This window comes from Ailuropoda melanoleuca, chromosome 2 (assembly GCF_002007445.2).
Source record: "Ailuropoda melanoleuca isolate Jingjing chromosome 2, ASM200744v2, whole genome shotgun sequence".
Lineage (NCBI taxonomy): Eukaryota > Metazoa > Chordata > Mammalia > Carnivora > Ursidae > Ailuropoda > Ailuropoda melanoleuca.
In genome coordinates this window covers 87,127,944-87,183,645 of record NC_048219.1, presented here as the reverse complement: position 1 = coordinate 87,183,645, position 55,702 = coordinate 87,127,944, and the positions used below count along the sequence as shown (strand labels likewise).

The 55,702-nt window shown below is 43.2% G+C and overlaps 4 protein-coding genes across 4 annotated transcripts; 2 read left to right on the top strand and 2 right to left on the bottom strand.

The window, feature by feature from the left end:
• Nucleotides 1–13,341: 13,341 nt before the first annotated feature.
• On the bottom strand, nt 13,342–13,756 carry LOC100471319 (histone H4). Its single transcript, XM_011217917.3, has one exon. The coding sequence runs from the start codon at nt 13,708–13,710 to the stop codon at nt 13,399–13,401; it is 312 nt and encodes a 103-aa protein (XP_011216219.1). The 5' UTR covers nt 13,711–13,756; the 3' UTR covers nt 13,342–13,398.
• A 6,852-nt stretch (nt 13,757–20,608) lies between these two features.
• Nucleotides 20,609–21,082, top strand: LOC100471070 (histone H3). Its single transcript, XM_019793752.2, has one exon. The coding sequence runs from the start codon at nt 20,633–20,635 to the stop codon at nt 21,041–21,043; it is 411 nt and encodes a 136-aa protein (XP_019649311.1). The 5' UTR covers nt 20,609–20,632; the 3' UTR covers nt 21,044–21,082.
• Nucleotides 21,083–22,074: 992 nt separating this feature from the next.
• On the top strand, nt 22,075–23,854 carry LOC105234948 (histone H2B type 2-F). The gene has a single exon (XM_034643203.1). The coding sequence runs from the start codon at nt 22,112–22,114 to the stop codon at nt 22,490–22,492; it is 381 nt and encodes a 126-aa protein (XP_034499094.1). The 5' UTR covers nt 22,075–22,111; the 3' UTR covers nt 22,493–23,854.
• Nucleotides 23,855–38,491: 14,637 nt separating this feature from the next.
• FCGR1A (Fc fragment of IgG receptor Ia) lies at nt 38,492–49,793 on the bottom strand. Its single transcript, XM_011217915.3, has 6 exons — nt 49,668–49,793; nt 49,256–49,276; nt 48,171–48,425; nt 42,532–42,783; nt 41,303–41,587; nt 38,492–40,285 (listed from the first exon to the last, which is right to left on the bottom strand). The coding sequence occupies exons 1-6, from the start codon at nt 49,696–49,698 to the stop codon at nt 40,077–40,079; spliced, it is 1,053 nt and encodes a 350-aa protein (XP_011216217.1). The 5' UTR covers nt 49,699–49,793; the 3' UTR covers nt 38,492–40,076.
• Between the last annotated feature and the right edge of the window lie 5,909 nt (nt 49,794–55,702).

The window sequence follows — 55,702 nt, the reverse complement described above, 5'->3', positions numbered from 1 at the left end:
CCTTTTTAACGACTGCGCCACCCAGGCGCCCCTGCCCCGGCTGGCTTTAAGAAAGGCTGCGGGGAGGGGAGCGGCGCGGCGGTTGCTGCGCGCAGGCGGCCTCCTTATCCCCGCCGGAAGTGGCCCCGAGGGGCGCGGCCCTCCGGTTGGGGAGGGAAATCGCTACCTTGGCGTCGCCCGACCTCTGCCCGGTCAAGTTCGGGATTCCCGAGCTTTGAGCGTTCCTAAGTCCCTCACTTGAGCCATAGGATAATTCCTCCCATGCTCTACCTCTAAGCCAAATTTGGGAAAGCAGGGGAGGCAGAAATGTACCTGACCTACGGAGACTTGGCGTGAGCTGGGCCCTCGTCCATTCTTTGCCCGATCAGGAGTGAGACTCCCGTGTGTTCTGAGTAGGTCTCTCTCAAAGCTTTGACTGGTGTCTGGTTTCTCTGTCCAGACTTGGTATTATCCTTTTTCTTCAGACACACTGGAACTCTTCAGGTATGGGAGAGGTTACCCAGAGAAAGGACAGACGTGGGGCTTCTGAGTGAAAGTTCTCGGGAAGAGAGAATAAAGGCACAGAACATGTCCTTTGGGCGATGAAGTTCCCCACAATTAGGAGATAATGAGGGTGTGGTGCTTAGGGATGTTTCTTGGGCAGTTTGGAAAGGGGAAGTAGCAGCGGAATGGCACGGAGTCCTGCAGAGCCCCCCCCCCCCCCCCCCCCCCNAGAGCTCGGATGTAAAGGCTCTGCAGGTTTTAGATGACGCCTCCTTTTAAACTTGGTCACTTCCTTGCCCTCAAGACTTAGGTTTTCTGTTTTGTTGCAGCACAATGACAAGTTAAAAACATTCCAGTAAGAATTCACAAGGGAAAGGAAGGAAACTTAGTTTTTTTAAAGCTCCTGTAGCCTCTCCTGAAATGTGTCCAAAGCGGGAGACCGGTGTATTTTTGTAGGGACAGTGGCTCCTCCTCCAGGGTCACAGCAATCTCCAGAGCGTGCCACCAGGCTCCTAGTTAGACCCTTATTCCCTGCTTAGACCCTCCGTGCAGGGTAGATCCGTGGTCCGGGGTCTGTACTCTGAGTTCAGAAGTGGTAACTTTAAGAGGTGTGGGAGGGCACCATCTTTGCTGGGACCATCTCATCCGCCTAAGGCAAACCTTTCAGGGACAAACAGGGCTTTCTGAGGTACAATCCAAGGCTCTGGGGGTGTGGCTTGTACAACATCTCAGGCCCAGGAGTGGCTGAACCAACCCTGAGACCTGTGATGTTGGTTACAGGTGTCAGTCCTCCACATCCTGTGTTTGCCCCCAGTATCACACCTGCTTTAATTTACCAGTCTGAGCACCTCTAACCTCCAGGAAATCTCCCTGTCTGAACCTCAAAGGGAAATTAGTGGCATTGTTGACAGGAATAGAAGAAAATCTTGTGTTCCAGTTACTGTAAAAGCCTCCCATCTCAGCCATCTTTCAAGTCTTTGTTTAGGAGACCAGCACAAACTGAGTACATGAATACAAGATAATGATTTAAAATGTCAGTTTTCACATTTAATAATTTCTGTACTTAATTGTCTACTGTTCAGTGAGAGTTAAAAGACAGCTAAGGTCAAGGTAAACAAATGTTCTTTCTGTAATAATTCGCTTCTACATCTCTCGCTCAGTAGCAGGAAGAGTCTTCCCTGAACTTGCGGGGGTTTTGTTTTTTGTTTTCTTTAAGATTTTTTCATTTATTTGACTGGGAGAGCACAAGCAGAGGGAAAGGCAGAGGGAGAGGGAGAAGCAGGCTCCCCGCTGAGCAGAGAGCCCAATGCAGGATCCTGGGAACATGACCTGAGCCAAAGGCAGGCATTTAACTGAGCCACCCAGGCATCCCTGAACCTGGGATTTTTAAGAAGTGAAAAACAGTTTTTGTTCAGATTTAAATCTGCCTCAGGGTAGTGGCTGTGTGCGCATGCCTAGAGGTAAGCTCCGTGGTATGGCCCTGTTGACACTACCTTTGCTTCCTTGGGGGAGGACCTGCCTCTGGGTTCACACCCTCTCTTGGTGAACCTTATCCTTCTCCACATCCCCATCTCAACCTTCTCATGTTCTCCTGTTTCTCTGCCAGGCCCACCAATATTCCTGGTTTCATCCATACTGGCCTTGGCTTTTTCTTCCCTCCAACTCAAAGGAGATCATGGATTTCCTGCTTGCCGTATCTCTGCCTCCCTCAAGTGCTCCCCAATTGCTGTCTCCTGCTGAGCCCCCGTCTTGAGCTGTACACCAACGTTTCTAACTGCCAGGTGGCCAGGTCCTTCTGGAAAGGTAACAGGCGATTCACACTCATCTTCTCAAAGTGCACCAACTTGATTCCCAATGCTATTTTCCCCGTTTCATGTTCCCTATCTTGCTGAAAGATACCTTCATCCCCCAGTCTGTTCAGGGCAGAAGTTCCTTCCTCTTGCCCTTTGTCCAAATTTCATGAGGCACCAAATGTTATCAAATCTACTTTCTGACTTTGAATTCTATCACGCTTTCTCTGTCCATCCAGGGTCCCTGCATTAACTGAGCCCCCACCCACTCTGGTCCGGAGGATCAAGCACCCGGGCTAGACCCTGCTCTCCTGCAAAGCTTTCACTCTGTGTGAGAGCTATCTTTTTTAGAAGGCGTTTTTTTGAGCCTGTCACTCTCGTGTTTTAATTTTTTCCACCTCCCTCGCATTCCCTTCAGGTTAAAATCTACCTTCTTTTGCATGGCAGTTCAGAGCAATGGAGGTTAATAACTAGTAGAGATGGTGACTTCAGCAGGCAAATCTCTGTAGGCCTCACTTTTCCAATTTGTAAAAGGGGGACAATAGCATCTTGCTAATAGGTTTTTGGAAATATTAAAAGTGACAATTCCTATAAGGAACTTAGCGCAGTGTCTGGCCCAGAATAAACATTCAATTAATTTTAGCTACTCTATTAACAGTTATTAAATTTAAAAGATCCCAATAAGAATTAACATACATCTGGTTCCTGGCATTTCTCAGAGCCTCCCCAGCTTGCAGATGCTCTGCCAGCCAAACAAGTAAGTTCTAGCCCCACAGAGCATCTGCAATCCCCAAGTATACGGTGTCTTCACGCATTCCATTTTTTCTATCTAGAATTTCTTCTGTCCTCCCCCTTTTTGTAGCCCCAAGAACGCCTGTTCATTCTTCAAGATCCAGCCCTATGTAGCCCCCCTTCCCTTTCTCTTCTTCACCCTCATCTCCTTGGGCCCTCTCCTTGCCTCTCCCTCCTTGCCCCTCCCTACTTACACCCGTTCCTTTGCCCTCAGCAGTAGGCCGGCAGCATTGCTTAAGGTGAAGATCATCTTGTTTCCTCTCTTGTTCAGCCCTGGGGCATCAGCACCCAGGCAGTGCCAGGCACACCACGGGCAGTCAGGAAGTGCTTGACAAGGGGCCCGTCCTTTGGCTCTTACGTGAGAAAGTTGGGAACAAGATGCCCCAGCCTTGGGGTCCTAGCAGTTAGAGATCAACAGCAGGTCTGAACTGGACCTCTGCAAAGAACTTCCAAGGTCCTTGGGGGGTGTTTTGGAACATGGGAGCAAGAAACTGCCCATGCACAGAGTGTCTGGAAAACTTGTTCCTGGTGATAGTAACTGAGAAAAGAGTTCCCTGAGCTATACCCCCACCAGCACCCCCAATCCGTTGCTGAATGCAGATGATCTGGGGAGTAATGTCTGTCTTTATATCTCCAAAGACCTCAGATTTAGCCCTGGTAATCGGATTTTTTTGGGATTTGATAGGGGGACCAGGAGCAGAGAGTTAAGTACCCATTAGGAGAGGTGGGAAGAGAAGGAAGGATGGCAGAGGAGAGAAAGGGGATAGAAAACAAAGTCCAAGGTCCTTGCTGCTACAAACTGGAGTTGAAGCCTGAGGCCCTTTGCGGTTAGGACCAGGGCTCTTGGCCCCTAACCAGGGAGAGGCTCCAAAGAGAAAAGACTGGGATCTCCATTTCCTCATGTGATCATAATTGCACCCAATTCAGGAATGTTGTGAGGATGAAAAGAAACCATACAGTCTACACAAAATGCTTGGAAAAGAACCTTACATGTGGTCATAAGTCAGTGTTAATAGATCATTAATATCAAGGATGGAAATATTAGGGACATTAATATGAATTGAGGTAAGTCCAAGTTACAAACATGTCAAGTCACAATCATGACACACATAAAAACTGATGAATAATTGTAAATACACGACCAGCTTCTAGACAGTGTGGCTCATGCAGTAATAACATCCAGGTCTAGGTTCCTAGGTGGGTTATGGCTCATTTTTCACTCACCTCTCATTCAATTTCACAAAAACCCTGGGAAGGCAGTGTGGGCTTTTTTTTTTTTTTTTTTTAAGATTTTATTTATTTGTCAGAGAGGAGAGAGAGAGAGCACAAGCAGGGCGAGCAGCAAGCAGAGGGAGAAGCAGGCTCCCTGCCGAGCAAGGAGCCAGATACAGGACTCGATCCCAGGACCCTGGGATCATGATCTGCGCTGAAGGCAGATGCTTAACCAACTGTGCCGCCCAGGCATCCCCAGTTCCTGTTTTCTAAATCAATTTTACCACTTGCTCATGAGTGCAACTGAAAACCACTGCAATAAAGAAAATTAGAAAAGTAAAATCATCACTGAAATTAAAAATTGTTATTCTATTTAGCAGGAATCCCAGCATTGCTTCATGCCTGGAAGCACGTGTATGAGTTTGCAGCATTTACGGGAATCAGCTCTTCAGCTGTGTGAGGAGCCATGCATATAATGGAAGGCATGCAGTGGCAGGTGACAGAGAAGGTTCAGATGAGTTCTCCGGAAGCTCAGAGGGAAAGGTCACTTCTAATGGAGGGAATCAGGGAGCTCTTCCTATAGGAGAACTTGGCTGAGGTAGGGAGTCTAATCCAGGCAGAGGAACCAGAAAAAGGAGAACTGTGAGTGGTGGCCAGTCCACAGGGTGGGCCAAGGCCAGGAATGGGAAAAGAATTTTCAGTGGTGGAGACTTTGAGGCCAGCTTATTGGGGGTCTTTTTGGGGGTCAGCATGCTGACTCAGGGAGGGGTAAATTTTATTCTGTAAACAGCATAAGGGAAAGGATTATAGAAGAGGAAGTCAAATATTTAACATGTATATGTAGAGATGCTCAGAAATATTAGTAACAAGGGGCACCTGGGTGGCTCAGTTGGTTAAGCGTCTGACTCTTGACTTTGGCTCAGGTCATGACCTCAAGGTCATGAGGTGGAGCCCTGTGTCAGGCTCACACTGGGCAGGGAGCCTGCTTAGGATTCTCCCTCCCCCCCCCAACTTGTGTACACACACACGCTTTCTCTCAAACAAATGAACAAATAAATATTGGTAATCAGAGAAAGGCAAATTAAAGCAATAGGAGATGTCACTTTACTCTGGATACTCTGGGAAATACTGGAAAGCTGAATAAGGCCAAGAATTAGCCAGGATGGAGGGCTTCGATGGTTGGTGCCCTACTGGTGGGGTGTGGACTAGGGCAGCCATTCCGAAGAGCAACCTGGTGCTTCTTAGGCCAATTTAGGGATACACACACCAGGAACCAACAATTCTGTCTTTGAATATTTATTCAAAACTTCTCACACCGGCTTATCATGGCACATGACAAGGATGATGGGGCATTACAAACAATGTGGGCATTTGTCACTGGGAGAGTAGATAGAGAAAATGTGGAGTCACTCTATGGAGGGCTCTGAAGCAGGAAGAGACAGTGGATTAAAAGGACACCTAACAAGGACAGATCTTAAAAACACAGTTCTGAGGGAAATAAGATAACAAATGGAATTTGATGTAAAACAATACTATTTATATAAATTAAAATACATTAATATATTTTGTAATCATACGTAGAAACAAAAATGTACTTTAAACATAGAATGGTTTTCTATGTGGAGTGAAGGAAAGTTCGGGAAACGAGGATAAAAGAGAACAAGGAAAGGGAGGGAAGCCAATAGAGGGTAGTGCCTTAAGCAGGTGGGTCACAGAATCTGAGCTGTGTGTAAAGAAGGTCAGTTTGGGGTGCAAGCGCAAAAGGAGTGAGAGGTGAGCGGCACCCAAGGCAGGAGGCCAGGTCGGAGGCCACACGGACATAGCAGATGAGAGGTGCTGAGGATGAGAACAAGGAAACCAGCCACAACAATGGAGTGGAGGGAAAGTTCCTACATTTGTGCACGGAGAAGACTGCCTGAGCCTGGATGGGGGAAGGGACAGAGGCGGTTGTTGTGGCAAGAAGTAATCAAAGATAGCTCTAGACCTTCCTGCCTGAGCGACTAGGAGAATCATGCCACCCTCACAGGAATAGGCAGCCTGGGAAGGGGCGCCGCTCAGGGGTGCATGTCAAGCCCCACGGGGTCAGAGCTGTCATGGGCAGGGGCGAGTAGCCGTGTCCTTCAGGCAGCTGGGAATCTGGATCTGGACGCACATCTAGAGACCCAGAAGGATTCTCTCATCTGCCTTTAGGAGCTAGAGAAACACTTGGGAAGTCCTGAGAAGAGCTTGCAAAGAGATGGCCCGAAGGACAGGCCTCTTAGGAACATCCACACCACTTAAGGATCTGGTGGGGAATGGAAGCTGGTGTCAAGTTTTACCCCGAAACTAGAGGAAAAATATAATGAGAAAATTGGACCGGATGGGGTCCTTTCCATCATCAATATTGTATGGTTTTATTAAATAAATATGGCAAATGTATTAAGATCCTCATATTATTTGTGCTGTGAAAATTTTAGACAAATACTGTAGTAAGATTCAGGAGCACCGTAGCATATCAGAGAATGCCAAGTTATGGAAGCCGCATAAACATCAGTTTCTGGCTTTGTAAAATAAGGATATTATTTACCTTGTGGAGTTCTGAAGATTTGAAACGGTACATAGTAGGTGTTCAACAGATGCGAACTATTACTCATTCTTTAATTAACAACTCAATTCAAAGAGAAATATCTAAATTCCACCCAAGTGCCCCCCTCAAACTTGGGGAAACCAGGGGTTTCCGTGCCCCCTGACATCACCATCTCTTTTTCCAGTGTCTTCTTCAGTCTTGCTGCCACCATTCCTTTTTTTTTTTTTTTTTAAGATTTTATTTATTTATTTAGACAGAGAGAGAGAGCCAGCGAGAGAGGGAACACAAGCAGGGGGAGTGGGAGAGGAAGAAGCAGGCTCATAGCGGAGGAGCCTGATGTGGGGCTCAATTCCAGAACGCCGGGATCATGCCCTGAGCCGAAGGCAGACGCTTAACGGCTGTGCCACCCAGGCGCCCCTGCTGCCACCATTCTTGTCCAGGGCCCTCTATGGATTAAAACAGCCTCTGAAACTGGTCTCAGTTTCTCATTCTCTGACCCCCTTCCGTCCAGCTTGCACCCAAAAAGGTCACTGTCAACTTGTCCTGAATCAAGCCAGATCTCTAGGCTTTGTTTTTTGGCTCTAATCTCCTCTGCCCATTCTCAAGGTTCTCTAAGATTCAGCTCTTTAGGGATACTTAGCTGTGGTATTGGGATGTACAATAGGAAATATATATTTGGTCTTTGTCCCAGTTCATCGCTCTTCAATTCTGTGTAAACTCTACATAAACTTCTGTCTCAATCTGCCTCATTCTTATTAAAGGATGCACAGTTTTTCATTTAATGGATGTTTCTTATTTACTTAGACTCATGTTAATGCATATTTAGGTATTTTCCAGATTTTTGCCTCTAAAAACACTGCTGCAATTTATTATCCTTGTGCACAGAACTTAGAGTACATTTTTCAGTAATTTCAATAGTTTTTGCTAAATTGTCTTCCAAAAGTTTTGGTACAACTGGCTCTGGACGTCGGCAAACTTTTAAATTTGGCCGGTTATTTGGTTCTGAATCTTACAGTCCCTCTCAGACATCAGGATGAGTACAAAGTCAGGTGTTTCCTGATCTTGCAAACTTTCTTAAGGCAGTGGGTCCTCTCCAGCCCATCAGGGTCCCTGCTCAGGGCTAAACTTTGAGCTTATGAGTAAGTTTTCCTCAGCCAGGTTTTGATTTCGGGTTTCTGTTTCTTTGATTGATCTCTTTCCCTTCTTCTCTTCCTTTGCTACTTGGTTTTTGTGTTTAGCTCTCTTTTACAGCTTATTATTACATTTTGTCTGATTGCATTGCGAAGCCATAGAAAAGGAGACAAAGGGCTGGTGGCCACTCAGGTCATCAGGATGACCTCCTGGCCCTTGCTCACCCCATTCCAACCTGGTCCTTGGCTCTGTAGACTCAGAAATTTCATTTTGTTGGTAGGCTGGGGGTGGTGGTCTCTGAGGACCTAGATCCCACTGACCAGACTCTGAAGGGACAAATGCATAAACCCTAATAATAATTGTTATCATTAATCGGTAGTAACATTTAGTGAGTGCCATAGTGCTAACTTCTTTATAAATATTAATGCATGTTATCCACATAAAACCCTGAGCACGGTAGGTATTCTTTTCCTCCTAATGCTACTAATAAAGAAAATGAGGTTCAGAGATTAAGGAATTTCCCCAATATTTCCCTGTTAGTAAATGGTGAAGTTAAGATCCTAACCCGAATAGTCAGATTCTAGAAATCATGCTTTTAATTTCTGATGAGAAGGGTAACCGATTCACTCATTAGCTCCCTTTAGGCAAACAGGAAGCCAAACCAGAGTCAGAAACTTGGGGAGGAACATGGAGACAGATGACCTCAGTGGCTGCCATTATTCAGTTAGGATGGGGCTTCACTCTAAAGGCTGCCTTATCGCAGGAACTGGATATGCTTCCTAGAGTCAGGAGCCCATCTGCCTTGGGCAGTATCTGGATGGTCACAACGCCATGGTTGTGTCTTTTCCCCCTTGTTCCCAGCCCTCTTCTATAATACAGCTGCCGTGCTAAGAAATTACTTCCCTGTAATCACGGCTTCCCACTCTATCACCGGACAGGCAATCCCAGAGTTCACCGAACAGAAAGGTTCGTAGGCCTAATGAAGACAAATATATCAAATCACACGGTTAATTGAATCCATTTAACACATACGACAAGGAGAAAAGGGAAAGTGATGGGGGAGGTCAGCACACTTAGAAGAGGGTGCAGTGACGGTCGAAGCACCACACAGTGTCCAGCCTTGACCTAGATCATCTGTTGTGGCTCCATCTGCCGCATCAGCCGTCCCTACTGGTGCTACAGTTAGAAGGATTACAGCTGAGCATGGGCGAGGAGGCTCAGCGGATGGAACGTGTCTGAAGCTGATCTGTGTTCACTTGATCACCAATAACCTGCAGAAAAGCTGTGGATTTCCCTGTGTGTGGCAGACAGAGGACATATTGGGCCACAGGTCTCACCAATGGATGGCTGATTTAAGGCTTGAGTACTGGGTACCTCATGAATATTCAATATGGTTCTTGGCCCTTCTACCCCTTCCTATATCTATGTTTACACATAGTCTATTTTAACATGTGTCAGAAGCTTATTATCTTATTACTTATTATCTACAGTTAGTTTCTTTTTTCTTAATTTATTTCTCTTACTTTCTATAGAAGAACTGAATTTTTTTTTTTTTTGAGAGGGAGAGGGTTGGCGGAAGGGGGAGAGAGAAGGTCTTAAGCAGGCTCCATGCCCAGTGCAGAGCCCAAAGTGGGGCTCAATCTCACAACCCTGAGATCATGACCTGAACTAAAATCAAGAGTCAGACGCTTATTCAACTGAGCCACCCAGGCACCCCAAGAATTGAATATTCTTAAATAATACATTTAACACGTTACAACAGTCACCTCAGCTGGGGAATCTATTGGATTCTTTAAGATGACTACATTTTTCTGGTTTAATCCTGAAAAATATGGCCCTGCCAACCTGTTCATACCTAATCTTTACCCACTGTCAACTATCCTCTCGAAATTTTGGCTATACTGACTCCCCTCCCCACTAATTATAGAGCATGTAAGAACTAGATTGGGTGAAATAGGCAATAAGTACACCAGCTTTAGTTTCTTTTTATGTCATTTCAGGGCTTTAATCTTTCATAGATCTCCTTTGATCCTTAAAACATTCCTGTGAGAAAGACAGGAATTCTCAGTAACACTAAAGATGAGAAAACTGAACTTTGGCAAAGCTAAGATTTGTCATGGTTCATATAGCCCAGATGATCAATTGATCTATCTATCATCTATCTTGTGATTGTTTGGGGGGAAATTATACATGCTTATTTTAAGAAATTCAAACAATTCAGAAATGGTTAACAAATATAAGAAAAACCAACACCGAGAAATCATTCTAAAATTTTTATAAACCTGCCGGTAATTCTCCATACAGCCATACATGTTTATATATACTAGTAACATTCTGTGTAAATGATAGTTCAGTTCTTTTGGCTCAAGTAGAGAAATAACATGTTCAGCAATCGCTAGAATGGGAAATAAAGAGTGAAAGGCTTCCAAGGACGAAAATAAGAATATAGTGAAAAGGACTCCAGAGCTGCTAGCCTGGTTTTCTGGGAGGATAATGCAGCTATTCAGACGAGCAGGGAGCCTGGGAAGGAAAGGTGAGACTTTAGACTGGTTCACTGTGAGGACTGATTAGCGAGCTGGACACTTAAGTGCCTCTACTTCCCTGTGGAAGTAGGCCTGCCGACTGGGTTCTATAATCATTGATACATGTTCTAGTGGGAGTCCTGAAATCAGCCAGGGAGGGGACAGATGGCAACCATGGCTGGTTCGCAGAGAGCATCTGAGTCACTCAGGGGTGGAAATGAGAAGTAAATTATCTTGTTGGAGATTAAAGAGATTAAGTAGCCATATATTCCTTACTGTTACAGAAGATTAAGAACGATAACAAAAAGCCATTTATTAATGCAAAAAGATGCAGAATGTGTATTCTGTAATTTGGTAATGCTCAGAGGCTGGATACAGCTAACAGAAGATTCAGTTATGCCATATAATAGTATTTAATGAAGGAGACAAAATGAGGACAAGGATCACTATTAAAATCATCGTAAAGATGATGCATAATTAAGAGATAAAGGACCAGGGCTTGGAGAAACTTGAGAAGAGAAAAACATATCCATTGATTACAAAATTCAATACTATTAAAACACAAACCAATATTATTAGGAAAACAAGCTGGCTACATTTTTCACTCAGACATCTTTTATGTTTGCCTCAAATGCTTCGAGGAAATCAGCTGGTTTACCTTTTTCCTCCTGTAATATTTTGTACTACAGAAAATTTACTAGGATCATTCACCTAGTGGTTTTTTTGGGGTTTTTTTTTCCCCTTCAAAGAAAGCAAAATTTAACATTTAGGTAAAAAATTTGGGCACTATATAGTCAGACTTAAATACTTTCGTTTCCTTTAAAGAAAAACTGTTACATAGACCAGCGGTTCTCAAACTGGGTATCATAATCACCTCGAGGGTTTGTTAAAACACAAATTGCTAGGTCTTACTCCCTAGAATTTCTCAGTCAGTGAGTTTGGGGTGGATCCAAGATTTTGCGTTTCTAATAAGTTCCCAGGTGATCTGATGTTCCTAGATTAGAGACTAGACTTTGAGAACCTCTAGTTTAGACAAAGGACATGTTCCCCACACCCTTCCATTATTCTTTGAGTTCTCTTCAAACTTTTGATGTCTCCTCCTCCAGAGTAGCTCAGTGAGGATCAGATATATTCAATCCACACTGCCCTTAAAATGAAAAAACAAAAACACGCCGATACTTGCCACAAGCCCCACCTCCACAGCCAAGATTTCCCATTTCCCAGCAGCCAGTGACTTCCGTAGTGTTAGGACTCCCGTGGTGACTATTGTCTACATTTTCATCCTACTGAACCGGTGCTACGTGTGCTAGTCTGCCATTTATGTAAGTATATATGTATTTTATGAACTTTTTCCTCCCCATTCTGATAAGCTCCGAGAAGGCAAATCTCTTATCCTTTGGCGTTCTGGCATCTCCATCGCTAAGCACCATGTTTTACACCGAGCGCACCTCCAAGTGTTCGGTGCTAATGAGAGCGGCCAAGTGTGGAGACCAATAAAGAGCTAGCCTCTCTGTGGGGAGCTGACAAAGTCTTTTTTCTCGCAACAACATACATAGCCAAATTTATCTGTAAGACAATAAGCCTAGAATGCTGGAAGAAATTTCTACTTGCAAATATAATACCTATGAAACTGTAGGTTTACGGATAAGCAATGCGGACCTACCACATTTCGATCCAAATCAGGACAATTTAGAAGTGGTAGTGCAGAGAATAAGGTTTACTGTGTTCTTTACCACACCGATCGAAATACAACAATTTGCTTTGTCAAAAATTGTGCTTTCTGTATTGATGGGTATATTCCTACTGGTCTCTACAACAGGCCCTAACAGAAAAAGTCACATACCTGAATTAACTGTTTCTGAAGACTTGCTTCCAAGATGTTGAGATTATATAGTGTGTTCGGCTTTTATAGAAGCTGCCTCTGTATCTTTGCAATATTTTCACTGAAATAGTTATCTCCTAGGTCCTTGACTTAAATTCTCCCTTGGATATAGCATTAAAAAAAAAAAAAAAAAAAAANTAATATCTCAAACTCGTTTTAACTGCCCTGAGGAGCATCGGGGTGGCTCAGTCGTTAAGCGTCTGCTTTTGGCTGGGTCATGATCCCGGGGTCCTGGGATCGAGCCCCGCGTTGGGCTCCCTGCTGCGCGAGAGGCCTGCTTCTCCCTCTCCCTGTGTCCCCTCTCTCGGTCAAATAAATAAAATCTTTAAAAAAAATTAAACTGCATTGAGCTCATCTGTTCTGGTAACGTAGATTTCCCTTGACTTTTGGATGGTTGATGACTGGACTTGATTTTAAGTGCTCTTGCACCTTTTGGGTAAGAAGACAGATCACAAAACACCGCCCCTTTTGAAGAGAGCCCTTAAGCCATCTAGTCCCTACCCTCCTGTGGTAGAGGTAGGAAGTGAAACCCGAGAGTAATTGGGAGGCTCAGAACCATCAAATGGCCTAATCGGCATCTCTGGGTTGGAAGCCCGTGAAGCCCGTGGGCTGCCTTCCCACTTCGCCCAAGCGAACGTAACGACCTGGAAAGGAGGACTCGACCTTGCCCTTGGCTTCGCGGATCTCTACTTTCCACAGCCCAACAATCATGAAGGACAGCGTACCCAGAAGCAAACGGAAATACTGCTTAGATCTGTAACCAGTAGCCTCTTAAGACGGGGGTGGGGGAAGAATCACACCGGAAGCGAAAAAAAGGGCAGTTTAGTAAACAACTTGGATTCAGGTGGCCAGCGATTCAGGGACCATTACCTCCCACTAAACGTGACCCAGACTCCAGCCCAACTCCCAAAAGCAAGGGTCCCTAAGATCTAGCCCAAGCATCCAGCTCTTTTGAAGACTAAATGAGTGGCCCTAAAAAGGGCCGTTGGTATGAAGTATACGCTGAGCCGAAGCGGCAGCTTAGCCTCCGAAGCCATACAGGGTACGTCCCTGCCGCTTGAGGGCATACACCACGTCCATGGCAGTGACAGTCTTGCGCTTGGCGTGCTCGGTGTAGGTGACTGCGTCCCGAATGACGTTCTCTAGGAACACCTTTAGCACACCCCGGGTCTCTTCATAGATGAGGCCAGAGATGCGCTTGACTCCTCCACGCCGAGCAAGGCGCCGAATCGCCGGCTTAGTAATGCCTTGGATGTTATCTCTCAAGACCTTACGATGGCGCTTAGCACCACCCTTGCCTAACCCCTTACCGCCTTTTCCTCTTCCCGACATACTGAGATGAGACTGAAGACAAAACCGCTGCGTTGGTGAGGGCAGCTTTCCCCCTAATATACAAGAGCGCCGGACCAGATTGAGAACAGAAAGCGCGCGGCGGGAAGCCCGCCCCCAGTTGTCCCCGCCCCCGCTCGGCGTTGCGTCATTTCTTCGGGGCGGGTCCCTTCTGCCTGTCTCCTCCCTCCCCGCGGCTCCCTCTAACGGACTCTTGAGAAACGACCAGTTGGCCGTCGTCCCCGGAGAACCGAGGTCCCAATTGCCGGGCTTCCGGGGCCCGCAACTGTACTCGCCTTTGTGTCCCTTCATTTGTGGACTCTCGCAGGGCGTAAGATTTAGGCTGACAAAGGTCTTTCTGGGAGGAGAAGGCGAAAGGAAGAGCAAATGGAGTCGAGAGACGGGAAGGACGGCGCCAGCGCCGGGTCTGTTCCCGACGAGAGCGTCACAGGCTTCCGACGCACCGTTACATAAAACTGCAACAAAGGCAGGTCCGAGCCTTTGGCAGACCCGGGAGGCCATGTCCGGAGCAGCGGCGCCTGGGGTGTGTGCGGAGCGCGGGGAGGGAGACGTGGCCGTAATTTCTGAGTCTAGTCTGATTTGTTGTTATGGGGCAGGGAATTTCACCTCACCCAGGAGAAAGCAGATCTTAGGAACATTGGTTTCACTCTATTTGCAGGCCTTCTCGTGGAGGTCAGTGAACCCAACGCGCTGTCATCCAAAGCTCTGCTAAAAGAAGCAATATATATAGAAAAAAGACAAGGACGTTCTCCGTTTCTACAGATCTTCTAAAATCGACCCCTGCTTTCAGCCAGAAATCAGTGACAAAATTGTGTCCCCATGGACGCCCCACGTGGAGCCAGCAAAGTTTGCTGAATTGGGTTTCTCAAGGGGAAATCTCCATTTTGAAAATCATTACCGGAAACTCCCCGATGAAGTTATTAGGGTCCTTCAGTGATAGCATGTTTGTTACAGTACCAGGGCCCTCTGTAAGGACAATCCACCAGAAGATGTGGTTTCTGCATCAGAAAGAATGATCTTTTTTCTGAGGGATGTGTATTACCTTAAATCTTATATGCCTTTTTTCCTCTCTCCTGTGGCTCTATCTTCTGTATGCTAATGAGTCCCAATACTATATCTTTATCCAGACTTCTAGGCTCCAGACCTATAGATCCTCCGGGTTATTCTTTAGTAGTTTTAAACTAAAAAATGTCAAAATGCTTAAACTTCAAAGCTCCAAGGTGTGACTCTAATAGCGGCTGAGGGAATTCATTCTCTTCCTTCTTCCCCAGCCATAAACTTTGTTCTCTGCTCATTGAATGGTGCCACCATGCATCACTTGCTCCCTGGGATTCACAATGATGTTGATTACAAAAATTAAATGAAAGGAATGTTGACAAGGAAGGTACCTTTAAAAAATAGCCTCTTTCTTTTTTTCTCTTTCTCTCTTTTTTTTCTCTTCTTTCTTTCTTTCTTTCTTTCTTTCTTTCTTTCTTTCTTTCTTTCTTTCTTTCTTTCCCCAGACAGGCTGTATGTTAGGTGAAATGTGAGCATTCTGTCCTATTTTCCCCATAAACCAGAGATAGTAAGTGTCCTGTGGCCTGAACTTAACAACAAAAACCAAGTAATTTACTTTTCTCGTGGAAAAATTTCTGAGCTGCTTTTAGGTGGAAAAGGGGAGGTCAGAGAGCCCCTCCTACATCTGTTGTTTCTCAAGTAACTCCAGCTCAAAATAATTAATATACCAAATGGCATATTTGGGGGTGGTATGTTCTGAACCCCTGCAAACTGAGATCTGCTGTAGAGGAGACAAAATTTTACCTCTACCCACTTAGAGTTTTTGACTGGGCCTGATAATTATATTGACACAAGACGGATTAAGGGGAGAAAAGCATAGAAGTTTATTTACTCTGTGTTTTATTTGACTTTGGAGTCCTCATAAGGAAATGAAGACCCAAAGAAGCAGTTAGATTTGACGGCTTATATACAGCATTGGACAGAGTAGTAAATCATGAAAATGTCACAAGACGGAAGGGCTTTAGCTAGGGCAGTTAATGGTGGAAAAATAACTAGGAAGATAAGGGTTAGTTTAACAAAGGTTTCTTTGTGCAGATTTCTCTTGGCTTCAACTCCCCATCCTGGGTGAAAAGAATGTTGTTTTCCTCGTGGTATAGGGACGACATCTTCCATATGGGGGTTTTGTCTCCCGTTTTTAGGAAAGAAACAGAGGTCAGAGAACACTTTTTGCACCTGCTGTTTTTCAAGTGCCTTTAGCTTGAAATAATCCATGGGCCAAATGGCATAATTTAGGGGTAGCATATTCTGCCACTGACGGGGTTTGGAACACGCTACCCCACAACATAGCACCTTAGCATATTAAATATTTGCAGCTGAAGAAATCTTGAGAAAAGGACATAAGCCCGAAGGTCACTCTACCCCTCTTGTGCCTTCTCTATATGACTAGAGGGATAGATGAGGACGAAAGGAGCATCTTTATCTCTAAAGACAAAGGGACCTATGGAGGAACTCGAACAAACAGGCCTTGCTGCCTCCCCTGGTTTATTAGAGCGACCTCAGACTCCTTAACCTACTGCATTTCTGCAGGAGCGCCCACAGTTCTTCATAGCCAGCATAAACATACTCAGGTCGAACTGTTTCCTTGGGTCATTTCCTTATGAAGGTCCCCGTGCCACATAAAACTTGTATTAAGTAAATTTGTGTGCTCTTCCACTGTTACCCTGTCTTTGTTGGTTTAATTTTCAGACCCAGCCAGGGACCCTAAGAGGACCTTGGAAAACTTTTTCCTCCCCTATGCCACCCTTCATTTTACAGGACAAGAAGTGGTGCTAAGGGGGAAAGGAGAAGTTCTTAACCAACGAGCAAGATGTGGAGGGAATGACTTTATCTCAGAATGGAGTGAAGGAAAGAAGCTCAAAAGCCCATGGCTTCTGAATTTGGTCCAGGGCTATCAGCCACTTAAGATGAAAGGCAATCATTTCACTCATATGTGGAATTTGAGAAACAAACGAATGAAGAAGGAAAAAAAAAGCAAGACAAACCAAAAACAGACCCTTAACTATAGAGGACAAACTGATGGTTACCAGAAAGGGGGGAGGGCAGAGTGCAATAGGTGCAGGGGGTTAAGAGTACACTCATCTTGATGAGCACCGAGCAATGTATGGAATCGTCGAATCACCGTACCATACACCTGACACGAATATAACACCGCAGGTTAAACTGCACTGGAGTTAAAATTTAAAAATAAAAATTAAAAAAAAAAAAGATGAAAGCAGGCACATGGCCTGCCCACCCCACAAACCAAAGATTCAGTCTCATCTTGAGGGTACTTGAAGCCCTGGAGGTGCCTGCAGTCAAAGACTGAACACAAACTGTCTTCCTGGAACGTATAATTGAGGCCATTACTTTTATATTACAAATACATGCCCATACATAACATATTTTTCTTTTACCTGCTTATTTCTCGTGGCAAGTGTTAAGCTTCATATGCTCTTTCCCCTCCTCTCTTGGCACTAAATAATGAACCTTCAGGGCTCAATCTGGAAACTACAGATTCTTATTATTTCTGGTGAAGGAAATTCAGAGATATTAGGAGGAGAAAATCCTCCCTTTTCCCCACAGTGGCAGCAAGCAGGGGTTCTACTGCATTATCAGTTGACTTCTGATACAGTAGTGCCTTGAGGACACTCACGGGGTCACTCTATTGTCCAGTGTGGAGACTGGGTGAAATCAAATGATTATGGATCTGAATTCTGTTATTAAAGGTGACTTCTAAGTGCTGGGGAGCAAGAATTCCCTGCCCCCATCAAGGTCCTTCTACCTAGACTAAGAATCAAATTGACATGGGACAGATTAACAGGAGAAAATCAAATTTAATTTTGTATGTACAAGGAATGCACACAGACATGGAAATGCCAAAGACAGGTAAAATGAACTAAGGAGAAGGAGTAGGGCCTGGGACTTCAAAGGGAAGGAACGCAGTTCACAGGAAGATGAAAAAAGTAAATGTTTGGTAAACACACGTGTGCTGGGCCACTCAGAAACAATGGGACACAGAGGACTTTGATCCAACAGGCCTTGCTAGGTTCCTCCCTGCCTACCAGACTTAGTTCATAATGTATGATGTAGTTATTCACGGTGACAGCTCTCTTCCTGAAGCCGGTCTTCCATCTCAGTTCTTTTCAGGTAGTCGTGGGGAAGGTAAAGAGCTTTTCCTGTGTCTGCTGGGTTTTTGGTTGCTTTTTAAACTGGAAATAATCTTCATGCCTGCCCTTGGCATCTGTAAATAACAAATTGTTCTATTCTGAGGCTAGCCAGAAGAAGACTCTTGGAATTTTCTTATTCTCTATATTATAGAGGTAAAATACATCCCACGGCTTGGATTCTATATGAATATACATTGCAGGGGAGCAAAATTTTGCTCCCCCAAAAGGTGTTTCTTTGGCACATGGATTATTTCAGGCTGATTATTTTTAAGAAAAAGAAGACTCAAAGAAGATTTTCTTTTGGCCTCCCTCCTAACGGCTTGAAAGAATTCAGACAGAGGACCTGCTCGAGGAAGGGAACTATCACATAGATATTTACTGCACAGTACAACCTAGGTGTGGTAGACAGCGAGGAACCCAGCAGAGGCTGCTTGCTGAAACTCTTTACTAAACCCCATTATTTATAAGTGGCCCAGCAAACATTTGTTTACCAAACACTCGTTTTATCTTCTTGTAATGGTCTTCCTTCCCTTCGCAGTCCCAGACCCCAACTGATCCCTTTCTTAGCTATGGATGGCATATAAACTTCAATTGCCTGACTGCCTGGGGACCTCATATTCTTATATGATTTTCTCCTGTTAGTCAGGTTCATGTCAATTTAATTCTTAGACCAGCCCAAAAAGCTTGAGGAGTAAGGTAAGTTTTTCCTCCCCAACAACAGCTTGAGAATCTTCTTCTTACCTAAATGAATGCCAGCCAAGAACGCGTATATTTAAAAAGAACACCTCAAAGAAATGTGACACCTGTGTGGGGGCTTTGGGCTGCCATCCAGACCCGCGGTGGTAGTTTCCTCTTCCAATGATAATAGTTCAGTGGAGAAGTTTGAGAAACATTGAGGAATTTGATTGCATGATGGGAAAATGCTTCACTGCTTTAAAATGTGCCCCAAGCCTGATGAAACTAGAAATCCATTATAATTTCTTTCTTCTGCTTTAGGATCTTATGCAGGCCTTCTTACTTGTCCGGGACAAGCCATAATTTCTCTGAGACTCTGTTTTTTTTATCTGTGAAATGAGGAAAGTAACATCTATTTCAGAGTTGGTATTAAATGGGACAGTGTATGTGGAAGAATTTTTAAATACGTTTTAAATACGAATATGTTAGCCATCATTACAGAACAACCACAGGAAGGCGTACCAGTTGTTCACATCAGTTGCACTTTTGCAGGACATCTTAGGTCTCCCTAGAGCAGGAGACTGTGCTGCCCACAGGAACTCCTGAAGATATGAAGATAAGTTTCTAGCTCGTTTAGTGTTCAGGAAATCTCCTCAAAATAACTTTTATTTTGCCTTCAGCAGGAAGAGGATCATACTGACACCACGGATTAAGTTTTCAGTTTGTTGGGCTTGATTGTGTTCACAGGTTTGAGTTTTATAAGGTCTGGATGCAAAGCTTTTTCAATAGAAGGAGCATATGATTAAAATTTTTATATTAACTATTCACACTTTCAAGCGTTACTACCTTACATGACTTGTTTTATGACATGTAATTTTCTTTTTTTTTTTTTTTTAAAGATTTTATTTATTTATTTGATATAGACAGCCAGCGAGAGAGGGAACACAGCAGGGGGAGTGGGAGAAGAAGAAGCAGGCTCATAGCAGAGGAGCCTGATGTGGGGCTCAATCCCAGAACGCCGGGATCACGCCCTGAGCCGAAGGCAGACGCTTAACCGCTGTGCCACCCAGGCGCCCCATGACATGTAATTTTCTGAGCGATACTTCAAAGCATATGAAATAACTAAAAAGCAGAGGATCTTCGATTTCCCTATAGAGAATAGAAAAAAATGAAACTTTTACGTGAAACTTCTAGATGAAACTACTTTATTGAAGAAAATATGTTAGCAACTCGGCAATCAATGAATAATTTATTTGCTTTGAAACTTTTTTATAGCTTTTAATCTGACTGATAAGCAAGTTGACTATTTAGAAACTAATCACCATTGTGAAGGAGAAATTAACGTTTCCGGTCTTATATTCCTTTATCAGAAGCGTTTCGTCTACAGGACCTAATGGGCCATTGATGGATTGAGGGGAGGGAACAGCATTCCAAGATGAAAAAGCTAAAGAAAGGCTGAAGGCTCTATCCTGCAAATTGGTGCTGATGAGCACACGACTTCGGCGTAGTTCCGAAGTTGGGTAAATGTAAATTCAATTTTTGGTTCCTTCAACTACGTATTGTTTTGTTGAGTCACCGTCGTACTGTAATGCAACTAACGCTCTTAGCACAGTGTCAAGCGCTAAATAAATGTTAGCTACGGGATCGGAGTTACAGTAACTCTTAACTGGAAACGTAGGCTGAAACCTAGTTCGTGGGAAGGCAGGCTTTTTTTCCGAAGGAACCCGTTTAAAATATAAACCCCAAGCTTGCGAAAACACTTTAAAAATTGCTCTTACAAAAATGACACCAATTTAAAGGAAAGGTCTAAAAAGAAAAACATCCGTGATCGCTAAGATTACAGAAAAGTACGGAAAAGCGAATAAGGGAGAAAGATTAGCATAACAATCTACCCGAGAAAATAGGATTGAATTCTAGCCAATGAGATCACATTCTGAAGGTTCCTCACTCTCCTGGCCCAATCAAGACAAGGCTACGTCTATAAATAAGACTGCCTAGCACTTCTGTCATAAAGCCAGTGAGACGTCATGGCTCGTACGAAGCAGACCGCCCGCAAGTCGACCGGTGGGAAGGCCCCGCGCAAGCAGCTGGCCACCAAGGCGGCCCGCAAGAGTGCGCCGGCCACGGGCGGCGTGAAGAAGCCGCACCGCTACCGGCCGGGCACCGTGGCCCTGCGCGAGATCCGGCGCTACCAGAAGTCCACGGAGCTGCTGATCCGCAAGCTGCCGTTCCAGCGGCTGGTGCGCGAGATCGCGCAGGACTTCAAGACGGACCTGCGCTTCCAGAGCTCGGCGGTGATGGCGCTGCAGGAGGCGAGCGAGGCCTACCTGGTGGGGCTGTTCGAGGACACGAACCTGTGCGCCATCCACGCCAAGCGCGTCACCATCATGCCCAAGGACATCCAGCTGGCTCGCCGCATCCGCGGGGAGCGGGCTTAAGGCCTGGTGTTTTTATGTAGACCATCTAAAGGCTCTTTTCAGAGCCACCCACGTTTTCATGAAGAGCAGCTGTACAATTTTTCGCCTGGCGCGGGTGTGTTCTCATGCATCGCTGTACTGGATGGAGGGATCAGGGGAAGCTCGCACGTGTCGGGTAGTGAGATAATAGAATCCAGGTCTGACCTTTAGTCGGCTGGCGTGCTGGAGGGAAGACCTGAAACAGTTTGTAGGTCGTTCTTGCCAAACCTTTTTATAGGCGGAGTTAACTAAAGTCTAGAGCGTCAACCTTGCTACTGTGAGGAAAAATTTGCAAGAGGGTGGACGCTGCTCTACCAGTCATTTGTAACGTTACAAGCTGTTAGCACAGAACCTTAGCACAAATCTAGGTACAGAAATTAAGTGGGAAAGCTGTCATGTGGTTTGTGATAATACCTGGGATGGGAATCTGGGTTTATCAACTAGATTTTTACAGTTAGAACTAAGCCGATGTACGTCCCTGTTTAAATACTGAAGACTTCCTGGTTTGTGTCTAAGGGTTGTGCAGGCAATTACCTAATACCTTCCTCGTTGCATAATACAGGCGGCTCAAATTTGAGGGAAATACCGGATTTTTTTTTTTTTTGAGATGTGGGTTTAAGGTATTCTAAAAACCAGAAGCAAAACAAACTTTCACAAAGCGTAGGGAAGTAAAACGGCGCAAAAATAAGAAAGTTGTCTTTAGCTGTTTCTTCAGATCTCTTCCTTACGCAAGACTACAACTGAAATGTGGAAAACCAGCCCCAAACACCCCAAACAGGTGAAACTACATAATTTATTGGTTAGCCTGAAATGGAACATTTTGATTGGCTAAGAAGACATTTACTCTGCTAGCCATTAAGGAAGCGCGAGCCGGAGCTATTATTTATGTGGACTCCACCCCCACCATGACGACATTGTTGGAAATTAACCAATAGAAATGCAGTCCTGTGCGAGCCTTCATTTGCATACAAGCTCTATAAGTAGCGCACAACCAAGCGCCTTGGAAGTAGTTCGGATCGTTTTTGGCGTGTGGCGTTTCTTCTTGCAAAAATGCCTGATCCAGCAAAGTCGGCTCCCGCACCTAAAAAGGGCTCTAAGAAGGCGGTTACGAAAGTGCAGAAGAAGGACGGCAAGAAGCGCAAGCGCAGCCGCAAGGAGAGCTATTCCGTCTACGTGTATAAGGTGTTGAAGCAGGTTCATCCGGACACCGGCATCTCGTCCAAGGCCATGGGCATCATGAACTCCTTCGTCAACGACATCTTCGAGCGCATCGCCGGCGAGGCCTCCCGCCTGGCGCATTACAACAAACGCTCGACCATCACGTCCCGGGAGATCCAGACGGCCGTGCGCCTGCTGCTGCCCGGCGAGCTGGCCAAGCACGCCGTGTCCGAGGGCACCAAGGCGGTCACCAAGTACACCAGCTCGAAGTAAGGGCGCGTGAAGGACGCAATAGAACAGCTATTTTACCCCAACGGCTCTTTTCAGAGCCACTTAATTTGTCATAGAAAGCAGCTGTAAACACTTGCTGGAAGACTTGGCTTTTGGTTAGGTGTGGTGGGCCCGTGTCTCGAAAACCTTTGGGTGATAAAGCTTGCCAGGGGGCTGTTAAAGTCGACCCTCCTACAGTGTGGTGGTGTCACCTAGTGGCATGACTCTTGCTGGTAACAAAAAACCTAGCCCTCAAAATGGTCTCTACCTAGATCTACTGAGTCCGCGATGGGAAGTTAGATACAGGTAACTGAGCAAGCAGGTTTGCTATAGTTTTAAAGTTTTCGGCTCTTTGTTTTGTTTTTTTTTGGTAGGGGATTCTGTACTAAATTTCTCCGCCCATAAATGTCAACACCGTTTGTTTTTTCTAATAAGTGAGCTGGATTTGTTTTCCTTAGCATACAAATGGAAATCCCTCCGTTCCCCACTCCCCACTGTCTTAACCTTCGTAAAAAAAAAAAAAAAAAGTTTCTAGGCGTCTGTCACGAACAACGCGCAATAAAGCCATATGCTTTAGTCTGTTGACCTACGTGTAAGTGCCGACCTAGCCCCATCCTTCAGCCAGGTAGAGACTTTGCCCCCCACCCCTTGGGACATTTAGTAATATCTGGAGACCGTTGTCTCTTGGGAAAGGATGCTAACTAGCATTTAGTGGGTAAAGGCCAGGGATGCTGATTAACATCCCAAAATGCATAGGAGAGCCCCCACAGCCAAGACTTCATCTCGTCTGTAACCTCAATCCTTGCGCGGCAGCTGGTAGACCCAGCGCCCAGACTTCCTTTCCGTCGGGATTTAATTCTCATTTGGGTCAAACCTTCCCCCTGCCCCACTACCTGGTCAATGTTATTGCTCTTGGTGAAAGCTGAGCAGAACGAAGATTTACTGTGATTGCTTACAGGAAAATTCTCCAGGGCAAGGAAGTTGTCTTCTGTAACAAAGTTTTCTGGTTGTAAGAACCACCTTGGTGCTTGCTAAACACATTCCCAGGTGCCTCTCCTGGAGCTTCCCAATAAAGTCAGGACGGAGGTGAGGACCGGGGAGGTGGTTTTTAGTGTTCTCAGGTGTATTTAAAAAGTCTGGAGCGCGTGATGTGCAAATGGCCACAGTTAACATATGGGATGAATTTCTAAAGACCCCTTAGTTCAAAACTTGTGTAATTCAAGACTGAGCCGGACAGAGGCTGGTGAATGTTTTACCAAATAAAAGGTCCCCTTAAGGTAAAAGGAAGAATCTTAGTTTCCAGTTCATTTGTCAAGGCTTGAAATTAAGCCTTTCCTAATAAATGTTAAGGAATTTGCTTGTCAAGTTTGTGCTTAAGATGAATTTTACTTATACCGTAAGAGTCCAAATTTACATCCAATTAAAGTTACATAAAATGGGCTGTATATGATTTCTTTCACTGGAAAATGAAGATTTTTCTGAGTCATTTTCCCTGGTGAGAGGAATGACTCACTGAGAATTTTAATTTCCCAGTGAAAGAAAAGAAATCATTATACAGCACGTTTTATAGTTGGAAAAATTAGTAAATGAAAAGGCCAGGGTGTCTGTCTTCTCCGTCAAGCCAGAGACTCCATCTGGTCTCCTCCCCTAGGATCCTGAAGGTTCTCTTCTCCCTGAGGACTAGCAAGTGACCCTTGTTTCTTATGGTCTTTGGAAGTTGTTAAAGCATTGTCAACTGGCTCACCTTAATCAAAAGCTATCGTTAATTACTCATGCCTGAAGGATTAAGCCCCCACACCTTATCCTGAAACCAAAGGCCTGCAGCCATCTGGCGGAAAGTTCCCTTCAATTGCTTATTTTCCTCAGATCCCTAGCAGAACCAAACTGCAGTACCCACTGTCCTATAATGCCTCTTAAGTTTCTCTTTCTTTGTGCTTTTGTTAGGCGGTCCTTCTAAACTGTAGTACTTTCTGTTGCTCTTGCAACTACTCAAAGCCTGTCAACCTGCCAGTTCTTTGAAACTGTTGTTCAAATCTTGCTCCGTGAAGCCTTCCCATCCCATTCTAGATCACAGGAAGCCTTTCTCCTTTTAACTCTTAAGGCTTTCTTTGTTCCTCGCCCAGTGAATTTGCAATTAACTGTAGCATTGTGAACTGGGTAGCCTTTTTCCTTAATTTTTTTTCATTGTTTTTACATGTTCTTCTTTGTCTTCTAATAGAAGACAGGGTTTACTTTCTTAAAATACTGCTTGGGAGCTTCCACAAAGGCTGTTCTGGTGACCATTATAAAATAGCAGCTCAGGGCATCTAGGTGGCTCAGTTGGTTAAGTGACTGTCTCTTGGCTTCAGTTCATGTCATGATATCAGGGTCATGAAATCAAGCCCTGAGTTGGGCTCCGAGCTCAGCTGCTGAGTCTGCTTGAGATTCTCTCACTCTCCTCCCTCCTATTTTGCCCCTCCCCCCTCTGGTGCTCTCTCTCAAATAAAATCTTAAAAAAAAAAAAAATCTCAGTGAAAGTTTGTTGACTGATTGCCCAGACCAGAGAATGCTAGAAAATTGGTCTGAAGGTGGTACGTTCATGTACTCCGAAAACCTTCACTTTTTCCTAAATTTTCTTGCTCCTTTAACCTGAAACACTCATTTATAATAATTACTGACCCAGTTAAAACAACTGTTGGAGATTAAAAACTCCTAAGAGGGGCAGAAAGAGTTCTGCACTTCGTTTTGGCCACATAGGTACATTGGATGAAGGGAAGCAGTCAAGTACCTATGTGGCCAAAACGATGGGATTCTACTGGAACTTTTTAGCCTAGTTTAGATGCTGCTTTTCCAGTGTTGCAAACAATGGTCAGATGCATTCCAGAAGAAGAAAAAAGTTTGTGCTATGAAGATAGGGAGCTTTAAATATCAGATCCAGTGAGCACTGCAAATAGGCTTGGTCTGGGTCAGGTTAAATGTCATTAAGATTGGTTAGTCATTATTTCAAGGACTGGGGAATGGACTGCGGTATCTCAACCTACAAACATGACAGTTTAATCTTGTCATAATTTTTAGACAAATACCTCATTTTAAAACTGGGTACATTTCCTAAAAGTGAGCTAAGAATCAAACCACTTAAATTCAGATGACCATAATTCAAGCACAGGACAACAGATGGGAAATAAGTTATATGATCTCTTTGAGGGGTATAAAGTAGGCATTATGAAAGAATGTCAGTCTTAAGGAACAAGACTGTTTTGGAGAATTACTTGATAGTGATTTTTTTTCTACATTTTTTAACTATAACTGAGCTATCATATGATTTGGCAAAAATAGAAAACTTGATTTAAAAAAATTCCAGGGGCGCCTGGGTGGCACAGCGGTTAAGCGTCTGCCTTCGGCTCAGGGCGTGATCCCGGCGTTCTGGGATCGAGCCCCACATCAGGCTCCTCCACTATGAGCCTGCTTCTTCCTCTCCCACTCCCCCTGCTTGTGTCCTTTCTCGCTGGCTGTCTCTATCTCTGTCGAATAAATAAATAAAATCTTTAAAAAAAAAAAAATTCCAGATCCCATACTGCCAACATGAACAAACTTTTGAGATATAAAACCAGGGCATGTTTTCTTTTCATGTGTAATCAAATAAATATAACAAACATAATATTAGCAAAGCAATGAGATGGATAAAAAGATGTAAATACATCTAATAGAAGGGATTACATGAGTATAAAAATGATTACAATTCAAGGCAAAATGTGTTATTCCCAAAAGTGGGGGGAAGGAGGAAATGTTATGAGTTAAGGAGAATGATAGGTTGCATCTGGCTGGAGGGTTCAGGAACATTCCATGAGGAGAACTTATATGTGCCAGGTCCTATGTGGGTGATGGGGATATATAGGTGTCCTCCTTCCCAAGTCCGTGAGGTTCCTCTGGAATACTGCTTGTAACCAATATATCAAATGGCCTCTGGGAGTTTTCTTAAAGTTTTAGTTTTATCCAATTTTATTTATTTGCCAGAGAGAGAGCACGTGCTCAAGCAGAGGGAGAGGCAGGAAGAGGGAGAAGCAGGCTCCCCATTGAGCAAGGAGCCCGATGAGGGACTCGATTCCAGGACCCTGGGATCATGACCTGAGCCGAAGGCAGATGCTTAACCGACTGAGCTGCCCAGGCGTTGCATTAAAAATTTTATTTTCACAGACGATTTTATGTCATTATATTGAAAAGCTCTGGCTGCCCCTCCTGCCTACAAAACAATTCAAGTCCCATCGTTCTTGGCTCACAGCATCTCAAACCTGTGGAAACTTTGCTCACCATAGTCCTAGCTTGAGAGAAATTCGATTTTCTTGTTCCCTGTGAGATTAATTTTCTCTGGGGAGGTGACTATGATAGGGTGAGTGAAAAATAAGCCTTTTCTTAGCCACCTATGATTTATCAGAAAATGCCGTTGACTCAAAATGTGTCAAGTCTCCAAACACACCTGGACAGCTCCACTGCTGCCCCCCCCGCCCCGCCCTAAGCCACCAACACATCCCTAAAAGCAACAGCTTTTGGACTGGTCTCCTTGCTTTTTTTTTTTTTTTTAAAGACTTTATTTATTTATTTGACAGAGAGAGAGAGAGAGAGCCAGTGAGAGAGGGAACACAAGTAGGGGGAGGGGGAGATGGAGAAGCAGGGTCCCCACCGAGCAGGGAGCCCGACATGGGGCTCGATCCCAGGACCCTGGGATCAGGCCCAGAGCCGAAGGCAGACACCTAACAACTAAGCCATCCAGACACCCCTGGTCTCCTTGCTTCTGCCATCTACCCTCTCTATTTTCCACAAAAGAGCTGGAGTAAACTTCTGGAAACATGAGTCAGATCCTGTTCGTCCCACATCGGTAATCCCTCTTCTCCCCATATGAACACCCCCCCCACCACCACCTCTGCCAACCATGGCTTCAGCGTGAAGGCCGCATCCTTATGCTGGCGGGCGTACACCTCCTGTCTTCCCACTCTCCCTTCTGCTTGCTCCACTTCGTCACACTTGTCTCTCGTTCTTCCTGAATACGCCAAGGCCTTACTATCTCAGGGCCTTTCTACTTGCTATTTCCTCTTCTGGAAAGGCTCTTCCCCAGATACTTACATGACTGGCTTCTCATGTCTTTTAGGTTTCTGCTCAAAGGATACCTTAACATCTTATCCTTGAGGACTTCCTTGAGCAGCCCACTTCCTCCTCCCCCAACTTCATGATACTTTTTATTCCCCTATCTTTCTTAATTTTCCTCCATGTACCATCTGATACTAATGTGTTTATTTATTTATTACTGAATCAGAGCCTGCTACCCATAAAAACTATTCTTACCTGCTTACTGTAACTCTATGCTTTCTGGATGCTTGGCTTCTTGGTTTAGAAGCTAATTTACCAGCTTCTTTTGTATCTAGGTTTGTTCATAAGACAAAATTCTGGGACAATGAAATATGAATGGAAGTGATATATATTATTTCTAGTTTGTGCCCTAAAAAGGAAAAGGTATGTGCTTCCCTTGCCTTTTTTCTCTTTCCTCTGGCTCAATTGTAGAAGTGATGGCAGAAACTGTGGCAACCACCTTGGACCCAGAAACAGAAATCTTGTGATAAGGATGGCTGAAGTGCCCTCCTAGCCCTGGACTATGAAATGAGAGATAAAGAGATTTGTATCTTCTTTAAGCCACTGTTTTTTTAAAGATTTGTTACAATAATTTAGGCTGTACTCTGACCCATTGTCTGACTCTCTTCTTACCTTCCCAGAGTAAGTCCTATAAAAGCAGGTACTTTTTATTTTTTTATCCCCATCATCTAGAACTGTATCTGGAATGTGGTAGGTGCTCAGTAAATATTTCTGGGATGAATGGATGGATGAGGGAATAGTAGTTGAAAGGGATGGCAGAGCTCGAAGACTTGGATTTAACAAAAAAGGATTGATTCAAAATCCGTCGCCCTCTGAATGGGGAACAGCACAATATACAGTGAAGGTCTAGGTGAGGTTGCAACAACCATGGTCCGCAAATCAGTTTAGAAGCTTCACAGTGTAAGTCGTTGGATATTTATACTAACCTATACTAATTCAGAAGCAGTAAGAGGGTAAAAGAAAACTTTTTTTTCCTCTACTACTCTCAGTACTTCTGGCCACCAAGTGTGCGGGTTCTCCACACCAAGCAATTACGACACTAACTACCCGGATTTGGACCAGCTACCACAGATTAAGGGCTCAGCCCCATAAGACTGCCCCCCCACTCCAGACACTACTCACAGTAGTGGGTCTCCATGTTACCCACACTTCTGTCAGTCTTGGCTGCAAATCAGGGGGTCCCACCATCCCCTCTTCAGGTTTGATCATTTGTTACAATGGCTCATAGAACTCTGGGAAACATGTTTCCCAGTTATTGTCATGGATACAGGAAAGGTTCCAGACAAAGATGTACACAGGGCAAGGTCCACAAGGGTCCCAGGGGAAGGCACTTCTGTCCCTGTGGAGTTGTGGTGTGCGCCAACCCGGAAGCTTTCTGAACCCCATAGTTTAGGGATTTTTATGGAGACTTTATCAAGTAGACATGATGGATTATTGGCTCCATCTCCACCCCTTCTTCTCCCTGGAGGATGCGGGAGGAGGGGGCGGCTAAAAGTTCCAAGCTTGTAATAATAGCTTGGGCCTTTCTGGTGACCAACCTCCATCCTGAAGCTTCCTAGGAGCCCACCAAAAGCCAACTCTTTAGAACAAAAGACACTTCCCATTACCCAGGAAACCAAGAGATTTAGGAGCTCTGTATCAGGAACCAGGGACAGAGACCAAATACATATTTCTTATTAGTCACAGTCCACCCCTGGTTCTGGCCACAGACCCCTTACAGCAAACTGATTAAAAGTCAAAAGATACTGGCTGAGGGGCACCTGGGTGTCTCAGTCAGTTGAGCAACCAACTCTTGGTCTTAGCTCAGGTCTTGACCTTGGGGTCATGCTGGGCACGGAACTTACTTAAAAAAAAAAAAAAAGATACTGGCTGAAAAGACAGTGTGGTGATGAGTCTTAGCGGTGAGTCCCAGTTTCCCCCCTAAGAGCTATACGACCTTGGGAAAGTGTCTTCACTTCTCTGACTCTCCATTTCTTCCTCTGTAAAATGAGAAAAATAATAGAACCTATCTTATAGGTTTGTTACAAAGATTAAATGAGATAACGTGTTTGAATTGTTGAATCGTTCAGAGTTTTGTTGTTGTTCTTTTTCTTTTACATTATCAAGGGACTGGGTAATAGAAATTATTCTTGAGTGATTTTATTTTATTTTTTTTAGAAATAGCAAGTATGTGTAGAGGACACATTTTAGGATTCGCAGGAGAGTTAACCAAGGTAAAACTCGAATTTCAATCCTCGGCCTAGAGAAAAAACCTAAGAAACCTTTTCATTGTCTAAGGGAGGTGTGTTTCATGGTATTATGGTTGTGGGATGTGTTGAGATGGGAAAGGGGCATAATAGGTCAAGCTTTCTGGATTAGTATACGCAAATAATTTATAGTGGGGAAAAGCAGCGTCTCAGGAACTGGCAGATCAAGTTGACTAAAACTTGTTGAGGCGACAGAGGATTTGAAGACCATGGTTAACAAAATTAGTCATAACTATACTTATACCCACATCATCTGGTATCCAAAGTGGAAAACATACATTTTGAATTCATGTAAATACTGATAAAAACTGACCACGTTTAAGATAACAAATGAAAACTCAACAAGTGTTGAAAAAGTTGAAACCATATGAGACCCATTCACTAATCATAATGCAAGGACATAACGAAAAATATTCTCCTTGATCTATACTGCTAGGAAAAAGCACATGGACTAAAGAGGACATAAAAATAAAAACTATATACTTTTTAGTATACAATAATAATAAAGAGAGCAAGATATATTAAAACTTACATGAAGAGGTCAGAAGAAAATTCATAGCTTTAAAATGTGTTTATGAGAGAATGAGAACTATTAAAAATAATGAAGTAAGCTTTTAACAGAAAAGCTAATAAAGGGACACCAAAACAGGAGGGAAAGTAGAGGAATAAATTAGGATAGAAGCAGAAATGAGTAGATCATACTTCCTCACTCCCCCAAAATAGAATTAACCCATAAGGCCAAAATCTGGTGCTTTGAAAGAAAATTAAAGGGTTAATATTGAAAGAGAAAAAAGTACACTACTATATCGGCAACATTAAATATAGAAGATATTTTAAGTGGTATGTGTATTTTGATACATATATTTGCAAATGTAGACAAAATATTTAATTTGTAATACAAGTGATCAAAGTTGCCCTAAGAAAGGTAGAATGACTAAATAAAAATAGCTGTAGGAGAAACTGAAAATACAGGCAAAGACCTACCCTTAAAAACAGCACCAGGTCCAGAGAGTTTCACCAGACATTGAGGGAAGAGAAGATACTTAAATAAATTGATCAACATAATGGAAAAAAGATTAAAAGCCACATGTAAATACTATGAGGCCAAGACAGCAACAGTTACTGTGAAGTTTAAGTGAAATAGAGGTGGCTGGGTGGTGTGGTTGGTTAAGCATTCAACTCTTGGTTTCAGTTCAAGTCGTGATCTCAGGGTTGTGAGATCAAGCCCTGCATCGGGCTCTATGCTCTGCACAGTCTGCTTAAGACTCTCTCTCCCTCTGCCTCTCCCTCCGGCCCTCTCTCTCTAAAATAAATAAATAAGTCTTTAAAAAAAAAATTGAGTGAAATAAGCCCTGCAAAGCAAATAAAAGAGTTTTTGGTAAATAAAACAAATCCATAGAAGTTAGATATTATGGGCTACAATATAGATTTCAAAGTGGAAATGAAAGATAATTGGGATAAGAAACCACACTTCGAGGAGCTGTTAAGTGCATGGTTAAGACTTGAATTCTAGTGTGTTGTACCCAAAGCCTGTGAAATTTCAAGATGTGACTGAATTCAAGTTAGGAAGTGATTATTTTCTAAAATAAATATGGTACTTACAAACCTGTTGCAAATGCCTATTTCTTCTCTTTAGGCTTTTTTCTGCCCTTTCAGAAGAAATGGTGTTCAAAGTCACAGCCGGACTCCAGAGCTGATTCACTGGAGATCATGCCATGGTTTCTTAGTTATCTTAGTTATCTTCTCAGAGAGAACCATATTTGGGGAATTTATTTCTCCAGAATGTGTAAACCAATTATTTCTAGTGTTTCTTAGAGAGTTTCTCTCTCCATTAACTCACTTATCATGTTTGAGAAACTTTCCCTTTAACACATGCTTCCTCTTCACAATTTATTCTTAAGTGGAGGAGGTAAGGACTAACATGTACTTAGTGTGATATGGAGATGAAATGGGGAAGGCAGAAAGATAAGCTTCTAACCCTTTAGGGATTTGGACCCTACAATTAGAAACAAACCAAGAAATAAGGAATAAAGGACGGCAAACAATTTTATTGGCTCTCGTTTGAGGCCAGTGTGCATTAACAAGGAAGTCTTTAACTTCAAGACTTTATGGAAGCCCAGATTTTCAATTTACTAGAATTTTTTTTTTAACATCCTGCTTTCCATTTCCAAGCTTAATAGACAGTTCTCTTAGTCTTTCAGTTTTTATATTATCCTAACTATGAGATTGGTAATAATCACTTCTTAAGATCTTAACAATACCATTTACAATAACTTACAAAAATGAAAAACCTAGGAATAATCTAACGAAAAGATGAACAAGACTTCTAGGGAGAAAACCATAACACTGTTGAGAGACATTAACAAAAATATAAATAAATGGAGAGTTATACCATGTTCATGAATTGGGAAAGTCAATATTATAATGATGTCAGTATCTCTCCTTCACCCTCACTCCCAAAATCTACATATTTAATGCAATCCCACTCCAAATCCAATAGTCTTCTCAGAAGAATTTGACATAGTTTATCACTCTTTCTTGAGACCTTTCTTCTTCTCTGTTTTCTATTTCATTGGCTATTCCTTGTCAATATCATTTGCTGCCAATTCTTCTACACGTCCTTTAAGATTGGGTACATCCCAGGGTTCAGCCTTAGACCCTTTTCTGTTTTCTATCTGTACTTACTGCTTACATTGTCTCTTGTAATCCCATGGCTCTAATGCCATATATATATATATATGATATATATATATATATATATCATATATATGATATTCTCAAATTTTTATCTCTACTTCATTGTTCTCTGAGCTCCACTCATATTCCATTGTTTTTTCTTTCTTTTTTTTTTTTTAAGATTTTATTTATTTGACAGAGAGAGACAGCCAGCGAGAGAGGGAAAGCAAGCAGGGGGAGTGGGAGAGGAAGAAGAAAGCCCCTAGCAGAGGAGCCTGATGTGGGGCTCGATCCCAGAACGCCAGGATCACACCCTGAGCCGAAGGCAGACGCTTAAGGACTGTGCCACCCAGGCGCCCCCTCCATTGTTTTTTCAACTGTTATACTCAAATGTCAAATAGGAATCTTAGTATGTCCAATACAAAACTTTTGCTTTTTGCTACTCCTCTCTCCCGTTACACCAGCTTGCTCTTTCGCACCTGGTCCCAGTCAATGGAATCAGTTTATTGGTCAGGCCCAAATCTAGAAGTTGTTTCTGATTCCTCTTTTTCCCACATTCACTACATCTAATCAATCAGCAAGCTTTTTATGCACTTCCCACAAAACATATTCCAAATGCGACACTTCTCAGTATCTTCACTGCTCCCTGTAAGTCCAAACTACCTTTGTCTCTCACCTGGATTTCTAACTGCTTTCCATGTTTCCACTGTTGTCCAACCCTTACTGCCCATGGGGTCTGTCTCCAACTGGCCTGGTGGCAGGGAGGACTGTTGAACCACTTCCAGCCAACTGCCAGCTATGCCTACATTCCATGTGGTTTTCAGGAGGTAATTCCTAAATCCAGAAAGCTCTAGAGTTTCTCCCAACTGTGTGGTAGCCAGGAAAGACCTAGAATGGACCCAACTCTTCCCATTTTACCCCAAACCACTTGATATGCTCTGGGGTTTCCTTCTCAGGCTAGGAACACTCTGTCCTGAAAAGGGCCTGAACTTCTGTAGAAGCTCGAATGAGTTGAAGGCTTTACCTGTGGAGCCTAGAAGGTGAAAAACTGACCCACCCTTCTCACAACCAGTTGCTTGTTCTGCTCTTTAACTGTCTCCTCTGGGATACTTAGTTCTGTAAACCCTGGGGATTACAGAATGTGCCCGAGAGCCTTTGTAGGTCCAGCAGTCTTTTGATTGTCCCTGCTGCGTCTCAAAGTGAAGAAAGAACACCCTCCCTCCCTCCGCCAACACCCACCACCCACCACCCTTCTCCCTGCCACCTGCAGCAATCCCTCCAAGGCCTTGTTCTTAGTCCTGGGAGCTTTTGTCATCCGGGATAGGACAGGCCTTGGGGAGAAGCCACGTGATTCCCGAACGCATTTCAGAGCAGCCCTTGAAGAGCTGCGGTCTCCCTGCCCACTGCCAAGCTGGTTCTGCGGGCCCGGGGTCCCTTTCTGGCTCTGACGGTGGTGGAACCGGCAAGAAAGTCATCTGTGCTTGACTGAACGGCCGTCGTTCACTCCCCACCTGTTCCTTCCCCGCCGCGGTCTCCTCCAGCCACCTTTCTCTTGAGTCTCTCGGCAGGTCAGCGCCCGTCCCCTTCCCGCGGTCTCCCAGTCATAGTCCTCCTCTCCGCGGCGTGGCGCCACCGCCGGGTCTGCGAGCGGGCGGGTCGGCCCCCCGGCCTAGAGAGGGGTTATTTAGCTACGCAGTTCCGGGAAGCCGTCCGCCAGCCCGCCCTTTTTGGTTTCCCGCCGTATTTCCTCCCGCTGGCGACCGGGCTCCTTGGGGAACCGGGTCTCACACCTGCCAACCCCGAACAAACAAGTACTTCGGGGGTTGGGGGGCCGCCCACGAGTTGAGTGCTCTTCTGGGTACCGGGACGAATCGGGCATGCACGACTGCTTGCTCTCCTCTACCTGTCCGCCGCCGCTGCCGCCGCCGATCCAGCCTAAAGCCCATTTCTTGCCGCTGCCGGCTCTGGGGAAGCAAAGATCTCTCACCAGGTTTTGGGGAGGGTTGCGGAAAGCGGAAGGCGAGCTTAGCTGGCAATGTGCAGAGGTGGCCACAGGGTGGCGCCAGCGGCCCGCGGCGGGACGCACTCGGAGCACAACGCCTCGGCGCGGTGCCACAACTACGCCTTGGTCTGTCCATCCAGGAGCCGGTTCTAGCCATTAATTAAACGTAGAGCTTAAAAAAGTGTATTCCTGACGGTTAAGAGCTGATTTACAGTAGACTCTAACACGTGCCAGTTAGGGACAGAAATGGTTCATGAGCGTGTTTGCAACCAAGTAAAAATGTGAACACGGATTTACAGTGTCCAGTATTTTTTTTTTTTTGGTAAAAATTAACCAAAAATTATTCTAGATTGTTCAAGAAAATGTATAACACCGACTAATTTCTGTACATTCCTTTTATTTGGAGATGTAATGTTGATCTGTTAGAGGTAAAAAGTTTCATCTCTTGTTCGAAATCAGGCAGAATATGCAACTGAGAAACACTGAATCATGGGTGAATGAGTTATCAACTCCTTCCTTCCCTTTGCTTAGAATACTGAAAATGCAGGGAGACTGCTCTTGGAAGCCAGTTTGATAATTCCCAGCATGCTTTTTATATATCTTAAATACTCTGTGATAGCGTTTGTGCTTTCACAATATTTCCAGCTTCTTGCTTTATGCTTTCTGTAGACTTTTACATCCTCTTTCTGGTTGAATGGAGCTAGATAACTAGTTCTGACCAGCGAGTTGGAAGTGTTGTGTGTCCCTTCTGGGCTGGAGAATTTAATTCCTGGTTTGGGATGCTCCATGCTGTCTTTCAACTCTGGCACAGCTGCTGGCAATGTTCCCGAAAGTGCCACCTTCTTGTTTGACTGGTGTATCATGAATGAATGACAAACCTCTGTTGGCTTAAGGTGCTGAGATTTAGGAGTTGTCACTTTAACAAACTCTAGCCTGTTCTTACACAGCCTAATTCACAGATGAATGGATCAGGTACAGAGCTGTGCATAAGTTTGTTGCCCAGATGAGATAAGATGCAGTATTTTTTACACTCTGCCTTGTTCTCAGGACTCTTCCTCAAGAGCCAAGCTGTTGTTGTTGTGTTGTTGTTGTTGTTTAAATAATAATAATAAAGAAGAGGCAAGGTCTTTACATGAAAATTGCTATAAATTCTGCTTTACCTCTCTGTACCATATACCAGGATTCAGAACATCTCAGCATGGGCCAACATGTTTATTTCTAGTTCCTAGCTTTGCCCTTAACACCCATAAATATGAGAAACATAAAAACTTCCCTGTGGTCTATAGTGCCTTTGTCTCTGACACACAGAGATTTTTTTTATCCTCAGGGCTTAAACAAATCATGATTTGGGATGAGTAAGAGATATGCCTCTCTTTTGCAAACTGTGTGAAGGGTAAGTGGGAAAGAGTAGGTAGAAAAGCAGAACAAGGGGCGCCTGGGTGGCACAGCGGTTAGGCGTCTGCCTTCGGCTCAGGGCGTGATCCCGGCATTATGGGATCGAGCCCCACATCAGGCTCCTCTGCTACGAGCCTGCTTCTTCCTCTCCCACTCCCCCTGCTTGTGTTCCCTCTCTCGCTGGCTGTCTCTCTTTCTGTCAAATAAATAAATAAAATCTTTAAAAAAAGAAAGAAAAGCAGAACGAGCTTGAAACCTTACAGCGGGCCTGTTCTTAGACACACAGCACGGTGGAAGACTGTGCGTGGAAGTTGAGGACTGGGAGCCTGATTCCCTTAAGTGGTCATTGCCAATATGCCTGTAAGAACATCTTCATATATCCCTATGGGTTCACACACCAGGAAGACAGGTCAGTGGGTAAAGCAATCCACGTGTATGACAATAGGGGGCGGTGGTGACTCTGGAGACAAAGTGCTGTATGTTTCTCGTTTCACCATTATTGAATAAAATTCTGTTGATTGATTTCTTGATTTCTGCAAGCAAAATTAGCAGGCTTGTGTTTTGCTTCTAATGCTAACTAGTGAAATTTGAAACCCTGACCTTAAAATGCAAGTCTTCATTATACATAAAAGTACAATCAGAATATATGAAGATGTCCCTTCTCCTTTTCAGATAGAGGGAGAGAGAGCATTTTGCATCATACGCCAGCTCAGTTTGATAAGGTGTTAAGCAAAGGACATTCCCAGGAATATCAGGATGATTCTGTGCAAAATGGAGCCATGTGTGCATATTTTTTACCTACCAATTTGTTTTGTTCTCTGTTAAAATATATGTATGTCCTTAGAAGTGTTATTGGGACAAATGGGTCTTATAAGACTCCAAAAGCGCTATAAAGTTTGCAGTGGCATACAAAATACTCAGACTGGACTCTGGGAGCATATGTTGGACAGAGTTTGGGGTGCAAGATGTTTATTAAGGATGAACCCCTGCGAAAGGATGAGTAAAGAGGTAGGACTGGGCAGTGGAAGAAATCAGACTGCCACAAAAGCTTGATAAAGCCTTGACCAACCCGCTGAGGAGCTCTGGAGCAAACACTGCTCTCAAGCATGTCCTGCTTTGGTCTGAAATGTCCTGTTCAGGCAAGACATGCTGGGTGCTCCAGGAAGGATATGACTTTGGGAGAGCTTGGGTTGTTGGGGTCTCAGCAGGTGACAGTTTGCCTTCTGCTGGGTTTTGCAGTGCCTTCCCTTCTCTCCCTTTAGGCCTCTCTCCACTTGGATCCAGTAATTTCTCTCTGTGTTTCTAGTACTGGACAGAATAAAAATAAAGAGAAGTGAGTCCGTAGGTAGGGACAAGTGTCAGAGACAGGGCACCCAACAACTGTAGAGAAATTGGAGGGCTGGGCACCCACCTGAAGAAAGTATGAGGTGGTACCAGGCCTTGACCAGACCCAGCACCAAGGCTTGGGGAAACAGCAGGTAGGCATCAATTTGGGGGACTCCAAGAACCTCTTCCTGTCACAGCTAGAGGCTAGAAATAAGGGTAGACTGAAGTGCAAATTGTTCAAATCTTAGAGTAGGCAGTTAGGTTCACAGGATACCTGGAGGCCAGCAAAGAGAAAGTCAAGGCCAGCGATTGTGAATGTCAGAGGCCTGTCCCCAGAGCACTCCTTAAGAAGCTGGACTGAACCAGACAGGCCCAAGATGGCAGGTGCCATGACAGGAAACCCCTGGCCAAATAAGGAAGAAAAAGCAAGAAAACCTGCTTCCAATCCTGCCCCCAGTAATGAATATTCCACCCCCTTGTTAACAACCATTGATAAAAATAGAAACCTAAACCCCCAGGGCACAGTCCCTCCTTTTCTCTCTCTCTCTCTCTCTCTCTCTCTCTCTCTCTCTCACTTTCCCACTCTCACATCTCAAGAGTTTACTTTCACTTTAATAAACTTTCCTGCTAGTATCCCTCAGCTCATTTGCTGTGTTTTGTCCTTGAATTCTTTCTCATGACAACCTTTGGTGACATCTTTGGGACAGGATGGGTCAAGGCCTCAGGGTCTGGGATCTCCCCAGTTCATCCAGCAACACAACTAATAATTTAATCACAAAAAGAGGAAAAAAATTGATTTAACCAAATCAGTTATTTAAATAGTAAAGAACATGTGAGAAAAAACTATGACAAAGATAGAAAAGCATGGAAAAATCTGGAGAGGAAGCACAAAAGAGGAGAGTGGGGAAGGAGGAAGCACTCACGATGCTTTAGTAATGACTGTCCCCATTCCAGTTCCACCCCAGGTCATGGTGTCTGCCTGTCCCCATCTTCTTCTCTCAGGGAGCCCTTTCCCTGAAATTCTATCCACCCTGTGAGGGTTCACAGAGAGCTCTCTCCTCTGAGTGTGAATGTCACTTCCTGCTTCAGTTCCTGATTCCTCAGGTTAGTGTTGTACAGATGGTCCCTCTAGAGAGGGTCTTTGGGCCTCTTTCCTATGGGACTCATTGCCTACAATTCTCATTTACATCTTCTCAGTCAATAAGACCAAACATGCAACCAGTGAAACTCTTACTATTATGTATGATCATTTCTTTTAATATAAATGTTGCAGTCATACCTGGGGTGCCTGGGTGGCTCAGTCGGTTAAGCCTTCAACTCTTGGTTTCGGCTTAGGTCATGGGTTCGTAGGTCATGAGATAGATCCCTGCATCAGGCTCTGCACTCAGCTGGGAGTTGGCTTGAAGATTGTCTCCCTCTGCCCCCCCCCACTCACGCTCGCACTCTCTCTCTCTCTCAAATAAAATTTTTTTCCAATGTTGGAGTTGTACTTCTACTGAGATGATAATTGCTGTACTTTATTCTGAAGGAGAGAACATTCTCATTGCCCATGACGAGGCGAGCAATGGGCTGAGGTGCTCCTCCATCTACCTCACACTGCTGAGTTGCTTTAGAGCGCCTCTAGGTGGTGGATGTTAAAGGTGAGCCCCGCCATTGGAGCCAGGACAGAAGCTAGGCAGGGAAGCATCCTTGTCTGGCAGATAAGCTACACTGTTTTAAAAAACCAAATCTAGAATTTGTTGCTAGGTTTGTTCACACCCCTTTTGGTTTTTTCTAAGCTTTAATAAAGTCCTTTCACATGTTTCAGTTTTATTTCAGCTATGTTCTAGATAGCAGAAAAATATTTTGCCTCCAAATGAGAACCCAAGTGGAAGAGTAGCATTATCTTGAAGCCGGTTAGTAATCATCCAGAAAATCAGAAGGGGAGAGTGAATCTCTGGCAGTAAGAACTGGGGCTTTATGATGTCACTGCCCCTCCCCAGCTGAAGCTCCTCCTTGCGGTGCTCTGCTGGGAGGTCCGGGTTTAATTTATTAAGGAAAGCCACAGTTACATTCTGTCTTCCTGTGGGGTGGGGGAGTGGGATAGGCAAGGAAGACTGCTGGCGTCCCTGGACACAGAGACGTTGTGAGAAAGCCTCATATGAAAGGGCAAAAATCAGGCGCCCATCTGTCCTGGTGAGGGACAGCCCTTAGCTCTGCAAGCTGTGCGGATGCATTCCCCGCTCCTGTGCTGAAGAGAGAACCCACCAAATAACCACGCTGACTCCAGGGAGGCATGAGCGCTCCACCCATAGTCTCGCAGGAGCCATCTGTAAGTTACCTTTCCTTCTTTTGGGTCTCTGCCCCTTTCTCTTGTCTCCCTGATATTTGTTCTTTTTCTGCCTCCTTCTAACCCTCATTCTGTCTCTTTCTCTATTTTAATCTCTTGTACATATGCACACAATTACCTTTTCACCCTGTCCCTAGAAATAATATTATTGCTCAAACTACACAGTAGGATAATCAGGTTAGACTGGACTTACAAGTTTTTAAAGATTTCTTTAGAGTAGATCTCACTTCAGATCATCCCTGATGACCCATTTTCTAAGTTTATCTTCACTGAAGTCAGCTCATTTGCTTACTTTATTTCAGAGTTAATCAGATGTCATGGGACTCACAGTTCTAATGTCTTTAAACTTTTGGATGTTTGCACCCCAGTGCTTGCACAGAGAAGGGGAGGGACTGTCTAGATCCGTGGGTACCTTCTGGGCTGCTGCTGCTGCTGCCCTCCCTCCAGGGGCTGCTGGTATGTCCTTTCTTGCAGCTGCTCTTGTTCATAACATTACGGTTCTTCTAAATACCTCTCTTTTGAAGGGTAGGAATTTACTCTTTTCTCATGACCAGAGTCCAAAGAGATTTCTAGGTTCCACTTTTTCTTTCTTGGCAGTTCCTTATATATAATCACATGGAAAATGGTGTCCACCAAAAATAGCATTCCCACCGCCAGGTAAAAAAGGACGTGAAACCAAACAGGAGTTTGTATCTGGAGGCCTGAAAAAGAAAATGACAAGGAGAAGAAATGCTAGTTAGAACGCAAAGAGATCTGGCTGAGTTACGTTTGGAAGGGAAGGCTGACTGACACCTGGTATGCCTGTCCCCAGTGAAGACACTGGTAATTACAGGGGACAGGAAGACGCTGCCCCTGGGCTACGTGGTATACAGACCGGGGGCAGGCTCCTCATAAGAGTTTAACTGCCAGGGCCCTCTCAGTGGACTTACTTCCTAGTTTCAGACATAAAGGCTATTTCTATCCCATTTAACGCTTGAAATGAATTTGGGTTGAAGACTCCCAAAGAGTCTTTGGGTTGAAGACCCCCAAGGACTCTTTTCCCAAAGAGTCTTTGTTTTGGAGCTCACAGTCTCTCTACCTCAGCCAGATCAGCACTTGAGCAAGTATTTATATGCAATCCACGAAATTCCTACCTCACCAATCTACCATGTGAGCTCCTTGAAGTAAGAACTGCACCCCAGGGACCTGGGTGGCTCAGTCGGTTAAGCGTCTGCCTTTGGCTCAGGTCGTGATCCCAGGGTCCTGGGATGGAGCCCCACATTGGGCTCCTAGCTCAGCGGCAAGCCTGCTTCTCCCTCTCCCGCTCCCTCTGCCTGTGGCTCCCCCTGCTTGTGCTCTCTCCCACTCTGTCAAATAAATAAATAAAATCTGAAAAGAACTGCACCCCAGTGTCTTCATATCCCCACACCCATGACAATAGATGGGAGGAACTCAATATATTGTTGATTAGATTTTGGGGGTGGGGGGAGGAGTGAGGGGAAAAGAAAGAGGTGAGAAAATAGGAAATGAAGAAGAAAGGAAGGAAATAAAGAGAGAAGGGACAGGAAATTTAATGAAGCTCAGGAGAATAGTGAAGTTACGAATCAAGAGTGGAAGGGCCTGTTCATGGGTTTTTCCTGGCTGGGCCATGAAATCCCCTTAAATAAACCTCAGCCCCAAAGGGGAAAAGGAAGCATCTTCTCCTTGTGCCTTCTCCTGTCAATTCCCCTCATTCTCACCGAGCACTTGAAGCTCCAACTCAGGGCTGCGCTTGATGACATTGCCATCTTCCGTGGTAGCCTCACACCAGTATAACCCCGAATCTTCTCTCTCAGCAGTCAGTATCTGGTATTCAGAGGATGTGTTCCTGCTCAGCAGGGTCTTGCTGCCCATGTAGAAGGAGAAGTAAAGCCGCAAACCAGGTCTCTCTAGGAGCAACTTTGTTTCACAACTCAGGTTGACCAGCTGCCCCTCCAGGATGGGTGATGACAAAGATGCTTTTAGCACTGGGGCTGGAAATAGCTCTAAAGAAAAAGTTAATGGGGACAGGGTTGCCTGCTTCAGTGTCAAGGTTCTTTTTACAGAAGATATATCCCCTCCTCCTTGGGAAACCTGCCCCCAGAGAATGCATCCATAAGACAATGTTTCCCACTTCCAGCAGAGAGGCATTGGGGTTTCCTCACAGATACTCTTATAATGGCCATCTTCCTCATTTCCTACTGTGAAGAATACCTCCACACAGTCCATGCTTCCCTGAATAGCCATGTTATTGATTACGTGACCATGACTTTTGGTAATCGTCACCAGCAGTAGACACTGACCCACACACTAGACAGGTCAGTGACTCATTACTTGTGTTACTGCCACAAAAGGTAATCTGGGACAATCCTCTCTTTCCCATAGGAATGAATCCTTTTTCAGATAGAAAAAAGTTACTAGTAGTTGTGAGTACTAAGATGAAAGAACCACAATCAGGCCCACACGCAAGCTGGAACGGAGGAAGCTGCTTAGTTAGCAGATGTTCAGAGAGAAGTAGAACCAGAGAAGCCCCACATTGCCTCTGAGAGATAGAAAGTATAACCAAGTCCTAATGTCTTCATGGCTTCTGTTTCTATGGAGCTTTTTATGATGAGATTCCATTTAGTTATTTTCTAACTCTCTTAGCTCCCTGGAGTGAATCTCTATTCCTTGCAACTAAAATAAAATTGATGAAATAGATCCTCACTATGACCTGGCCTTCATGTTAGCTCCTGGAATTACTGATGAGGCACCGTGGTTTACAGGAAAGAGCAACAGACTGAGGCCCAGATGACCTCAGTTCTGGTCCCAGCCCAGCCACTGGTCATCTCATGGCCTTCAGTGAGACAGCTACCTCTCTGGGAACTTAAGTCTCTTCACTTGCAAACTTAAGTGATAATTTATGATGGTCCTTAAAGCTACAGCTTTATGACTATTTAGATATACATACCTTTTACAGTGATAGGTACTCCTGCTGATTCAAAGCGTTGCTTTCCCATGCCTGAGCAGTGATAGATGCCATTGTGACTCAGGTTGGTTTTCAGAATGGTGAATTCAGAATTCTGAATAAAATACTTTAAGACCTTGCCATTTTGGTAGAAAAGCACATTATACACCAGCTTATTATTCCATCCATGACACCTCAAGGTCAGAGGTTCCCCTTCCGTGATGACTCTGCTAGAAACTTGGAGTAGTAGCCAATCTGGAAAATGTAGAACCAAAATGTATGCATACAGTAGCAGAGGTTCAAGGAGGCTGGAACTGGGCCCTGGGGGGGTTTCTTATCTTTTTTTCTTTATAACATTCCAATCTCAGAGCTCTGCTGAACTTGAGGCCCATCCCTCAATTATCTTTAGCTTCACTGGGAAGCAAAGTCGTCTTTACCAGCAGCCATGTGCACAGCCCCTTCTTATCTTCCCTTTCCGGATTTCAGAAGTTGGTTGGGGTAAACAGTTTACTGTACGTGGTAGGCAGTATGACCTCAATGAATCATACCCTTGTGTAATCCCCTTGAGTGTGTGTGTGGAAACTGAGACTTGCTTCTCATCAACAGGATATGACAAAAGTTATGGGATGTCTCTGTCATGATGATGTTACATTATTTGACTCTGTCTTAGCTGACTGGACTGAGAGAGTCTCCCACTGGCCTTGAAGAAGTGAGCTACTATGTTGGGAGAGGGCTGTATGGCAGGGGCCTGCCTCCAGGAGCCGAGATTGGCCTCCAGCTGACAGCCAGCAAAAAACGCTGGGATCTCTGGCCTACAACGTAAGGAAATGAATTCTGAATTCTGCCAATGACGACGTGAGTTTGGAAGAACTGCAGGAAGGAACACAGCCCAGTCATACCCTGACTGCAGCCGCTGCAGAGCACCGAGCTAAGCTGTGCTGAGACTCCTGACCCGGGGAAAAATAATCAATGTGTGTTGTTTTAAGCTGCTGTGTTTGTGGTAATTTGTTACACAGCAATGAAAAACAAATACACTCCAACTCCTGACTAATTTATTAATGGGATCCCACATACTAAGACAAACGCACAGAAATAGCAAACATGTCCAGATGGTATGTGCTTCTAAACAGATAGGATACACACATATGTGCAGATCAGTGATCTAGTTGGTAAAAAAACAAGCTCCAAGTCCAAGGGGTCCTCCCTTTAGATATACACGTCTACACATAACAAAAAATGCTTCCTTTTTCTTTCCCTGGGGCAGTGGGTTTGGCTAAATGAGGGTGAGGTTCTTAAAGGACAAAAGAATGGAGGTCAGGCATGCCAGTGCTAGATCTAGCATGATTTTTATAGTTTTGGATGCTGCTATAGTGTTTCTAAATACAATGGATACTCTTCTCTCCCTTATTCTCATTCCCAACCAAGAGGTGTTCAAAGACCACACTACCCAAACACACAGACACCTTCACTTTATTCATCCACAAATATAGTGGGAAATTTTAACACAGCTCCATCAGAAACTGTCAAAAATACTATTGATGATATAAAATATTTGAATGACACAATTAATAGAGTTGATTTTGTGGATTTATATAGGATGCTTAGCTTAGAGAAAATTCACATGCTTTCCAAACACACATACAACAGTTACAAATACTGAGTACATACTAGGCCACAAGCAATTTTCAACAAATACTAAAGAACTGTTATCATATTTAACACAAATTCTGACCAAAATGCTGTAAAATTAGAAATCAGTAACAAAAAGCCACCTTCCTAACACACTACTAAATAATTCACAAGGAAAGAAAAAAATATATACACACATACTAATGAAAATTAAAAATATTTAGCCTTAAATGATAGTGGGAGTATTATGTATCAAAAATTGCAGGACGCAGCTTTTAGCAGGCATCACTAATTTCCTACTCAAAAGCCATTCTTTCCATCTTCATCACCTTGGAGCAGGATGGAGACGCTCATTGTAAGCCATATGATTAGGGCTTAGGTCCTCAAACTAGCTGTATTTTTGTGGTCTCAGCACACACAGATTTAACTGAAGTGACTAAGAGCTAGTGGAACTGCAGTTGAATGCTCCACTGCTGGTTAACAATGGCAAAACATTTTTTTTAAGATTTTATTTATTTATTTGACAGAGAGAGAGCACATGAGTGAGCACAAGCAGGGGGAGTAACAGGCAGAGGGAGAGGGAGGAACAGGCAGGGAACAGAGAGCCTGACTCAGGGGCTCAATCCCAGGACCCAATCCCAGGACCTGGGGGACACGACCTGAGCTGAAGGCAGACACTTAACCAACTGAGTCACCCAGGAGCCCCGTGGCAAAACATTTTTAAGTAAGAGCATAGAGAGCACCAACTCAACAGCCTGATGTATTATACTACAGTAAATGTAAGCATTTCTTTCACTGAAAAAAAGAAAATAGCATAGATAGCAAAAAGACAAGCCACAGAGTGGAAGATATTTGCAACACTTGCAAAAGGACTCATGTACAAAATATAGAGCTCCTGCAAGTCGATAAGGAAAGACAACAATAAAAAAAAAAAAAGGCAAAAAACCTAGACAGGTACTTTACAAAAGAGGTTATCCAAATAGGTAATAAATGTGAAAAATGCTTAATGTCATCTTCAGGAAAATGCAAATTAAAGCTATGTGATAACTATTGCACATGTACCAGAATGGCTAAACTGAAAAATATAGAAACAACTGAGTGGGAAAGAAGAAAGAGAAAGAAGAAAGAAAAAGAAAGAAAGAAAGAAAGAGAAAGAAAGAAGAAAGAGAAAGAAAAAGAAAGAAAGAAAGAAAAAGAAAGAAGAAGAAAGAAAGAAAGAAAGAAAGAAAGAAAGAAAGAAAGAAAGAAAGAAAGAAAAAGAAAAGAAAGAAAGAAAGAAACCACTGAGTGTTGATGAGGATGGAAAGGAACCAGAACTGTCACACTCCACTGGGGGGAGTGCAGTATGGTATAACCACTCTGAAAAACCAAAGCTGAATGAATGTATGCACATTTTGTGACCCAGAAATTCCACGCCTGGGTGTATTCCAACACATATCTGTACATATGTGCACCCAAAAACATGTATAAAAATGACCAGTGGGGGCGCCTGGCTGGCTCAGCGGGTAGAGTGTGCAAGTCTTGATCCTGGACTTGTTGTGAGTTCGAGCCCCATGTTGCGTGTAGAGATTACTTTTATTTATTTTTTTTTTAAGATTTTATTTATTTATTCGACAGAGATAGAGACAGCCAGCGAGAGAGGGAACACAAGCAGGGGGAGTGGGAGAGGAAGAAGCAGGCTCATAGCGGAGGAGCCTGATGTGGGGCTCGATCCCATAACGCCGGGATCACGCCCTGAGCCGAAGGCAGACGCTCAACCGCTGTGCCACCCAGGCGCCCCTAGAGATTACTTTTAAAAATAAAATATTTTTTAAAAAACGTTCACAGTGGTACTATTTATAAGAGGCCCAAAATAGAGGGGCTCCTGGGTGGCTCAGTTGGTTAAACATCTGACTCTCGATTTTGGCTCAGGTCATGATCTCACAGTCCTGAGATGGAGCCCCACGTCGGGCTCTGCACCCAGCGTGGAGTCTACTTGAGATTCTCTCTACCTCTCCCGCTCATGCTCTCTCCTTCTCTCTCTCAAATAAATAAGTAAATCTTTTTTAAAAAATGTAAAATAGGGGCGCCTGGGTGGCACAGCGGTTAAGCATCTGCCTTCGGCTCAGGGCGTGATCCCGGCGTTATGGGATCGAGCCCCACATCAGGCTCCTCTGCTATGAGCCTGCTTCTTCCTCTCCCACTCCCCCTGCTTGTGTTCCCTCTCTCACTGGCTGTCTCTATCTCTGTTGAATAAATAAATAAAATCTTTAAAAAAAAAAAATAAAAAAAAATAAATAAATAAAAAATAAAAAATGTAAAATATTCTCAATACATCATCAATGCTGGGGCTTCTAGAGTCTGCAAAGGCAAAGAAAATGGCCTCTTCCCAGCCCTGCTTCATTTTTTGCCACTTGGACCATGAAACACTTCTGCTTCTGCTTGAACTACTACACAGCCCCTTGTTAAAGCAGTTCTGTCTGGGGGGAAGTCAGTTAAGTCTCTGCCTTCGGCTCAGGTCAAGATCCGGGGTCCTGGGATTGCTCCGGGGGTCTGGCTCCCTGCTCAGTGAGGAGGCTCCTTCTCGCTTTCCCTCTGCCCCACTCCCCCGTCATGCTTGTGCCTGCACACTCTCTCTCTCGAATAAATAAATCAAATTTAAAAAACAAAAACAGTTCTGAGAGCTCCCCTCACGTCTGTAGCCTAGGATCTGATTCCCAGAAATCTAAAAGACTCATGAGGAACGCCTAGCATTTCCTCTGACATTCTCAATATTTCCTTGGCTAAAGCACATTTCCTCCAAAAGAAACCTAGTCCATACAAATCTAATTATGCTGGAGGCATAATTAGATTAATGGACGTGGATTAACTTTTGCATGATCATAATGGACCATAATGGAACATAATGGATTAACTTTTGCATGATCAATAACGACGAAGTTTTAACTTACTGCTTCTGAATAAAGAACAGATTTGAATGATTTTAACTGAATAATGAAACATTTTACCCTAAAAAGTATTGCAGTTTCCATTTCTTGACAAATAGAAACCTTCTACAGATCTAAGTGGATAGTGGGGTGTTTTCCCCCTTCTATTCATCAGTTTAAAATGTTTCATTTCACAGTAATTTCATGCCCAGAATATTATCTTACGGATATATTATGAAATGTGCCCCAGACTATACATATAGAGATGTCTATTGCAGCATTGCTTGTAAAAACAAAAAAACTGGAAATACACTACAAGTTTACTAACAGGGAGAATGATTAAATCAGTTATAGCCCAGCCATATGGCAGACATTTGAAAGCTCATGGTAGATGGAGATTTAAACAGACTTCCAAGGTATTTTAAGTGATAAAAGCAAGGTATAGAACAGTATATATTCTACCAACCACTTTTTAAAAAGTTTATATATATATTAGCAGTTTTATTGCCACAGCAGGTTACCGTGAGAATAGGGGTTTGGGGTGGAAGAGATACTTCATTGTTCATCATTGTACATTTCTCTGAATTCTTATTTACTATGTGCAGGCATAACTTTTCAATAAAATTAGATCATTTTAGTTTCTTTAGAAAGATTTTATTTATTTATTTGAGAGAAAGAGTAAGCGAGAGAGAGAGCATGAGCAGGCAGAGTGAGGGTGAAGGAGAAGCAGACTCCCCGCAGAGCAGGGAGCCCAACATGGGGCTCAATTCCAGGACCCTGAGATCATGACCTAAGTGGAAGGCAGACGCTTAACCAACTGAGCCACCCAGGCAACCCCAAATTAGATCATTTTAAATAATAAAATCTTAGGGTCTGAGTTTTTACAATAGATACCCTGCTCACAGCTGTCCCAGTTAGGGTGCTGTTGGGGAACAGTGTAAGGACCCTAATGTGATATTCTGAGTATCTTGACTTAATTTCACCTAGCACATAGAGCTGAGACTCATACGCCAATAAATGAAAACACACATATCTGGCATGCAGAAAGGAGAAAACACAAAGGAAGACCTTGTGATTTCTAACTCTCCTGCTCCGTGCCATACTTACCTCTGTGAACTTCCAGCTGTACTGGGTCACTTGGCACTGAGAAACCTGTCTGGCACCTGTATTCACCATTGTCATTGACACTGGCTGCAGCAATTCTGTGTCTGGGGGTCAAGGTCTGAATGGCTGTGCCATTGAGAAACCACTGTGTAGAGGTGTTCCCAGGTAAATGGGGTCCCTCACACCATAAGTTTACATTTTCCTCTTGGAATACATTGACCCATGGAGGCTGCAAGGTGATCACTGCCTTTGCGGGGTCTGTTTGGGGATTAAAAAAAGAAAAAAAGACCAAGTGGAATAAAAGGATGGTCTGAGCAATTTGTAAGGTTTTGTGGATTGCACAAGGTAAAAATATGTATGTAGGTTAGATTGAAAAATAAGCAAGTGGGAACCTACAAAAACTAGCTACTGAGAGTATCCAGACCTCATGCAGAGAGCTCTGTTCATGTTACTAAATCTACATCTGGGTGTTGGAGATTTGGGGTTCCTAAGAAACAAATGACTAATTTAGTTTTTTACTGTTGGTCAACAAAGAAGCAGGGTTTTAAACCAAGGTAAGTTGATTAGCTTTGTGCAATCAAGTCTTTCCCTTGAATTCTGAGAGCTTCATAAGCCCCAATACTGTTCTCCCTGTGCAATACCATCCTTGAGGGTTAAACTCAGGCCTTAATTAACATCTGCATTGGAAACCAAGACTCAAACTCCTCACTTTGAAACCTTCAGTACTTGCTTCATTCTCTCTGAGGAGAAAAAAAAATTACTTGGCTTTCTTGTAAAGGGGACTGGTTTGAGGAATGTTAGAAAACCCAGGAGAGCTACGTCTATGGTTTTGTAATTCTGGCTTTTTCCTGCTATTATATACACGTAGGCATTTAGTCCTGAGGTCACAGCTTTTTCACGAAATCTTAGAGAGAAACCTTAAAAACTAGGATTTTATCAAAATCATACTCTGAATATTGGGGACTTTACACAATTTATAAATCTTGTTTCTATCCTCTCCCTATACTCTCTTCTTCAGGATAACAAAACTCACCCTTCAGAAGCAGGAATGTGGCAGAGGAAGAGAAACTGAGTTAAAAATTACTCACCCGTTTGTGCACCAGCTGGAACTGTAAGAGACCAAAGAATAGAGGTCAGTGGGAGATGACAAGGAAGGAAATCGAAGAGACAAAACTAATGTAGACTCGGAGGGGCTAGCTTAGGTCTCTTGAATCTCTCTCTACCCCTTTCCCCCAAATCAGGTACTAGTGGTACAAACAGCCTATAGGTGGTTATTGATAAGGCTTTGTTTTTATATGACTCTTCCAGGCTAAATGTTACCACTAAGTCTCTCTTCCTATGCTTTTGATATAATGAGCAAGAATAAACCATGGAAGCACAGATACAGTTGTCCCCATACTCATGAGTTCTAGCCTAGGATACCAAAGGAAGACAGAAAGTCTTGAGTCCCCATAGCCATAGTCAGTACCCTTCTACATGTCCCCTCTAAGCCCAACTTACCCCAAAGGAGCAGAGCTGTCAAGAGCCACATGTTATCTCCAAGCTGATGGGAGTAGTAAAGTCTGTAACATGCAAGATATTGAAGTTCCTGCTGGAGGCTCTGGAGCTGAAATTAGAAAAGAGGAAGGAAATTGCCTCTTCTAACCACTACCATCACGCTCCTTTTTTGGGAAATACATCCTTAATTCTTGCAGCATTCTCTCCCTGGTCTCAAACTACTTAGCTGTCTTCCCTAGTTTGAAACTCTCAGAATTCACGGGAAAGACTAAAGTTTTTATTGATACTCTATTCTAACTGTATTCTCTCTTAACTAATTCTGTTTCTTGGGACTAAAATATAGCAAATCCTCATTTCTAAAACCGGTTCAAAGCCTGGCCAATGCCTCTAACACTTTATTATTTGAATCCAGATTATTCTATATCCACCTCTACCTGACATGTGAGGAATAACTTTTATACGAGTTCCCTACTACAATGAGGCCTCTGTTCCTCTGGGAAAGCATACAGGGTCAATGTCCCGTTTTGGTTGGTTGGTTTGTTTTTAAAGTCACCTCCCTGAAAGACATTATGAATTTGGAGTGTTTATCTTGGCTTCATCTAAGGAAATTAACTGTTTAATTTAAATGCTGTAGAGAAGAAAAATGACATATATATGAGTGGGAATATCCCTAAGAAGGGATGTCTCTTCGTGGATATGCAGGATATTTCTAATGTTTTATTGTTATGACCAGCACTGCAATGAATAGACTTGTACCCGTCTTTAAGCACTCAATTTACTATCTCCACAGGACACATTCCTAGAACCAACATTGGTCAGTCTGAGGAAATTTACTTTTTTCCTTTAGATAAATGTTGTCAGATTGTTTACCATCATCATTGTATGTATTTGTAGAGTGCTTATTATATGCCAGGCAAATATGCTTGATATGTCTTTTTTCATTTAACCCTCATAATAAACTGTGGGTAGACACTCTTGTTGTCTCTGTTTTGTATATGAGGAAACTGGACAAAAAGGAATTTAGTAACTTGCCCAACGTTATAAAAAAAAGTAGAAACCAGGTTTAAAACAGGCAGTTTAATTTCCTTCACATTCTCTACCAGTACCCACCCCATCCCTCACAATTCCTTTGTAGTAAAACAGCTGCTTCTTTGAAAAATGAGCGAATAATCAGGAAAACATGAGGAAATGAGTATTGTTGTGGAAGAGGAGTGAAAGAGATCCATGATCTGGAGGATGAAGTATTTTTTTTCTAATAAGCATCTGTAGTTTCCAAAAACAACTAGGATAATGGAGCAAACACTGTAACTAAGGCAGATAGACTAATCTCCAGTATTTAATGATCAATGAAAATCATGACGCTCATAAGAGTCATAGGAGAATTCACATCTGTATATGACATTTACATTTCCATATGCTGATGATATTTTATAAGACCATCACATTCATAGGCTTCATACTTTTAAAATCACTTCACAAATACGCTTTTCTCAAAGGGAGATGCAAAGTCTTATTTGCCTATCTTAACTAAAATTTTTCTCTTCTTTACTACAGAAAATAATTTGTGAACAATTATTTGATATATTTTTTGAGGTAAGATCATTTAAATCTCATGTAGAACTGACCAAAAAATTGTTTTATTTTTACATTCTTTACAAGTAAAAAGCAGTCAGTAATACTTTATTCTCTACTCAATTCCTTCTTTAACAACCATAATTTTAAGAACTATTGAAACCTATCAACAAAGTTTTAAGTAATTGCATATAATTGCCTACAGCACAATTTTGCTTAATATGTTTTGTATGCTGTTGTATATCTCTTGAATAGCTGTAATATACTACCTTTATATATCTGCTAATGCTGGAAGTATTATTCAAGAGATTCGATAAACTTTACCTGATGTTTTTCTTCAACAGCCATTTATTATAAAAAGTTCCTGATTAGTTCAATTTCAAGTTTCCATTAGAAATTCAATGAGCTTTTTATTCTTAGTTATTCTTACTAATGAGGTTGTGGAATACAGGTGAGGTTCAGTGGGGTGGAGTCCAGAGCCGATGAACAAGAAAGAATTCTTGAGATGTCTTTGGTGCAAAATTGGTGGTTTATTAAAGCAGGGGGACAGGACCCATGGGCAGAAAGAGCTGCTGCCCCGGGTTGTGAGAGGTGGCTGATTATATACCATGTGGTTGGGGGAGGTGAGGAAAAAGGGAGGCTGAGAAAGCACTTTCATATGTCAAAGAAGACTCGCAGGACACTGGAAGCCCCGCCATCATCAAGCCAAGGCTGTCCACACTATCCACTGTGTCCTTATCAATGAGCTGCAGGTACCTTCATATGTCAATGAAGACTCGCAGGATATTGGAGGCCTTGCTATTGTCAAGCCAAGGCTGATTACACTATCACTGTGTCCCTATCAATGAGCTGCAGGTCCAAATGATGAGGTACAGGTGGGGTTCAGTGGGGGGGGGTTGGGAGCCGACGACCGAGAAAGAATTCTTGAGACGTCTTTGGTGCAAAATGGTGGTTTATTAAAGCACGGGGACAGGACCCGTGGGCAGAAAGTGCTGCTGCCCTGAGGTTGTGAGGAATGGCCTATTTTATACCCTCAAGTGGGGAGGGGGCTAGGGGTAGCGTAAGTCTGTAAGGAATTTTGGGAGCAAGGTCTCCAGGACCTTGAGGGGGCTAGCTACTGTTGGGAAAGGGTCATTTATTACCGTCTAATAAAACCTGAGTCATGAGACCCTTCAGATGTATATCGGTGGGCCATATGCTTGGGGGGTGATTGCCAATACGTATCTTGGGGGGTTAGAGATAAAGGAAGTTTCCAAAGGAATTTTTATACGTTAAAGTAGACTTACAGGATCTTAGTGGAGGGGAGGGGGTCAGGCTAGGACTGCCTTTTGCCCTTAGCAAAGTATTAACATCGAGGCAGCTGAATTCCCAGAGGAATGTCACGATGCCTGTTTCAAGGACTTGTCAGTGGGCTATAGGTAGCAAGGACTTTCTTTGTCCTTCAGGGCAGCCAGGAGTGCCTGAGGAATGTTGCATACATCCAGGGGTGGGGGGATTACAGGGTGCCAGCTTCTGCTTTGTCCTCAGTTTGCGTCATCACAAAGAAATTCCGTTTTATTTACATTTCCTTCTGCCTCCTTCCCTCAATTTTATGGAGGGGATGGTAATGTTAGGGCTTCAGGAAACTGAATTATGGGTCTTGCAGGGCTGTGATCTCTGTCAGTTAACCATTTTTTCCCCCTTTCCTTAGCTTTAGGGCAGCCAGGAGTGCCGGGGAATGTTGCATACATGGTGAGGGGGGAGGTTGCAGGGTGTCAGCTTCTGGTTTGTCTTCAGCCAGCCTTCTATTCCCTCATCATTACTACTTGATCTATCAAATCTTTCTCTGTTTCATGAATCCTCAAAGTGACTTCATCAACTTAAAAAATTAATTTTCATCTATGACTTTATATAATCTAGCCTTTATGGTTAATTTCTGGTGGTATTATAATTTGTCTTTTATAGGCTGTCTCAGTCTGGGATGACCTTGTCCATTTCCTCTTTCTCTAACCCCACTTTTTTTGGTCATAATGAATATATTCATCAAGCCCTTTGTCTAATTTTCCTGTGCGCCCTTGAGATTCTTTCCTAAGCTTCTCAGTGATCAAATCAGTGGCTTTACCAAAAGCTCATTGTCATGGAATTCTAATATATAGAATGTTTTCTATAGAAGCTCTATTTTATGACTTTTTACTTAAAACTATTTCAAGTTACAGCAAATCTGAGATGCTATCTGCATACTATCAAACCTTTCAACATTTCGTGCAAAAGAAATGACCCCCTTTATGACAACATAACCCAGAATTTCTAAGAACTTTACTACTGGTGACACAATTCTGACCCTCGATATTCTGATGAATTAATGATGAAAATAATAGTGATATTTTCTTTGTAGTAACCTACGAGGGAGGCAGACTAGAGTACTACAAGTGAAATTGGCAGTTTGAAGAACATTTTATAATACAGTACAACTTCAGCTAGAAGCTTCTACTCTAATGATTCAGCTAATGCTCCTGCCTATAGTTCCTCCAACAGAGTCCAGATAATAAATAACCTTCACTTTGTGATCAAAGTTTGTGGGAGTCAGACCAGTTTTTTTGAACTTTGAAAAGCTCCTGGCTCACAGAACTACTAGGGGTGGGTAGGTGTGAATTGATGGACTCTGTAAGATTTTGTGATAGAGTTATTTGAATGAAAATCTTGTACTTTTAGAAATCAGAAGCAGTGCATACAGTGGTATTAATCCTTGAAAATTTCCATATAATAACTTTGTTTCTTAGGGTTTTATCCTGTCTATTTGGGTGATGTTGACCCTTATCACAGTCTAACTTGTTTTTTGCTACCACAATTTAGTTTCTCTTCCTCCAATGGCTTCCAGGCTGATTCTCAGCAAAAAATAAAAACAAAACTTACTGGAAAGGCAGGGTAACAAAGTAGACTTATCCATCTAAACAAGGCTAGAACACTCCAACATTTTACTTGGGTGAGAATATCTTGCTATTACTACCTCAATTTTGTGCATGAAAAATAAAGCTAAAAAGAGGTCAAGCAACTTGCTCATGGTCAGAAAGTTAATAAATAATGCAGTGATACACAACTAGCTCCAAGTCTGGTTGTTTCATGCAGTAGTGATAAGACTGGTAAGATTTAGCAAAAACAGAATTATTGTTAATTGACCCCAAGTATGCTTACCTCTGTACTGTAACTCAGAAATATTTCCTGAGGCAATTAGCAGCTTTATCATGTGGAAAGGAAGTCAAAGCCAGATGCCCTCTGGGGAAAATTAATTATTTGCAGTAGAAGTGTGCGGACAGTCTAGAGATAAAGCTTTTACATCTCCTGGCAGCTTAGCATTTGGTAGGGGCAGTAAATGGATAATCTTATCAAACCTTGATCACAATCTTTTCAAAATCCAACTTTTCAAAGAGTAAGCATAGGCATCTTGTAGTCAAAAGGGACAAAAGCAGACTTTTCTTTTTACAATTAGAATCTGGGCTGGTTAGTGTAAATAATGGATTGTTCTCCAGCAATGGCTGCTGCAGATTGTGGCTCAGAGTTCTATTTTTATACATCGTCTGGCCATTGTCCCGTTTGCATATTCAGTTCCTCATCTAGGATCCACTACAATCACACCTTTATTCTCATCACTCTCCTGAAACTGCTCTTGTCAAGGCTGCCAAAAACTTTTCACTAAATGCAATGGTCAGTTCTTACCCTCTAATCTATCAACATTTTATAACTGATCCTTTCCTCTTCCTTAAACATTTTCTTCCCTTGGTGGGGGAAAAAAAAACTTTGAAATGAAATAAAAATAGCTAAAATTAAGAACTCAATGAGAGTCTAATAGGAGAGAAGTCACAGCTGAAGAGAAAACAGTAAAGCAGAATATGGGGAAGAAAAAAAATTCAAAATGTAGGACAAGGAGAAAAAAATTTAGTATTAAACACACGAACAAAAAATAGCAAATCAAGTAGGAAGGTGTATGTTATATTTTGGTTAGAGTCGTGGAAGTAGAAGAGAGAAAACAAGGCAAAGTCAATATTTGAAGAATATTTGAGAGTTTTCCAGACAATATGAAAGACACAAATCAACAGATTCCAGAAGGCCTACCAAACCCATACAAGGTAAATAAAGGGACATCATTACTAGAGAAATCAGTAAAACTGCAGAAAATAAAAAACAAAGACAAAAATTGTAAAAAAAAAAAAAAAAGAGGAAAAAAGAGATTACATTTAAAGCAGTAAAGCAGTAGCAGTCAGACCACTGACTAACTTCTGAAAAACAAAAATCAAATGCTAATATTTTCAACATTCTGAAAGTAACTGCCTCCTAGACTTACATACTTAATAAAAAGTCTTCAATAATTAAAGTAAAATAAAGACACTTCCAGAGAAAAAAAACCTGGAACAGTTCTTCCCAAGCAGACTAACACAAAAGAAATTTCTTCCTTTTTTTTTTTTGGACACCCAAATCTCGTTTATTGGGGC

Coding starts and splice junctions, on each gene's coding strand:
- LOC100471319 (XM_011217917.3), bottom strand. CDS start 13,710: ATGTCGGGAAGAGGAAAAGGCGGTAAGGGGTTAGGCAAGGGTGGTGCT.
- LOC100471070 (XM_019793752.2), top strand. CDS start 20,633: ATGGCTCGTACGAAGCAGACCGCCCGCAAGTCGACCGGTGGGAAGGCC.
- LOC105234948 (XM_034643203.1), top strand. CDS start 22,112: ATGCCTGATCCAGCAAAGTCGGCTCCCGCACCTAAAAAGGGCTCTAAG.
- FCGR1A (XM_011217915.3), bottom strand. CDS start 49,698: ATGTGGCTCTTGACAGCTCTGCTCCTTTGGG. Junction 48,426..49,255: donor TCCAGCTGGTGCACAAACGG/GTGAGTAATTTT, acceptor ATCCCCAAACAG/ACCCCGCAAAGGCAGTGATC. Junction 40,286..41,302: donor GTTGGAGCTTCAAGTGCTCG/GTGAGAATGAGG, acceptor TTTCTTTTTCAG/GCCTCCAGATACAAACTCCT.